General features: G+C 34.9%; 3 protein-coding genes across 5 annotated transcripts; 2 read left to right on the top strand and 1 right to left on the bottom strand.

Moving 5' to 3' along the window:
* The first annotated feature begins 21,600 nt into the window (after positions 1–21,600).
* On the top strand, positions 21,601–34,511 carry LOC115967431 (BRASSINOSTEROID INSENSITIVE 1-associated receptor kinase 1-like). 3 transcript variants are annotated; one of them, XM_031086522.1, is made up of 12 exons: positions 21,601–22,067; positions 22,256–22,471; positions 23,829–23,961; positions 24,054–24,125; positions 28,079–28,222; positions 30,442–30,513; positions 30,628–30,699; positions 30,797–30,876; positions 31,643–31,768; positions 31,849–32,190; positions 32,559–32,953; positions 34,093–34,473. In XM_031086522.1, exons 2-12 carry the CDS (start codon positions 22,360–22,362, stop codon positions 34,411–34,413), a joined length of 1,869 nt encoding a protein of 622 aa, XP_030942382.1. In that variant the 5' UTR covers positions 21,601–22,067; positions 22,256–22,359; the 3' UTR covers positions 34,414–34,473. The 3 variants fall into 3 exon arrangements, with proteins under 3 accessions (XP_030942382.1, XP_030942383.1, XP_030942381.1); XM_031086523.1 differs by lacking the exon at positions 21,601–22,067 and adding an exon at positions 22,094–22,111; XM_031086521.1 differs by lacking the exon at positions 21,601–22,067 and having other exon boundaries at positions 22,118–22,471; positions 34,093–34,511.
* An 8,853-nt stretch (positions 34,512–43,364) lies between these two features.
* On the top strand, positions 43,365–56,102 carry LOC115967430 (BRASSINOSTEROID INSENSITIVE 1-associated receptor kinase 1-like). The gene is made up of 11 exons (XM_031086520.1): positions 43,365–43,870; positions 45,226–45,358; positions 45,451–45,522; positions 49,114–49,257; positions 51,476–51,547; positions 51,662–51,733; positions 51,832–51,911; positions 52,687–52,812; positions 52,893–53,234; positions 53,606–54,000; positions 55,627–56,102. Exons 1-11 carry the CDS (start codon positions 43,759–43,761, stop codon positions 55,945–55,947), a joined length of 1,869 nt encoding a protein of 622 aa, XP_030942380.1. The 5' UTR covers positions 43,365–43,758; the 3' UTR covers positions 55,948–56,102.
* A 2,273-nt stretch (positions 56,103–58,375) lies between these two features.
* On the bottom strand, positions 58,376–61,120 carry LOC115967429 (F-box/kelch-repeat protein At1g22040-like). The gene is made up of 2 exons (XM_031086519.1): positions 61,036–61,120; positions 58,376–60,228 (listed from the first exon to the last, which is right to left on the bottom strand). The coding sequence occupies exon 2, from the start codon at positions 60,145–60,147 to the stop codon at positions 58,726–58,728; it is 1,422 nt and encodes a 473-aa protein (XP_030942379.1). The 5' UTR covers positions 60,148–60,228; positions 61,036–61,120; the 3' UTR covers positions 58,376–58,725.
* Positions 61,121–72,089: the final 10,969 nt, after the last annotated feature.

The following is a 72,089-nucleotide window of genomic DNA, read 5'->3' as shown; positions in this document are numbered from 1 at the left end:
TGTTATAGTATCTGGCCATTGTTTCCTTGTGTTTGGCCATTCGCTTCGTAGCTTCTTCTCTAACTTCATCAATTAGGTCCATATTGCTATTAAGCTCTTGCTAGTTCTTCTGGTCTTCATAAGTTTTGACTCGGAAGCTCGTTAGTCTTACTTCTACTGGTACGACAGCCTTAGTGTCAAATGTTAGTCCGAATAGTGTTTCTCCTGTTGGAACCCTTGTGGTGATTCTATATGGCCAAAGGACATTTTGTAGTTCTTCATGCCATGCCCCCTTTGCCCCCTTAAGCCTAGTTTTGATAGTTTTGAGTAAGCTTCTGTTTGTCACTTCTGTCTGGCCATTGGCCTGAGAGTTTCTTAGAGAAGAATAGTGATTCTTGACTCCTAAGTCTTGGCAAAATTTTCAAAACTTAGGATTGTCAAACTGTTTTCCATTGTCTGATATTATGACATGTGGGACTTTAAACCTGCAGGTGATGTTTTTTCATACAAAACTTGTCACTACAGCCTCTGTTATCATCGTCACTGGTTCTGCTTCTACCTATTTTGTAAAGTAATTGATTGCGACGATCAAAAATCTGAGTTGCTTTTTCCCTAGAGGTAATGGACCTATAATGTCAATTCCCCATTGGTCGAAGGGTCATGGTGAGGATATTGGTGTCATCGTCTCTCCTGGTCTCATTTGGACATTTGCAAAGCGTTGACACTTATCGCAAACTTTGACGATGTTGTATGCGTCTTTCTGTAGTGTTGGCTAGTAATATCCTGCTCTGATCGCATTTCCTGCTAAGTATCTTGCCCCAGTGTGATTTCCACAGATTCCCTCATGTATCTCGCGGAGCACATAATCTGCTTCTTCTAAGCTAGCACATCTTAGATATGAGAGTGAATATCCTCATTTGTATAGCACGTCATCAATAAGGACGAAGCGAGTTGCTCTGATTTGCATCTTCTTTGCTTCCATCTTATCTTTAAGGAGCCATCATTCTTTCAAATGACGGATGATTGGAGTCATCCACTTGTTTTGCTCTTTTATCTTTAGAACTTGCTCACCTTCTGTACTTTATTACCCCCTTATCTCCATACATAGTTTAGAGGTTGCATTGTAGTCGTTCGACGAGGCCAATCTTGCTAGGAAGTCAGCTTATGCATTTTTGGCTCTTGGGATTTGCACGAAGTTTAGGCTGTCGAAGTGCTATGAGAGCCGTTGGACGATCTTCAAGTAATTATGCTGATTTCTTCTTTGCCTTCATAATCTCCCTTCACTTGTCCTATTATTAGCTGAGAATCAGCTTGGACGATAAGGCTCTTTGCTCCTAAAGCTTTTGCTAGACTTAGCCCTGTTAGCAATTCTTTGTACTCTGCTTCATTATTTGTTGTTCGAAATTGCAATCTAATTGCATACTTCAATGTTTCTTTTTCTAGGGAGATGAGCGCTACTCTTGCTCCTCCCACTTTCTTCGTGGCAGACCCATTTGTTTGGACCATCCATGTTTGCATAGGAGGTTCTTCTTCCTTATAGGGGTAAGTGAATTTTGTAATGAAGTTAGCTAGCATTTGGGCTTTGATCGTTACTTGAGGCTGATATTTGATGTCAAATTGGCCCAACTTAATCGCCCGTTGAATGAGTAGTCTTGCTGTATCTATCTTGTTCATTGTCTTTCTTATGGGCTGTTCTGTCATGACGACAATGGGGTATGCTTGGAAATAAGGACGGAGCTTTTTGGAAGCGACCAATAATGCGAAAGCCATCTTCTCCATGCTTGGATAACTTGCCTCTGCTCCTTGGAATGCTTGGCTGATATAATATACTAGCTTCTAGACGTTCCCTTTTTCTCTGATCAGTGCCGAACTTATTACAGTGTTGGATACTGCTAAGTAGAGGAATAACTTTTCTCTCCCATCACCGAGGGGCTTAATAGAGGTGGCTTTGTCAAGTACTCCTTTAACTTGGCAAGGGCTACCTTGCATTCGTCATTCCAATGAAAGGTTTTTTTCAATACCTTGAAGAATGACATACACTTGTCTATTGCTCTAGAGATGAATCTGTTTAGGGTTGCAACTTTTCTTGTCAAGCTCTGCACCTCCTTCACTGTTTTTGGTGATTTGACCTCGATTATCGCTTTTACTTTGTCTGAATTTGCCTTTATTCCTCGTTGGGACACCATGAATCCCAAAAATTTTCCTAAAACAACAACAAAAACACACTTTGCTGGGTTTATTTTCATATTGTACTTACATAGTGTGCTGAAGGTTTCTTTGAGATTGTTTAAGTGTTTGGCTTCGTCCTTGCTTGTCACCAACATATTGTCTACGTACACCTCCACATTCCTTCCAATTTGGTGAGAGAACATGCGGTTCACCAATCTTTGGTAGGTGGCTCCTGCGTTCTTCAGTCTAAAGGGCATAACTTTGTAGCAGTACAACCCTTGGTTGGTAACAAACAAGGACTTCTCTTAATTGTCTTCATCCATAAGAATCTAATTGTATCCAGAAAATGCATCCTGAAACTTAAGAGCTTGTGTCCATTAGTTAAGTCTACCAGTTGATCAATCCTCGACAAGAGGAAGCTATCTTTTGGGTAGAATTTGTTCAAGTCTGTGAAATTGATGCACATTCTCCACTTGCTATTACTCTTCTTTACCATGACCATGTTTGCTAGCCAATCTAGATAGAAGACCTCCTTGATGAAATCGGCTTCTAATAGCTTCTCTACTTCTTCAGTTATAGTTTTATTTTGCTCCGATGCAAATATTCTCTGCTTCTACTGTACATGCTTGCATTTTGGGTTGACATTGAGACGATGCTGTATGATCTTCCTATCAATCCTAGGCATATCCTCTTGTTTCCAGGCGAAAACATCTTGGTTTGCCTTTAAGAAAGAGATCATCTTCTCTTTCTCTAAATTTAGGAGTGCTATTCCGATCTTCAATACTTTCGTTGAATCTCCTGGGATGATCTCAACTTCTTGTGGTGTTTCTGACGGTTCTGGAATGGGTTCTGGTTCATTGATCACCCATGTGTGGTTCTCCCTAGATTCCAGGGCAGCTTGGTAGCACTCCTTTGCCAGAACTTGGTCTCCTCTAATTTCTCCTACCTTATGGGCTTTTGGAAACTTCAACTTCAAGTAATATGTTGATGTTACTGCTCTTAGTCTGTTGAGTGCAAGTCTTCCCAAGATGATGTTGTATGTTGAAGGGCAATCAACTGTGAGAAAATCAATTTCCTTAGTGACCTGTGCTGGATAAGTTCCTGCAATTACGATTAGAGTGACGATAGCCCTAGGGATGATCCTATCCCTTATGAAGCTTACCCAGAGGCGAGGTGAAAGGCCTGATTCTTTTCTTATCTAGTTTCATCTGCTGAAATGTAGGAAAATAGATGATATGTGCTGAGCTTTCATTGTCAATGAGTACCCGGTGGATGTCAAACTCTTTTACCCTAAGCATGATTACCAGTAGGTCATTATGAGGTTGCCTGATGCTGTGACTGTCTCTTTCTAAGAAGACAATATCAGGCTTGTCATTCTTTGGCATCTTCATTGGAGGAAGCCATGAATGGACACTATTTATTTCTTTCCTATAGGCTTTTTCAGGGACTTCAGTGTTCCACCTGTTACTAGTCCTCCCGATATCATCTTTTCTCTCCTACAGGAGGTTTGCTATCTCTTGCTCCCTGAGTTATGTCCTAATTGTCCTTCCGTTGATATTTATGGGGCTCCATCTTTTTGACGTACTTCTGTGACTTCCCTTGTCGGATTAAAGTCTCCACCTGGTCTTTCAAATGCCTACACTCATTGGTGCAATGCCCATGATCCTAGTGGAACCTACAGTACTTGCTCTTGTCTCTTCTTTCTACTGGAGTGTTAATTGGCTTTGGCCATTGTAGGGAGGGATCGTCTCTTATCTGCATAAGGACTTGCTCAATTGGCATTATTAGTGGAGTGAAGTTAGTGAACTTGGGTTTCCTGTCTAGAAGTTCCTTCTTTTTCCTAGTGGTCTACCCAACACTTCGTGTCTCCTTTTTCTTATTGCGATTGCTGCTTGTTCCTTCATCTCTCTTCTTTTTCCTTTCATTGTTATTTTGCGAGCACCGCATCTTCTGCATTCATGTACTTTTGAGCTTTACAGAGCAACTCTGCGACTATTTTTGGTTGACCTTTAGTGATTGAGAAGAAGAAATCTCCTGGCAGCAACCCTGCTTGGAAGGTTGTTAAGATGACTTGATCTTCAGCTTCATCTACCTGCAGCAGCTCCTTATTGAATCGGGTGACATACTGTCTTAGTGATTCTCTTTCTACTTGTTGAATGTTGAGAAGATGGCCAGTTGGCTTTTTGTGTCTTTGTCCCCTAATGAAATGGCGAATAAAACCCTTATTGAGATGTTCAAAATCTGCAATAGTTCCTAGGGGTATCTTGCTAAACCATATCCTGGCTGCTCCTTTCAGTGTTGTTGGGAATACCCTACACATCACCTCGTTTGGGGTCATCTACAACAGCATTAGCGTCTTGAATGATTTGATGTGATCCAAGGAATCCTTGGAATCGTCATACAACTCTAATTGTGGGAGATCGAATTTTGGTGGGAGGGGATGATTCAGTACTTCATTAGTAAATGGTAAGTCCGTCCAACGAATCATCCCATCCAAATTCTCTCTGCCTTTGTCCTTTATAGCACTTTTTAGTTCGTCCATCTTCTTCCTCATGTTGTGAAGTTCATTCTCCACCCTGGTGGAATCTTCTCTTGAGGTCTTGTCTCTCCTGTTGGCTTGAGAGTTTGACTTTTCTTCATTTTGGTTTTCACCTGTTTGCCGATGTTTTGCGTTTTAGGATTCCATTGTCTTTCGCAGTTCTTCATTCTGGAGATATCAGTTCTTCCACATTGGCCAAAAGGGCTTGGATTTGTTGTTGTTGCATAGCATCTAGCTAAGGTGTGTTCTTTGCTTCCATCTCGTACTTCGAGGAACTCTTTTGTCATTGGAAAAGATGGCTTGAATGATTAGCGTTTCCCACATATGGTGCCAAATTGATGATGCAAAAAATCAATAGTTGAGCTCCTTGTCGTAGCAGATGGACGATGCTATGAATGGGGTTGTCTCTATAGATGGAAAACCTTCAAAATGAACTTGGTGGAAGAGTAACACGTCGGTGTGGCGTCAACCAAACCGCCTCTGATGCTTAAGTTAGTAAGGGAGAAAGATTCTTGAGAAAAAAATAATGGAGAGTGATTTCGTAGAGTATTTGTGTGTACCTTTAACTTCTATTACCTTCTCTTTTATAGTTGTGTGCCTCATTAATGAGCAATGATGTGCTGCATTTATGCTCAACGACTAGTGCGTTACAGAATCTTTGTCTGAAGTTCACAACTCATTTTGTGACCGTTGCTCCGTCCGTTACGTTTCGTCATCAATGATCGTAACAAATGCGCAACGTCTTCTCTAAGTAAATAATGATCTTAGCATAATGACGGCCATAAATTTTTGACTCATAAATGCTCGTACACCACTTTAGTACCATCATATGCTATCATTTATTGACATACATTAGTTTCATGCGATCACATGCTTAATTTCATCATACTTTGTTATTAAATTCTTTGTTTCCCTAGGTGTATGCCACCTTTGATAAAAAGCTTAGGGTGTTTTTAATGTCTTATTTCTATTTGTAAAAGCTTTATTTTATCATTTTTCAATTCCTTTTGTAATTTTAATTAGTCAAATGTCATAAATATTAAACTACAAAATACATAGGATTTCTCTTAAATAGTATAGAGTTTGTTTTGTTTATTTAGTGTAGAATAATTAGAATCAAAGAGGTTAGAAAATCACCAGTTTTGAAACGAATTAGGTCTGTGAAACATTATAGGTAAAAAGATTATGTTCCCATAAAAAAGCAAATAGTCAAATAGGATTTAAATTTTGAATATAAATGAGTTACTTAATAAGAATTTCTTAATTTTGTAAGCAAAGAAAAATCTTTCCCAAAAAGTTGGAAAACATAATTCGATCCTCACTTTTAGGGGGTCAATAACAATAAAGTTGGGTACAGTGGTGGAGCCATGTTGGAGTTTTTTTTTTTGGGGGGGGGGGATTTAAGAGTAATCCCAACAATTTTAACATTTTCTTTAAAAATAGATGATTCTAGCCTCCTCATTCCTTCTCTAAAATTTTACAAATATGTATAATTATTAATGTAAAGAGATACAACTATAAATGGATTTGAATTTTTCTAGCCTAAAAATACATTGTTTCTGGCTATTCATTAATATAGGAAATATTCCATGTTAGATATAAGAGTTTGAATATGCAAAATGAAAGGTATTTCAATTACAAATGATTCTATTCCTAATGGCTAATGTTATCACCTATCTTATCACTAAATAGGGTTACAATCCTATCAATGATAATTGTATATATCACTAACTTAAATTAATTGGACATGCATAAATTATGATAAACACATCTCTTTTGTTAATCTTGTCTCATGATTGTTTAAACTTAATAAATACACTTTTTGTAACACGTATTAAGCTATAAAATACTTAAATCGTAATATTGAATTGTGTATACAACTTTATTTTAACTATTGTACTTAGTTTCTCAAAGAAATATAGTGTACTTAGCATGAATGGGATAGTAATTTTTGGATAGTAAAAAAAAGGATCCAAAGTCATCTTAGTTTGCATACGCATATTGTTCTGTAATCATGCTTAGAAGAAATAAATTATTACAATTTGCGTTATTCTCATATGTATAAGAAATTAAATCAACAAATATTTTAAGTACTTGATTTTTGGTTATAATCTATTTTGTAAAGTACATCTCTTTCTTCCCATACAATAAAAATAAAGAGCAACAAGAATGATTGTACTAGGTCATTTTCATTTTCATTTGGGACCAGGTAGGATTCTGTTCAACCAAATAAAATGGCCAAAAACTAGGGACACGAAGGATCATACAATCCTATTGATATTTGAACGTGAATGATCGTTTTGGACATGTGGGATTGTAGGATTGTACTGTATGTACATAATGGTGTCCATTAGCGAAATAACGGGCTAATCTACAAAACCTATGTAAATAATGGTGAATAATGCCAGTTGTAGGCGAAGGACTTCATCTAGCACAACTAGGATTGCTATAATTACAATAACAAAATTTTGATCATATTCCAACAAAGAACCAACTTGTTAAGTAGATGTGTGTGTGCATAGAGCATTACATGCATGGGTTATTTATTATATTGGTCAAATAAGGAAGCAACACATTGTCCAATGATGAAGTAGCATATTGTCCAATGGTAAGGCAATATATTATCCATTAAGAAGCTAGTATTATGTCCAATAAAAAAGCAACAAATCCTCCAATAGAGAAAACTATTCTTCTAATGGGAAAACAGCAAATGCCTACGCCTTTACCAATAAAAAAAGATGACGAAGGAGAACAATTGGGTGAAAGATGGTTGAATTCTACATCTTTAAAAACATAAGCCATTTTTGCTTTAATCATTTTCAAGATATAGTTGATTATTAAACTGGTTTCAACATATGGTTTTCTCACTCTCCACACAAAGATAGATGGTTTCTATGTTAAAAATTTGTCTTAAGAGCTTATTCTTTGTTACTAACCATCAAATGAAAGCATGTTTAATGATGATAAATTTGAACCACAATAACTCCACCAATCAACCACTTTGTCTTTATTCTAATATTATCATATGTACCTGCACAAGAGAAAGAACTAGACTTGATAAAAGACCATCTTGCTTAATCCTTGTCCTTCAACCCCACAAGACTAAGTAATTTTATATCGTTACTAAATTCTCAAACCTTGCAAGCTTCCATACCCAATTTTTACTCCATAATACTAAATCCATCATAGATTCATAGCTACTTGCTGGATCGTAAATAACCAACAAGACGCTATTTGTCATACTATAGAAAAATAATTTTCTCATCTTTCACCTAAAACAGTATGAACCTTCTTATCTCATTTTTAAGCTTTAAGATAGTCCTCCACTCCTTCAACCCCATGTACAACTTTGAGTGATCTTTATAGTTAAAAGCAGCTATGTTTTTCATAATATAATTACAATTTTATGGCTCTCCTCAAATGGGCAAGATGTCTTAAAAATAAAAATGTTGGAATTAGCAAAAAACCAAAAAGTGGGAGATGAGTTATGAGCTAAAAACATATTATCAAGCTCCAAGTGTTTTTTTTTTTTTGTTGATAATTCAATAGTTGGGGGAGGGGGGGATTTGAACTATGAACATCTCTAAAGTAAATACCAAGAAGTACTAATTGGACTACATGACTCTTGACTATGTATTTTCATGAACTTGTTTTTCCAATGGGATTTTTTTTTTTTTTTTGTTTAAAAATTAAACTGAATAAAAAGACATTTATATCATGCGTTTTGCCCTAGCTTATTTTTTTTTAGCTCATTTTATTTTTGTGTGTGCAAATAATCTAATTTTTTGCTTTTTGTCATACATTTAAGTTACACAAAACTATATATTTTAATAAATACTATGCAAATAAGCTACCAAAAATAAGCTATTCCCAAACACACTAAAGTAGAAAATAATTTAATTTCAAATTCAACCTCACATATCTTACATTTCATCTAGACATGTTGATAGGCAAAAAAGATAAAAATACATAGAAACCACAAAATTTGGCTTAAAAAAAAAAAAAAGTAGAGGGAGATGTAGACGTAGATAAGAAAGAGGTACTAGAGCATTTGCATTTGTGGTGCTAAAAAAAATCTCATTTAACACCTCAAGAAGCTACTTTATCTACTTTAACACATTATTCCACAACTCATCCTACATTTCATCTATTAGTTTTCACACTACAACCAATACTATTAATTTATTTATTCACTCTCTCTCTCTCTCTCTTCATTTGAAGCAAACCAACAACCTCCAAAAACCATAAAAACCCACCATTGAAGCACCACCAAACCCACATAGTAACCCCCTACCACCAGCAACCAACGAACCCACCATTACAGCCCTACCTTGCACAACTAAGCAACCTCAATCTAACCCACCCAAACCCAACAAATCCACCCTCAAACTCAGCAACCCATCTCCAAAAACAACAACCCATAGTCTAGAACCCATAATCCACTACAAAAACCAACAACCCACAATCCACAATCCTTCACTGAAACCAATAACCCACAATCAATGTTAATAAAAAAAAAAAATCCAAATCCAAACAACCCACAAAAACCTTAATACAAAAACCCAAAATCCTTCAATAAAACCCACAAACCACCGTGAACCCACCACCATCGTGTTGCCACAAAGATGATAGAGAGGTGGGATGTGCTAGTGGCCAGGTCAAAGAGAGAAAGGGACGAGGGAGAGAGTGATAGGTTTGAGAGAGAGAGAATAAAAAACAATAAAAAAGTAAAAGCTTGCTACAGTATAGTAGCAGTTCACTATGTCAAGTAGGGGTGGGAAAAAAAAACAGCCCGACATAATGGACAGACCGAAACCAACCGAATTTTTTGGGTTTGGGCGATTTTCTCTTGTATCTATTTGATGGAGGTTTGAAAATTACAAAATTTTCAATTTTCGATTATGTGGCAATGTTAGATTTTTTAATCAAATCGAGATATATATATATATATATATTTATTTATTTGTGTGTAACTCTAAAACACGTTAAAGTCAGTAACTTAGTGGTAAGCCACATTTTATGTCTTCTTCTCTTTTTATTCTCACATTTGTTTCTCATGTCCCAAACACCAAAACTCGGCCGAACCGATTACAATAAGGCCAGTTTGGTGTTCCTTCCTTAAAATTTGGCATTGGTGCCAAATATGACAAAACCGACATTCTCGATTCAGTGAAAAAATTGCCTTTAACATTGACTGACTTGAACCGATTTCACCCCTAATATTTAGTTTGCAATTTTTTTAAGGTTTAGCACTCCAGATGTAGCATTTTTTTTTTTTTTTTTGGTTATTTGTTATACTAAATAGCATTTTTGTATTTTTTAACACTTCTAAGAGCATTGAAATTAGGTGTGCCAATTGTTGAATTTTTAGAATTTGGCATGCCAAATATCAAAAACCATATCTCATCAAATGTACCAAAACCCTACTGTAGCATGTTGTAAAAAAAAAAAAAAAAAGAAGTCATTTTTTTATAAAAATTTTATCTTCTCTCTTCTCTCTTATCCCTTTCAGGCATTTATCCTTTCTCTTAGACATCTTTCCTCTCTATTGTCCCTCTCTCGTCATGGTTGTGGTTGTGTTTTTTTTTTTTTTTTTTTTTTTTTTTTTTTTTTTTTTTTGGGGGGGGGGTTTGAGATCGGTTGTTGTTTGTGGGTTGAGATTGGCAGTAGGGGGGTTGAGATCGACAACTATTGGTGGTTAAGTTTGTTTTTACGATTGAGATTGGTGGTTATAAGTTTGTAATATGGGTCGTGGGGTGAATCACATCGGTGAAGCCACCACTAGAGGTTGTTGGCCTCTCTCTCTTCTCTCTCTTGACTCTCTTGGGTGGAATTTTTTTGATTGGTTTTGTAATTGGGTTTAGGAGTTTGAGAAATGAAATTTTTTGCTTTGGGTTGAATGTGGGTGTTTGTGTTTTGGCTTTGGGATGAGTTTCGTGGTGGTTTTGGTGTCTCTGGTGGTGGACGATGGTAGTGGGATGTGGGGGTGATGCCGGTGATACTGGGGTTGGGTTTTGTTTTTGTTAATTTTTTAATACAACTAAGTTTTTTTTAGATTATTTTATTATAGTGTAATGTTAAAATAGAAGATGTGAAGTGTTAAAATTAATGAAGTAATTTTTGGTGTGTTAAAATAGCATTCGGCATATTACCTCTGATGCCAATGACTCTTACTGACTAGTTGCCCAATATTGGAGTTAAATAATGGGATTCTATTTCATAAAAAAAATAAAGAGTAAAAAAAGAATGGGATTCTATTTCTAACAAAAAAAATGACAAATTCACTTTTGTTTATTTAATTAGGAAGGACATAATTAAAAGCAAGTTCATTTTTTTTTTTTTTTCCATACCATTCAAGGAAGAAATATATTACAAAGGTGCATTACAAATATTAGAACCAACTGGGAAGCGACAGCAATAATTCAGTGGCACACGAGTTGCCACTTTAGCTACAGACCAAAGGTCCTTTTCAATCACATGAGGGATCCAAAAGACATCACAGAAAAGGCCATTTTGCTTCAAAAAACAAAAGTCAGCTAGTCTAACACCATCTAGCCAATCAGTGGCACACTCCTTCCTAGTGATCTAAGTAAGACCCTTACTGTCAATGAGAAACTAAACACGTTGAAAGCCTTGATTCTTGGCAGCCAAACCAGCTTTTACTACAGCCTCCAACAGAGCTCCAGTGGATGATCTAATAAAAACATCCTGTAAATAACACATAGAAACCGGATGTCCTTGTACCTACAAGAGAATGTATGAGCAATTAGAATAACCTCCATTGGATTTGGACTAATTCCTTGATGCACCACTTTATTGCAATAAGTCCATATAGTCCAAAGAGTAATAAAAACATCCTGTAAATAACACATAGAAACCGGATCCCTCCAATCATGTCTTAAGCTGAGTTGTTTCAACCAATATTGGACAGAGCAATTAGTGAAATCAGAAGTGTGAATGGCAAGAGTAGAACCATGCCATACAGCTCTTGTGAAAGTGTTAGGACATATGTGATTTACTTGTTAGGAACATATATCACTATTTTATGTAATTGGATAATCCTTTGACAAAACGCACTTTACTTGTAATTGGGTAGATTTAGGATGTATTTAATACTTCAAGAAACAATTGAAGTTCAAGTGTTAAAGCCATGCAAGTCTGTCCAAGATTCAAGTGAGAAAAGTATTGTTTATTAAAACTCAACAGCTAGCTTGACAGTTAGCAATCTATCGAGCCTTGAAGAGTTGTTCTAGCATTTGGCTTGACAACAGCTTGATAGATAGGTATCTGTCAAGGTTTATGAAGTTCCGTTTTTCAGGACTGTTTTTCATTCAATCTGTGATTATATGTTTGGGCTTTCCTTTCTCGCAACCCTGGACATATAAAATGATTATTTTAAGGGCCATCAAAGGTGACATAAGTTGCACAAGTGTTGAGCAAAGTTTCTTCAAGCAAATTGTGACCGGAGACTGAATTTTCTCTAGTTCATCTTTCTTGTGAAGAAATTGCTGTGTTTATGCACCGTAGGGTTTTGTAACCAAGAAGCTTCTCGATTTTCATCGTGTGATGAACTAAACAACTTTGCAGCTAACAACCTTCTCTAGTTGGTGATTGAAGTCGCGTACTGGGATCTGCGCAATCGGTTAGTCACGTACTAGGAGTCGTGCATTACAAGGAGAGATTGTTACTATAGAACAAGTCCAATTGGATATTGGGGTAAGGGTTCAACTATAGGTTGGTATAAGGTACTGAGATTCCTTTACTTATAACCGCTTGTTTTGATAATAGTGGATTCTTGAGAGTGATGACCTTGAAATACACGGTAAGGTTTTTATCATGTAGGTTTTCCCCATTTGTAAACAAATCACCGTGTCAATTTAATTTCCGCTGCATAATTTAGTTTATTGGTGATTTGTTTGTGCTACCACTTACATTGCATGTCAATTTAATTAATTAACAAACTTGGCTAATTAATCAATTAATTTATCATAAAGGGGTTGATTCATTTTTGGCTTATCAAGTGGTATCAAAGCAGGCATACTCTGATTAAGGTTAATATTTTGCTGTGTGATCCATTGACCCTTATTTGTCACGAATAGAAGACAGTCTCTCATTATACCTTCTTTATTTGATGGCACTAACTATGCATACTGGAAAGTATGCATAAGAGCTTTCTTACAGTCTCTAGATGAGAAAATGTGGCAAGCAGTGGAGATAGACTGGACCAAGCCAAAGGAAGCACTGGCCAATTAGGATGATGCCAAGATCAAGGCGGTAAACTTCAATAGTAGGGCATTGATTGCTTTGTTCAGTGTAGTCATTAATGAGGAATTCAAGAAGATATCCTCCATTAAAACTGCAAAGGAAGCATGGACCATCTTCCAGACAAGCTATGAAGGAACTAAGGCTATCAAGAATTCGAAACTTTAGAGGCTTACTACAAGCTTCGAAGAGATTAAGATGGAGGAAGATGAGTTGTTCGATAAGTTCTATGCCAAGCTCAAGGACATAGTGAACTCAACTTTCAATCTTGGGGAAACCATTCTTGAATCCAAGAACCCAAGATTGTGAGAAAGGTGTTTAGATCTCTACTTGAGAGATTGCATTCCAAGATCACCACAGAATCAAAGGACATCGACAAGATTCCTTTGACAGAGCTGGTTGGTAATCTGTAGACCTATAAGTTAGGTTTAACAAGAATTGGCAAGTTGGGTAAGGGCAAGAGCATGACATTGAAGGCCAAGAGCAGTGATACTAATGAGTCTTCAGATGACAAAGATTCTAAGATGAAGTCCTATATTACAAGGCAATTTAAGAAATTCATGAAGAATGCCAATGGAAAGGGTTTCGATAAGAATCGTAAGCAGTCTAGTTCCTCTTAGTTCAAAAGCCAAGACAAAGTGAAGAAAGATGCTAAGGTTGACAGTCAGTACACTGTTCCTTCAGGACCAAAGTGCTTCGGGTGTCAAGGTTTCGGTCATATGAAATAGGAGTGCCCTATACATCTCAAGACCATTGGGAAGAGCAAGGCAATTGTTGCTACATTGAGTGACACCGAGCTTGAGGATGATTTCGACAATAAGGATGACGGAATCCTAAATGCCTTCACTACCACTGTCAATCCTACTGAATGGATTGTTGAAGATATGGATGAAGAAGAGAAATTAGTGGAGTCCAAGTTTGAGAAGATGGATGAACAAGATGACATCCACACAGCCTATGCAAAGTTATACAAGGTCTCAGAGAAGTATGGGAAGATGTATAGGTTGACCACCAAGAAGCTTAATGACGTAGAGCTGGAACAAGAAGAGTTTTCCACAAAGTTTGATGAAGCCAATCAGACTATCGGAGCACTGAGATTTGAGAATAATTTCTTGACTGAGAAGACCAAGAAACTTGAGGCTAAACTGTTCCAAGTTAGAGCTTAGTTGGAAAGGACTTCAAGCGCTAAGCTCAATGAGATGCTCCGTCTTCAGAAATCTGCTTCTGATCGAACCAGTTTAGGGTATGATTTCTTTTCTCCTAGTATTACTTCTACTAGTACTACTGTTTTTGTTCCTCCTACTAATAATATTGAAACTGAAAACAATGTTGTTAAAAATGACTTAGCTAGTGAGAATATAGATAATGGTAAATCTATCTTAGGAGCACTCTCTAAGCAGGATAAGAAAGAAGTTAAAAACCCTAGGGTTAAAAAGGTTAACTCTCAAAAGCCTAAATAGAAGAAGTAGTATCTCTGTCATCACTGTGGAGCAGCCGGTCATACTCAACCTAATTGCTATAAGTGGTGAGCCACTCAACAGAGTAACGACATGATTGCATCGGGAAACCAGAATTAGTTTCTAACCTCTTTTGCTCTCCTTGGAGACCTTCTCAAAGCCCTTATGTTCCTTTCAAACCTGAACGGTTTCAACTCTTTCCCCTCACTACCGGATCAAGGGTTTGCTAAACGGAAATGTTCTTCTAAGGTGTGGAAGGAAAATGGCTCCAAGTGATTCTATCACTTTTTCTCTCTCCTCTTCTTGTTTTTTGTTTACATTACTTGTGCGTTTTGCTTTATTGTTTTGAGTTAATCTAGTTTTATGCATTGCTTTGTTTAATTTGTTTTTGTTTGCTTTCTTTTCAATTTTGGTTTATTTTGTTTTTCATATAAAAATAAAAATAAAAATAAAAATTGAAAAATACAAAAACAATGTATGTTATGTGTACATTGGTACTTGTGTGCCTTAGATGGCCATTGAAATAAAATTTTCTAAACTTTGTACCGTTTGTAGCTTAGATGAGCATCTATATGTACAACTAAGTAAATGAGCTTTATGACTCGTGTTTGTGATGTTTGTGATGTTTGTGATGAGTAAGGTTAATTAATCTCTTGTACTTAACACTCGTATCACTCTTTTTGACGAGAAGGACTAGAAAATTCAAAGAGAAAGGCATAAATAGCCATTTCACCACTGTTGCCTGCCAATCATGAAATGACATTTATATGCTTCGGCATAGCAAAAATGGAATGTCAAAACGTTTAACATAATTGGGTATTTCTTTTCTCTCTCTTACATGCCCATGCATGATTTGCTCAAAAAGAAAAATATGCAAAGAAAATAAAAAGCAAAAAGAATAAAATGCTTTAAATATGATTGCAAGTGTGTATTCTAGGAGATGTGGGAGTTATAGGATGTACCTCGAAGGTGATAGTCTCCATCAAACAGTCATGATTGTGTGTAAGTTAAAGTGATTTTCTCATATCTCAAATCGTCATAATATGTAGACACTTATGCAATCTTGCAATATTTTTCACACATAACACGCAATATTCTTTGCTACTCTTGATATATGTACAGGTACAATGTGATTTGATTATCACAAGGTTTACATGTGTTAATGTATGGTCACTAAACTGTCTTGATTTGTTTTTGAAATATAAAATCGGTTAGACTTGTTTAGTGTGTGTGTGTGTGTTTTGGGATCAAAATGCTTATCATTTTTCTATTGAGAGATGATTTTGAGAGTTCAAAATGTTGTTTGGATTCTTGGTTGAGTTGCATGTTTGATTGCATTCATATCTGTGTTTTTCTCTTCTTGAAAAACTATTTTTTTTAAGCAATCTCGACACCACCTCGACACTTCTCGATACCTGGCTTATCTATTGAGCTCTTTAGTTGTTTTTTATCGCAATCTCGACACCTTTCAATAGCTAGGTGGATCGATCGAGAAAGTTTTTGTCCCCTTGATAGCTCCTCGACAGATCCTCGACAGATCCTCGATCCATCGAGCTTCCTTTTTCCTTGGACACCTACTCGATAGCTGCATCTGTCAACCCTCTTTAAAGCTCGACACCTCTCGATTTGTTGAGAATTACTGAGCTTGTATAAATAGGGTCAACCCGATTCGGATCTCACTTTCCTCGATCTCTCTCAATTGCTCTCAACCGTTTCTCCTCCCAAACACATTTTTCTCACTCCAAATCTCTTTCCCAAGAGATTTTCGGCCTTTATCAAGTTTTTCTTCACTTGGTAAGTGTCTAAATTACTCATTTTCATGCATTTCATGATTTGTAACCTAAGTTTTTAGGATTTTTGGAAATTTTGGGGTTTTTCAAAATCAAAGAGGTTTTTGCAAAATTTTTGGAATGGGTTTTGAAGATTTGATCTTAAAAACTTCATACATTGCATCTCATGTGCATTATAACTATTTCATGCATTTAGATGTGTGTTATATATGTTATTTGATTGTGTGCTAGTAGGATTGGATTGGGCTGAGCCCATGATGCAATTTTCCTTTGCATGTCACATGTTCATGCATTCTCATGCATACCTACTCTCTTTTCAATATATTTTGATATATTTGAACTGTTTTGAGATTTTTCTGAGTGTTTCTTTCTTCTCCCATCTCTCTCTGGTTTATGTTAGTGCGTCATGGCACCAAAGCATAAATCTACTCCATCTCGGAACTCTCTGCATTCTGGGGCATCTTCTTATTCTGATTCCACCCCTTCTTCTGTTCGGTTCCATGATAAGCAAGCCTGAAAGGACTTCTCAGAGAACTTCTCTAGATGAGGCGTTCATTCAGAATGCCAAGTCATTTTGTCGGACTTCTCCAACACTGACCTCCCTACTGTCATTCACAGTCGAGGTTGGGAGTCACTGTGTGACGTCTTGGTCAACTGTCCATCCGTGTTGATCTAGGAGTTTTACTTCAACATGCATGGATTTGATTATTTAGTATCTCATTTCATTACTCGCGTTCGAGGTATACGCATTGTTGTCACACTGAAGATTGTCTCCGAAGTGCTTCATGTCTCGAGGGTAGAGCATCTTGACTACTTCAGTTGTGAGTGTTTGAGAACTAAGTCCAAAGATGAGCTTATTTCTGCTTTTTGTGAGCGCCCTTCTGATTGGGGTGAGTGTTAGTTCACTTACTGTTTGACTTTTGCTAAATGCCTTCGGTTTTTGAACATGGTTATGACTTTTATTCTTCATCCCCTTTCTCATTATAACTCTATTACCAAGCCCTATGCTCAATTTTTGCTTTCTTTGATGAAGCATCTCACTATAGATTTTTCCTCTCATTTCATTCTTTCTATTATAGATGTATATAGGGATACGACGTCTCGTGATAAGCTCATGTTCCCTTCGGCTATCATGAGGATCTTACACCATTTTTTTATTCCCTTTCCTGCTTTCGACCACTTTCACATGATGTGTGCCATTGATGCCGCTACTGTTAAACGAAGTGAGGCGCAATTTTGTTCGAGGCGGTCCGGTACAGCAGCTCCTCCCATTCTTTCTGCTCCATCCATATTTGTTCCTTCCTTTTCTACGAGCCGTGTGACACTCGAGGACATCATCACGCAGCTTTAGCGCATGGATGCTCGCCTCAACACTCTCAATGACGAGTTGTGTCAGGTGAACACCCGTGTTGGCCGTATTGCTCGATGCCAGGCTGAGATGGGCGATTATACCGTGGCTTCCTCTCTTATGGCCTCTGCGGATGAGAGTGATGGCTCCGGCAGCGTTGATGATGCTGAGGATGATGATGATGCTACTACTTTTGATGATGAGGATGATGGAGATGTTAGCTCTTCCAGTGCTGACGAGATGTCTACTTGGCACTCTTACCCTTCGTCATTCGTGACAAAAGAGGGGGAGTAGTTTTAGTTTTGAGAGTAGTCATAGTTAGGTGGAGAGTTAGTATGGGAGATTTTTGTTAGGAAGATAGTGCACATTGAGGTAGGTAGTGAGAACTTGATGTATTTCTTTTCTTTTCTTTTCTTTCTATTTGAGATACATTATTCTTGTACATGGGTCTTGTGACCATTATTGACATACATTGTTCTTATACTCCTTATATAGTGATGTATGTTTTTCCTTTCACCTATCTATCCATGTGTTGTTTCTTTTCTTTCTTTATACACATGTTTCTTATATTATGCATGCAATCTTTTATTTCTGTCTCAAACTAAGATGCCGTGATGAGTTTTGTTTAAAGTGTTTCAAAAATATAGGTTGTCAAAGTCTTTCTTGTCATAAACTCTCTTTTTGCAAAGTTTTTCAAGAGTTTGTGTTAGGATAGATTTTATTGTATTCAACAAGTAAATATGAGTTGAGTAATTTATGACTTCTCTCATATCTCATTTGTTATTTGTGGTTTTGTCATGGATTGCCAAAGGGGGAGATTGTTAGGACATGTGTGATTCACTTGTTAGGAACATATGTCACTATTTTATGTAATTGACTAATCTTTTGACAAAATGCACTTTACTTGTAATTGGGTAGATCTAGATGTGTTTAATACTTGATAAAGCCATGCAAGTCTGTCCAAGATTCAAGTGAGAAAAGTGCTACTCATTAAAACTCGACAGCTAGCAATCTATCAAGCCTTGAAGAGCTGTTCTAGCCTGTGGCTCGACAGTAGTTCGATAGATAGGTATTTGTTGAGGTTTATGAAGTTCAGTTTTTCAAGACTGTTTTTCATTCAATCCGTGATTGTATGTTTGAGCTTTATTTTCTTACAACCCTAGACATATAAAAGGATTATTTTAAGGGCCGTCAAAGGTGACACAAGTTGCACAAGTGTTGAGCAAAATTTGTTCAAGCAAATTGTGACCAAAGATAGAATTTTCCCTAATTCATCTTTCTTGTGAAGAAACTACTGTGTTTGTGCATCGTAGGGTTTTGTAACCAAGGAGCTTCTCGATCTTTATCATGTGATGAACTGAAGAACTTTGCAGCCAACAACCTTCTCTAGTTGGTGATTGAAGTTGCGTATTGGGATTTGCGCAATTAGTTAGTCACGTACTAGGAGCCGTGCATTACAAGGAGAGATTGTCACTATAGAACAAATCTAATTGGGTATTGAGATAAGGGTTCAACTGTAAGTTGGTATAAGGTACTGAGATTCCTTTACTTATAACCGCTTTTTTTGATAATAGAGGATTTGCGGGAGTGGTGATCTTAAAATCTCTTGGTGGGATTTTTGTCATGTAGGTTTTCTCATTCGTAAACAAATCACCGTGTCAATTTAATTTCCACTGCATACTTTAGTTTATTGGTGATTTGTTTGTGCTACCACGTACATTGCATGTTAATTTGATTAATTAACAAACTTGACTAATTAATCAATTAATTTATCATTAGGGGGTCGATTCATTTTTGGCCTATCAAAAAGGATAGAGAAGGAAGAGATGAGAATGACTTTCTTCCTCTTCATTTCACATTGGACACAGAATCTTTGTGGCAATGCCCCTAGTATGAAGAGTAAGGAAAGTTGGCTGACCACTGTTTAGCAATTTCCAAATAAAGTTACTGATCTTCACTGGAACCTTTATTTTCCAAAATGATCTCCACCAACCTGAGTGTGCTTGAAGATGCCTAGAACGGCAAGCATCCTCCCCAATTAAGAGGTCATAAGCTTTTTGCACTTGATATTCCCCATTCATAGAGTGCCTCCAAACAAGCTTATCTTGCACAAAATTTGTCTTGGAAATAGGGATTTAGAGGATAGTTGAGGCCTGAGGGAAAGGATATAAACTTCTAACCAAATCTACCTTCCACTCCCTAGAGTTTTGATTAAATCCCCCACAATACCTGTATGAAGATGAAACTAGGACAGATTCAGATTCAAATGAGAAAACCAATCCTCGTGTGTCAAAGGAATATTGTATCCATTCCCCACTCTCCACTTTCCTTCCCTCAAGTAAGGATGTTCTTGTTTGATGATACTCCTCCAAACCCATGAGCGGTGGGATTTTGCTCTATACTCCTGAATATTACAAGTAGGAAAATACCTAGCCTTAACAGTTTTAGCTAGAAGTGATTGGGGATTCTAACAAATCCTCCAATATTGTTTGTTGAGCATAGCCTGATTCATGTGTTTGAATTTCTTAATTCCCAACCCACCCATTTTCCTAGGTTGACAAATCTTATCCTAGTTGATAAGATGCAGCTTCATTTCCCCATGCTCATGACCCCACCAGAAGGCCTGGATAATAGAATCCATTTTACTACAAATAGAATCCCGAATTTTAAAGCATGAGAAGGAATATAATGGTAGAGATTGAAGAACAAAAGCAATTAAAGTTGTTCTACCAGCTTGGGATAAAAGATTCATTTTCCAACCTTGAAGTTTTGTTTGAAGTTTGTCTATGAGAAAATTAAATTCAGCAACCCTGTTACTTCTCAACTTGAAGTGGACACCAATATACTTACTGGGTTGTTGGACAAGATTGACCTTGAGATTTTTTGCAAGTCCTACCTTCTCCTCCATAGGCATGTTTGGAGAACATAATACATCAGACTTAGCTAGATTTATGGATTGACCCGAAATGGAACAATACCACTCTAGGATGAGTTGGAGATTTTGGATAGAATTTTTATCCTTCCTGAAAAACAACAAAGAGTCATCAGCAAACAGTAAATGGGAGAAAGAAAGATCATTTCTACCAACTTTGATGCCTCTGATTTTCTTAAGATCCTCAGCTTGGATTAAGGAAATGGATAAAATATTTGCACACATGAGAAACAAATAAGAAGACAAAGGGTCTCCTTGTCTTAATCCCTGCGATGGCTTGAAGGATCTAGTCACACTTCCATTTATCAGCAAAGTATATTCAACTGTTGACACACACTCCATGATCCACTTAATCCATTTGGGATCAAAATTCATAACAGTGAGAACAGCTTGTAAAAAATTCTAGTTAACCCTATCATATGCTTTTGACATGCTAATCTTCAAAACCCCAAAGCTATCTCTCTTACCCCTCTTTTTCCTAACCACATCAATAATTTCATGTGCCAAGAGAATATTGTCAGTGATATTCCTACCCTTTGTGAAGGCATTCTAATAAGGAGTAATAATACTATCAATAATAGGCTTCAGCCTGTTAACAAGAATTTTTGAAATAATTTTATAAAATACATTACAAAGACTAATTGGCCAAAAATTGGACACCTCTTTAGGGTTGGGAATTTTTGGGATGAGCGTGATGAAAGTTTGATTAAGAGCCTTAAGAAGAGAACCAGAATGAAAGAAAGCTTGAATAGCATCACACACATCCATCTTGACAATGTCCCAAAACTGTTGAAAGAAAAAACCAGGAATGCCATCAGGCCCTGGACCTTTGTAAGGTCCCATCTGAAAAAACTACCTCTTCAATCTCACTATTGGATATACCCCTATTAAGAAAATGGACTTGCTGATCTGTTAGGATGGGGATAGGAAGCCCTTGAATTTACTGAATTATACTCTCCACAGTTAAATTAGTATTGCTACTATAACTTTGCTTAAAGGAGTCAAGGAAAATCTGTTCAATCTCCTCCGTTGACTGCCCATTCACATTCTTAATTTGAATAATTCTATTCTTGGACCTTTCTCTGTTTCACCACAATTTGAAAATATTTTGTGTTTCTATCCCCATGAACTATCCAATTTGATCTGGCTTTTTGGGCCCACATCAACTCCTCTCAATTTAGTAATTCCTCAAGTTCCTCTCTGCAAACTCTCTCCCTCCTTACATCTTCACTAGTCACAATGGAGTTTTGAATCTGTTGTAATTGACTCTGTTTCCTCTTTATATCAATTTCCACTTTTCCAAAAGCTTTTCTATTTCATTCTAGAGCCTTCTGTTCAACATTAAAATCTGTTCATAGTAAAGGGTCTAAGTAAGGAAAGCAGTGGTGGTGGGGACACAACGTTTTGTCGCGTGCGTTTTAAGTGTGTTCGTGCGTCTTTGACCCGTTCACCTCTCTTCTTCTGCTGACTCTCTACAGTGTGTACTTCTCTCTTCTTCATATCCCTGTATGGTAAATAATACCAAACCCATCACAATACACCAAAAATAAATATCATAAAAAAAAAAAAAAAGGAAAAAAGACATTGACTTGTAAGTCCAGCCCACCTCTTTTCTTTACCTGCTTTTGTTGAACTGTATGTTTGAAAATTCTCAGTTCTCTGTCTAAATTATTTTAGTATTTAGTTCTTTGTTTGTCTGAGTATTTGACTCTCTCTGTCTCTCTCTCTCTCTGTTGCTGCATGCATTTTCTTCTTTGTTTCTTCACCAATTATCAACAGGCAAAACGATCGGTCAACGGGGTTCGAGAATTTTAATGATTTTTGAACCCAGAAGTGGTTCAGAGACTTTGTAATAACAACTCAAGAGTTTTATTTAAGGATATATGGAATTATTATTATCAATGGAGCGGTTGGTGGCTTTGGTTTCGGTTTGCGCTTTTCTCTGTTCAATTCTGTTGTTTGGTTTTGTATCAAAGGTTTCTGCTAATGCCGAAGGTTAGTGATTCTTTCTCGCTCTTCTTTTCTTTTTTATGCTCTTGTAATTTTAGCTGTAAGTTGGAATTTCGAATTGCTGTATTTGGAAATTTGCTTTGCTGTGATGTTTAATTAAAATTCCGAGTTTTTCAAGGAATTTGAGTGTCACTGGTTTTCACTTTTTGTTTATTTCCTTTTTAAGTTGCCAAATCTACACATTTTGGGGAATAGCTAAAGGGTAAAAATAAGTAACTTTTAAGTACAGTATTTAGGTGCAGTTACAGTACAATAGGTTTTCGAATTAAATTCAAACAGCTGGTTGTAGGTTGTATTGATTAACAAAATACAAACAGTGTTATGTTTCCAAGAACAATTAAATACAATACAAAATTGAGGAATCTCTAAACTCTAAAGTACCTAAGTTGTACTTGTACCCATAACAAAAATATAAATGAAATCTTGGCTGCCTATGTTGATCCCTAGTTACCATAGCTCTTGTAATGTTTTAATCACTGAATTGAAGGATCATACTAATGGTTTATTCTTTGCTTTGCCAAGAGGTTTGTAGCTTAATTGGCACCTCCCCATGCACAAAGTGCTTGGGGATCTACGAAAGAAAAGTTCAAGTTGCGGGTTAGCAGCATATTGTAACTATCTAGAAAAAGGTTTATTCTTTGCTTTTGTCTTGTGTGTCATTTTTTATTCTGGTATAAGGAGTAATAGGCTTTGAAATTCTATGGTTGTGTGGGACTGTTTACTTAGTATTTGTACAGTGTGGAGTAGTGTTATAGGGTTTGATTCATTATGCACTTACTGCACTGCCTCACTTGAGCGACTTGGTCTTGGTTGTTGTATAAGGGAAAGTCACTTAAGTTGAGCCTGTTTTCCTTTTCCTGGTACTGCTACTGGTAAAAACTGTGAGTGTAACTGGATGGCATCTCACTAGAAGATTGTGAGTACTGGCAGTTTCCGATGACGAGAGAGGTTGATTCATTTTGGTATGGAATTGAAGCTTTCACATTAACATTGTTACCTTCTTGGAATCAGTGTGGTTAGATTGAAGCATCTTCTCCTAAAGTCCCTGTATGAATGGACTAGGACCTCACCAACTCCCTCATTCTCCATGGATGGGTTTCTTGATTTCTTGGCATCCATGCCTTCCCATTAGTTGCTGATTTTTCCCCCTTTTTGATGTTTTTGTCTTTGTTTTATTTTTGAGCTGCCTGTTGTATACTGCCTGTATACTCAGGCATCCTTGTGGTTTATTTATTTATTTTAATTCAATTTATTTGCTTATCAAAAAAACATTGTTAACTTAAATTACTATTCTATAATTGATGTTTGCACCTAATGATTGTGCCTCATTTGTATAACACAGGCGATGCTTTGAATGCATTGAAGACCAATTTAGCTGATCCAAACAATGTTCTGCAAAGTTGGGATCCTACCCTTGTGAATCCCTGCACATGGTTCCATGTAACATGTGATAGCGAAAATAGTGTGACACGAGTGTAAGATTTATTTATGTGACATGCTACTTGGACTTGTAGTTACACTTTACTTTAACTATTACAAATATGATGCCTATTATCTTTTCACCCAGTGATCTTGGAAATGCAAATCTTACTGGTACACTGGTTCCACAACTTGGTCAGCTTTTAAATCTGCAATACTTGTAAGTCATCTTCACATGCTGGGCAAGTTGTTTGACTTTATTTTGTTCAAATGATGATGTTAACTATTTGTTTCATGTTAAAAGATAATTAGTTTGAACCCCACCTACGTCCTCCCCCTATCTACCTATCAAAAAAAAAAAAAAAAAAGAGATAAAGTTTTTAAAAATAAGAATTAAAAGCCTTTTTTTTGCTAATAGTTTTTCCTCTTATTAACTTGAAGACCGTGAATTGCATCATTTCCTTTTTTGTGATTTTCATGACGTATGATGCTATGAACAAGCTTGTTATTGAGTTTTGACATAAATATAGAGTTTTATTCCTTTTAGAATGAATAGTTTATTGTTGTACAAAGTATTTGATTAAGTACATATACACTTAAAAGTTTCAAGAAGCCAAATTCTAATGGGTTCCGTCTATATTTTTCTTGATTTTTTTTTTCTTTTGGTGGATAAGTATGCATGCATTAAGAAAGAAAACTATAAAAAGGCAAAGGGGTTTTTGGGACAATTTGTAATTTTTCATGGTATCAAAGCAGGTGGTCGGTGGTCCTAGGATTGAACCCTGTTTCCACCTAGCTCCAATTTATCATGGTATCAAAGTATGATGTCATCTTTGACTATGTCCTAACAAGTTTGAAAGAAAGCCAAGCAGTCTGGAAACTTTGGACTTGGAGCTTTGTCTCCATTCATAATTCTCATCGCATTAAAAACTTCTTCAAAGTTATTTTCAGCCGGCTGGCTTCATCTTCATTGATAGCTCAAAATGATAATCCATCCAGCAAAGGATGTTCAACGCCATTTGCATAATATAATTGTTTGTAAATTTATACATTATATAGTTAATGATTTTTTTTTTTTTTTTGGTGTGTGTTTTTGGATGGATAAGAGACTTCTTGATTTCATGTCACTTCAGCATCTTTTGAATGGGCACCTATAGAATTGTTCCATTGGTGGTAGTTGGCAAGACCATGGAAGAAATTGGTGTTTGTGTCTCCCGCCCTCAATCAAATGCTCTTAAATTTTCTCTCCAATTAATCTCTTCCATAAATGTAGGCCTTTCCAGGTTTATTTTTGCTCTTTCCTCCTTTGATTTCTTTTCAAATGATAAGGACATATTTTTCTACGTTACATTTAGATCATGAACCTCATATTACGAATCATTCTATGTCATTCCCACCTTGCCAAACTCCTCATTCCATTTCTTCAAGTCCATATTTAGATCTCTAAGTTTATTGGCCAAAATGTAACTTGGAGGCCTTGTAAATGATTGTATTCCTACCATGTTTTAATTTTTTCCATAAATCCTTATACTTTTAACAAGATATCTTCAAATCTAAAGGGGTTTTACTGCTTTGAATATCTCTTCAGTCCAAAAGAATAGGAAAAATGATTGGAAAGCAAATGAGGGAGCCTCCATTAGACCACATTAAGATATTGATCCTCCAAATCTTGCGAAAACAAGAATTGATCAATTTTGCACATTGATTGGTTCTCTCAATTATTGGACTAGGTGAAACTACCCTGTCCATAGAAATATCCAACAATCCATGTAGACATATCGAATTAGAGAGGTCTTGACTGTTGAAGATCCATCTCCACCCAGTCCCTCACTCGGATAGCAAATGACATTAAAGTCTCTACTTACACACACACGCGTCCCACCAACTAGTTACATCCTTGGTAATGAATCCCAAAAAAGCTTTCTATCACTATCATAATTTGAACCATAAAATCTAGTAAAAAGCCCATTTGAATTGGTTTCCCACACCCTCTATTAGCATAACACTAAGAAATTTCCCACTGCTTCATCAATTTTCACTACTATTTTGTTCCACAAAAACCTAAATACAACCAGTCTACTTGTTAACATCCTCATAAAATTCTTAGCATACCTCTTGTGATGAGTTTTGATTTCATTTCCTTCAAACAAACAATGTAGTCTTCCATAGCTTGATTAAATTTCTCATTCACAACCTTTTTTCTCCATCATTCGGTTCCTATGTTCCAAAAAATGATATTCAAATTCTCGGAGTTGAGAGTAATGCCCTGTCACTTTTATCACTGCTGGTTTTTGAACTTTTATATTCATTTTACTGAGCATGACATATTTTTCAGTTCTTTATGACCCTTGAAGGTCGGTTTTGGACTCTTCTAAGAACTTCTTTTGTGTCCCTTTACTTCAATATGCCTCAATTGCTACAATTAAACTAGGTTTTTTTCCATACCTCATAAGGCGTGCCTATGTACTTGCCAAATCCTTTGAGCTTCTTCATGATCCAATTTTGAAGGTATATACTGTGAAAAACTAGAATTTTCCTTGTATTGAGATCTCCCATTTCTTTCTACATCACCTTTGATGCGGTTCATTTTTAAAGCTAGCTGTTATTAGCTTATGTTGTATAATAAGTAGTTTCCTTTTACTTTTAAAACTATAGTTAGCACGTGTAAAACAAAGTCACATGCTGAAAGAAATCACAAGTTATAGCCAGCGCTTAGCTTATATATCATTTATCTCACATGTCTAAATTAATTGGTCACATTTCGAATTAATTTCTACCACATTTTCCATGTGCCATATTATTTAATCATGTCTAAAATGAAAGCCTTTCCTTGAGTAGCATATTTCAGCCACATCATCATGCCCTAGTGGAGTGGTCTTCCATGTCACATCATGTCCTTGTCATCATGACGTAATCAAACACCTTGTCATACTTGCATCATCTGATCTATGTTTTTTTGTTTGTATTAAATGTCCCCCAACTGCTGGTTCTGCAACCAAAGTCTTGTCCATGGTGATGGGCAAAGTCCCAAAGTGTGTTTATGGTTGTTGTGCAGTTCAGGTGAAGTTTGGTTGTTTAAACTCATATTGTTGGGGTGTGGTTACATCTCCACTAACTCGTTTATCACTTAAAAAAATCCTTTCCACCCCTAAAAGTATCATCTATCTGGTATGATTTCTTCACCATGACTGTCATTCCTTCCATACTCTGCCACATATAAAAACTGGCTTCATTTGCTCTAACATCTCTAGAACACAAAAGCTTTGCATGATTCCCTAAAATTTTTGAGGAATCTTTGGTAGGGTCGTGATGCATTTAAACTTGATAACGTTGAGCAGAACAAATTGCTCCCTTGTTCCCTCAGAGCCTTTTGCTCATAAATCCTTTGCCCCATTCAATAATCCAAGGCCCGTATCTTCTTGTGTGTTCTTCTAAAATTACTTTGAATGATTTCGATTCTAACTGAAAGAACTTCCTACCTCCCATCTCTCTTAATTGGAATATATTCTGTAGGTTCTTGATTATTTACTTTGTGATGAGTCCCGAAAGACTGCTGCCACCCGCCTCTCCCACAGTTGGGTGGAGCACCAACTGATATAATATTTTAATGAGTAGAAACATGAACCATGTAAGAACACAGTGTTACACACAAACATGTACGAATATGATGGATTATATTTCATGTTTTATCCTGTTTTTCTTTTGTTGATTTTCTTGAATAAGATGATTAACAATTCACGGGACTGCAATTCCTCTATGTCTTATGTGGTGAATTTTGGAGACAATGAAATGCTGAAAGAGTTGAACGGTGTGTGAAATCAATTTCGGACTTGAAGCTTTTGTTGTTAAGGTCATTATATGATTGGATGGCTGCCATTGCACATTTTTCTTTTTAATCTTAATTGATAGCTTTTGGTGAATGTCTTTTATACATCCCATGGTGGATTATATCTTTCAATATTCAACTTATGTATGTGTCTTATAGTTTCTTTTTGCCATCTAATCTAGGAAATGGTTTATTGGTTCTGGCCATTGTTCTATATGTTGCTAAAGCAAAGTTTATGAATGTTAAATTTGACTCATTTTGCATTCTTTTGCAATAAAACATGGAATGTGCTATATAGTTTTTTTCTTTTTTCTTGCACAGACCTTTAAATGATCTTGTTGTGGCAGGGAACTTTATAGTAATAACATAACTGGACCAATCCCTGAGGAGCTTGGGAATTTGACAGACTTGGTGAGCTTGGATCTTTACTTGAACAATTTAAACGGAGGGATTCCATCCACATTGGGCAAGCTTCAAAAACTTCGTTTTCTGTATGAACATCTATCCTTCATCTTATAGTATAAGTCAATAGATTTATTTATTTTATTTTATTATTTTTTCCCCTTTTACTAAGCATCTAATTAGGTGGCTCACCTACCTTAAAACAGGTAAGCTTATGGCTAATTTGCTTTTAGATAGTAATTTTTCTTAGTTCTATATCTAGAAACAAAATGCTTCTTCTTTGTTACGTTTATTCAATATTATAAGGCAATTATTCTAATGGTACTTTTGGTTAATACTTAATACATACACAAACATGCATATGCAGTTGGATGTTATTGAAAGTTCACTGAAAATAGAAAATTGTTCAACCCAAAGCATTGCTGACTTCCAAGTACAATGTATATCTTCATTGTAGTTTAGGTGTTGCAGATGGAGATGTCATTGCCCTAGCAGAAAATAATAAATGAACAATTTGAACTTGTAATTGGAACTCTGAAGGCAAGGTGACCTTGTGACACGTATATTTTTATGAAATTTACCATAGACAAAATGCTACTTTAGCTGGAATGGGAGCTTTGGGAGGCTTAAGACATAGTGTAATGTGGAAACAGTCCACTCTTATCTAAAAAAGATAAAATAAATTAAAATAAAAGTTGAAAACTAGTTCCACTATGTTTAAGATGGTGTATTAGCTATGAGAGGTAGGTTAAGTCATCAATTTTAGGAAGTAAGGCCACTGGAGCAAAGGCTGAAGCTTGTGGTTTTGAATTCATTTTTATCTGCAGATTGCTGTCATCATTGTTTTGGATTCCTTTTACTGATTATTCCTCCCTTTTCTTTTGTTTTTGCATATTTTTCTTGTCAAACATGCTGCCCAATTTGCCTAAGAACTTCTTGCATACTTTTGGGGAACTGATGGCAAATCTTTTATGGTTGAATCCTGTATTTATTTGCATCTCTGGGTTTCTCATTTGTCAATAATATCAACAGGATTTTTGTCATCTATATCTCTTAACCTTTTATTTCTCCCTAAAAATCTTGGATAGGGGACATGTGTGATATAGGTGGTATCCCACGTGCTGTGAGTGTCTCGCTGCGTGCAGCGGACATAGAGAATCCTTTTTTCAGTGTGATGAAACTAAACAAAGTGATTAGGATGATGTGTTACCAGAGACAAAGATTAAAGAGTACTTGGAATACTTTTAATTGTATAAAATAAATTGTAGTCATGGTAATTCTTATTGACAAATTATAAATTATCTAATTAGCCCAAACATATAACCTGATCCAGTAAATTACTAACTTAGTATCAGCATCAGACATGGGAGAAAGATTCATAGCACCTAGCACCTGGCTTTTCCAGCTACCTTCATTGGCTTTAAAAAATGTCACTAACAGCCAAACTTGGGAACCAAGTCTTCCCATGTCATTATCCTTGGATCCAAAAGTAAACTAAAAATTCCTACAAAAATGATCCAACATTTCACATAAATATCTGCAAAAACAAAATCCTAAAGCCAACTAACTAGCCGCTGGGCCAAATTTGATATTTGCCACATAGGACTTAAATGAATAAATCAGAGGCTATAGGATTGAATTGAATTTTGGTCAAAGTTAAAGGGTGTAATTTGTAATTTAGCATTATATATATATGTATGTATGTGTGTGTGTGTATATTTATTTGTATTTTTGTATGTCTTAATTTCAAACTAGACAACATCAGTATACTTAGTAGAGTTGAAAAGATGATAAGTTCTCTTCAAAAGGTATCTAGTAAATATATATACATCAAAGTTGATAATTTTGTGTGCAATATATTTATGAATTATGACTTATCCTAGTATTAGATGAATAAATTTTTGTATTATATATATATATATATATATCAGTACTATAACTCAGCCCCCCAAACAAAATTTTTTGGCTCTGCTCTTGCATAACACATTCATTATTTTGATCTCGAGTGACCAATGAAAAATGATTGATCCTAAACTAGAATTAATTTACTGTGCTCATTATTTCTAATCGGGGTTGGATTTGTTTGAATAATGAGAGTCAGATTACACTTGTTATTCATGGCTAGATGTAGCATACAATTTAGTGTCATTAGATACATCATTGGTATTTTACAGTGTTATTCTTTTAAGTAATTAGTAATATGTTTGTTGTGTATAGTTACTGGAATGTTACTGAATATTTAGATGGTTCTATTTCTGCAATATCTTTGTGGTTATCTGTAAATGACAGTTTCTGTTGCTTGAAATAGGCGTCTGAACAACAACACCTTGAAAGGAGAAATTCCCCGAATATTAACTACAGTTCAATCACTTCAAGTCCTGTGAGTGTTATCTTGATGTCTAAGTTTCTCTTGATCAATCAAGATTTATATATTATTTGCACATCATATATATTGCAAAAATGTGACATTATCTTCTTTCCATGTTGAATGAAGAGATCTGTCAAACAACCGTTTAACAGGAGATATTCCCATAAATGGTTCCTTTTCATTATTTACTCCTATCAGGTTAATTTCATTTCTTTCTTCAATTTTTCACGGCAGAATTCCAGAATGACTTGACTGATGAACGAGCTTAGCTGACTTCTGTTGTTTCATTTTGCAGTTTTAAAAATAATCTACTCAATAATCCCCCTGCCTCTCCACCTCCTCCTCTTCCTCAAGCACCACCAACTTCTACTCCAGGTGTGTTATATGTTTTCATCATTAATATGAACTCTAGTCGGATTGATAATGAGGTTTATTGTGTGTGTGTGCAGTTTTGGGAGTTCTCATAGAAATTTGAGAAGAAATTGTTTTGAATATTTTGATTTTCTTTTAAAAATCATCTCACAGATAACTTCCCTGATTTTGCAATCTCTCTATTTGCCCGTTTCTTCCTCTTTCTTCTGATTTAATATAAGCATGAAGTATTCAAGTGAAATCAATTGTTTTTGGAAGCAACTATCTGGAAGTGGGATGTATTTGCATCTAAGGCATGAAGTATCATCACTGCTGGAGCTTGAAAACCGTCTCCAACTTCTTATGACCCACCCCCTCTCCTTGATGAAGAAAAGGAGAAAGTTGACATTGGTTGGGGATGCTATTGACCAATCAAAATAGGAGGGATAAAGGAAAGGAGGAGGATGACATTGAAGTCATTTGTAAAGTCCTCTGGTAGATATACTTGGTGGTTTGGTTGAATTCTCCCAAAGAGCATGATACCTTAGAGATAGAGCAACTCCATCATCATTGAAATTAATGAGTTATCTTGCCTGTTACAATTTTGGTTCACATAAGAGAGTCACAATCTGTCACTTTAAATGGTCACACACACAGAGATAACATGTGTTGGAATGCTAACTTCTATGAACTTGCCATCATTGCCATTTGTGAATTCTGTCACCTGCTATGATCGGGATTTGCTTAAGAGAGCCACAACCTCTCTATTTAAATTGATGAATTGTTTCAGGTAGTTCCACAGGACCAATTGCTGGAGGAGTTGCTGCTGGTGCTGCTCTACTTTTTGCTGCCCCTGCAATTGCGCTTGCCTGGTGGCGACGAAGGAAACCACAGGATCATTTCTTTGATGTACCTGGTTAGAGAGTCAATACAGTTTTTATAAACATAATGTTATTGCTTCATAGGAAGCATTTTTATATATCCCTGTCTTTCCAGCTGAAGAAGATCCAGAAGTTCACCTGGGCCAGCTCAAGAGATTTTCTCTGCGTGAACTGCAAGTTGCAACAGATACTTTTAGCAACAAAAATATTCTGGGAAGAGGTGGGTTTGGAAAAGTTTATAAAGGACGTTTGGCTGATGGTTCTCTAGTGGCAGTAAAAAGGCTCAAAGAGGAGCGTACCCAGGGTGGGGAGCTGCAGTTCCAAACTGAGGTAGAAATGATAAGCATGGCTGTGCATCGTAATCTTCTTCGTCTTCGTGGGTTTTGCATGACACCAACAGAACGGTTGCTTGTTTATCCCTTTATGGTAAATGGAAGTGTAGCATCATGTTTAAGAGGTACTCTTGCTAGCCACTTTTCTATGAACTACACTTTTCTAATATTTTAAAACAATTTTCATTGATTCAATGCAAAGGTCAACTCTAATCTTGATTAAATTTAAGTGTAAAATTCAATATAAGTTCATTTCTAAGTCAAGTGGAGGATAGGGGGAGAATAAGTTGAATTAACCAACTATGTTCTTTTTATTTGGGTATGTTGGACTTCTTGGGGGCTCTATATCCAAACAAACCATTCGAGTTTACAAATAACACAAGTTACATCTCCAGATACCCATGCAGACACCAAAAAGAAATCTCAAATGTTATTGGTGTGTTGTTCTTAAGATGGTTGATTATTCTCATGTTTTTTTGATTCGTCATTGTAGACCGTCCGGAATCACAGTCTGCACTTGATTGGCCTGTACGTAAACGAATTGCATTAGGATCTGCAAGGGGGCTTGCTTATTTGCATGATCATTGTGATCCTAAAATTATTCACCGTGATGTAAAAGCTGCAAACATATTGTTGGATGAGGAATTTGAAGCAGTAGTTGGAGACTTTGGGTTGGCTAAACTTATGGATTACAAAGATACTCATGTGACCACTGCTGTACGTGGCACAATTGGGCATATAGCACCAGAGTACCTCTCAACTGGAAAGTCTTCAGAAAAAACTGATGTTTTTGGATATGGGGTCATGCTTCTTGAACTAATAACTGGTCAAAGAGCTTTTGATCTTGCTCGGCTTGCAAATGATGACGATGTCATGTTACTTGATTGGGTAAGTAATTCACATCTTCCTATTACATGTTTGTTTGTCACTAATTTATCATTGGACATGGTGCTATTTCAAATAATTCTCTATCCTTCTTTGAATTTGTCTTGTTTCCGGATATTCTAGCTTTCTGCTTTAAACAGTCTGTGATAAGGAGAATGTAGTGCTAATGAGCTTTAGCTCGAATGACACTTCCTCCTTCCGTAATAACGGGATGGAGGTGAGGTTGTGGTTTAACCCAATAAAAAAAAAACAAAAAAGAAATTCTTGTCACTGCTGCTTTCAACCCATGTTTCCAAGCCAAACTGAAATGAAAGCCCAAACCCCAACCATTATTACCACTTGCCATCACGCAACAAAATCCACGACAACCCCTTCGCAAGCTCATCACTCACTGGCACTAGCTATCGCATTGGTTACCGTCACCCTCCTCGATCACCGTTTGTGTCACTGCCATTTTGCCAAAGCTCTCCACCTTGCACTGTGTAATGGCATGAGAATGTAAATGCTGGTGGTTATTTTTCTTATGTAGAAAATTAATATATAATTAATCTTAATAGTGTTGGGTTTCTGGAAGTCATTTTTAAAGCTAACCATAATTTTTCCTCAGGATTTATTTAAAAAAATAAAAACTATTGCCATCATCATACTTTAAATTTGGTGATGTATGAGGGTAGACGTAAAAATTGTGTTCTATTAAATCAACTACGCGTTTTTAGGGCCTATGGTCAGACTGAACGTGGCTTGTTATAACCCTTATATTGACGCCAGTTTAGGTAGCCCATGTCATGTTAGCAGAGTTTCACTGGGTGTTGTTATATACTACATGGGCTTTACTTGTTACTATAGTCTAAAGTTTCCTCTCTAAACCTAGCTCAATCGTTAAAGAGAGTTTTATTTTGGGTTCATTTAACGAGCATCTTAGGGAATTGGTTAAGATTGAATTTATAATGTAGCAAATTGGTTTTTTATAGGGCGTTGAGCCACTTTATGGTTAAGGTTGTATTTGTAATTTGCTTATTGGCTTTTGTTACTTCCCAATACAGGTGAAACTTGTTTTTATCCTCTTAAATGAGTGCACAACATACATTTTTTTCCTTTGGGTTACATTGTACTGCCTGACATTAGTTTTGACAATTCATTAGGTGAAAGGACTTCTTAAAGATAAGAAGTTGGAGGCACTAGTGGATGCTGATATGCAGGGTGAATATGTTGAGGACGAGGTGGAAGAGCTGATCCAAGTGGCGCTACTTTGCACACAAGGCGCCCCAATGGAACGGCCGAAGATGTCAGAGGTAGTTAGAATGCTTGAAGGTGATGGCTTGGCAGAAAGATGGGAAGAGTGGCAAAAGGAAGAAATGTTCCGACAAGATTTTAATAGTATGCATAATCCAAACGCTACTTGGATCCTCGACAACAACTCTACTTCCCAAATCCCTCCAGATGAATTGTCCGGTCCCAGATGATCCTAAATTTCATGGTTCCATTCGTAGCATGCATATAAATTTCAAATCGTTGCTTTCATCGTTACCTTGATTCTGTCCTTTCTATGGTGGAAGATGAAGAACCATCCAGAACTGGTTGAGCACAATGCGGAGCTTCCTCATGATTGTCAGCCTCTTATGCCGGACCTACCACAAACAGATTTCCATGTCGATGAAGATGCCACGGACTGCCCTGTCTGGCTTGAGGAGTTTCTAGAGGGTGAGAGCCTCGTTAAGCATCCTACATGTCTCCATGCATTCCATCCTGCATGTATTCATACGTGGTTGACTCGGAACCATGCTTCTTGTCCTGTTTGTAGACTCCACACAGAGCTACAAGTTGACAATGTTGTCTAATTGGGCTTTTAGTATAGCAAAAATAAATATGAGCTTTCTTTTCAAGAAGCTATTGCGTTTGTATGCCGTAGGATTTTGTAATCAAGGAGTTTTGTGATCTTCATCGTGTTGATGAATTGAAGAACTTTGTAGTCAACATCCTTTTTAAGTTGGTGGTTAGTTACATACTTGGATCTCTGCATCAATTGGTTAGTCACGTACTGGGAGCTATGCATTAAAATGAGAGATTGTCATTACAGAACAAGTCTAATTGGGTATTGAGGTAAGGATTCAACTGTAGGTTGGTATAAGGTATTGAGATTTCTTTACTTGTAATCGCTTGTTATGATAAAAGTGGATTCTCGGAAGTGATGACCTTAAAATCACTCGGTAGGGTTTTGTCTTGGAGGTTTTCTCCATTCGTAAACAAATCACCGTGTCAACTTTATTTTCAACTACATATTAACTTAGTTGATAATTTGTTTATGCTATTACACGTATTGCATGTTAATCGGATTTATTAATTAACTTGGTTTATTAATTGGTTAATTCATCACGAGGGATCAATACATTTTTGACCTATCAATATCTAAGCAGGACAAACATGAATTAAGAACAAGGCACAATAAAGTTCTTAAAGCAAAAGCCTCCAGAACGTCTTTAACTTAAGGGGAACAAAAAAGTCAGAAAAGAAGAGCTCTTAATTTTGATATTTTTCCTCTATTTACAGAAGTTGGGATGCCTAAAAAATAAGTTGAATGAGATCAGATACAAATTGGAACGCGTTCTTATCTCTAAAAGTCAAAAAAGATAGACTTTATCTCAATCATGACGTTCCCAGACCGGGTTGAGCATTTGGGTCAATCGGCACTTGGGAAGTGCCAACAAGCCCTCTTGGGTGTCAGGCCTGCGTTTGAGTTTTGATCCGATTTGGACTTTTTTTCTGAAGATTTTTGAGCCGGAAATTGCACCTAGACGCGTTTTTGATTCATATTCTAAAAATTAATCCATTTTTCTTGATATTCAGGTATTTAAAATGATAATTATTTTATAGATAAATATTCCAAAAAGACTTGATTATCCATAATTTCTTTGTTATTTGATTATCCACTTTATTTACATGTAAGCAAGCCTATTTTTGACACTAACCAACAACCAATCACAAAAGTATTTAATTAATTTTAAGGATAATTACACTTTACCCATCTGTGGTTTGCCTCTAATTTAACTTACCTACCCGTGGTTTTATTTTTGACATTTTACTCACTTATGATTCCCTCCGTTACTAGTCTATTACCCACCTCTAGTATAGACGTTACTCTAACACATAAACTCATCAAAAACAGAACCTAAAACAGATCAAACAATCCTCACTCCCAAAACACACTCTCATCCAACGTGCTCACCAAACTAATGCTTGTGGTCATGCAAAAGTTCCAAAATATTTCAAGCTACAACTATATCTAGTAAATTTGAAAGCAATATTATCTATTTGTGGAATGACATACATCTCACATCAAAGTACATTGATTTTCTTGGAGTAGAAACTTTTGGTGTTGTCTTCAATCATTTGATGATTGATTTTGCAAATCAATTAAAAGCCAATGAGAAGAAATTTGTTGTTACTCTCTCTAAAGAAATACACGAGTACCAAAACTGGATCATACTAGTCAAACTAAATCCAATTGTTGTGTTTTGGAATTTATAACTTTATATATGTCTATGTCTATGTACTAGTTGGGCTCTCTATTTAATAGATCCAGTTTTTGGGTTAGATTCACTAACATTGTATCAATGTTCAGAGCTGGGTTTGTTTGTTCTTGCCAATTAAGCCCGTTTGTCTTTGTTCTGGTGAATTATAAGGATTCCTGTATCAGTTGTATGAGTAATAGTAATACTACTAGTTAGGATTCTCTACCTTCTAGCTTACTGAACGTGCAGTGTTAGAAAAATCCCAAATGAGTTTGTTTTTATTTGGAACTTGATATGGGTATATGCACTAATTTTGCCTCTCTACCATTGCTTGCTACAACCTTCGAACCCCTACTTCTTTGCCATTACATAGCAAGCAAAAACCTTATTTCGAAAAAAAAAAATTTAAAACCCTAGGTTTCAAAAATTAAAAGGATCTATCTGCAACAGCTGAACAGATGAACACTGTGTCTCCTTCTTCCTCGGTTTGCTTGCATGATCAAAACTCAGGTGGTTCTCAGTCCATTATCTCAAGCACATTGCATTGTGATCTTAGTTGTGTTTTGGGAGTGAGGAGTGTTTGATCTGTTTTAGGTTCTGTTTTTGATGAGTTTTTGTATTAGAGTAACATCTGCACTGGAAGTGGGTAACAAAATAGTAACGGAGGGAATTACAGGTGGGTAAAGTGTTAAAAATGAAACCACGGGTAGATAAGTCAAATTAGAGGCAAATCACGGGTGGATAAAGTGTAATTATCTCTTAATTTTAATAGTTTAACCAATCAGAATTAATTTAAATTAATCATGCGTGATCGGTTCCACCCAAACAAAATGCATGCAGACCGTGAAAACTTGATCTTGTGATATCTGTCAATCTGATGGTCCGATTCAGGAATCGGACATACCATTGCGATTGTTAGAATCTCAAGATTATTTTTATGATATGCAATGAATGAATTAATGCATGTAATGCAACTCTAAATTTTGGGTATATGAATGGTCACTCTAACCATATTCCAAGATTAAATTATGGATGCAAAATCAAGTGTCTACACAAATATAATGACTTATTATTCCATAATAGAAACATATCCCAAACTATTTGTCTTTGGGATTGTTTAGATTATACTTTCAAAGCTCTTCTTAATAACTTACAAAATTTCATGTAGTTGATCTAGCATAGAAATATTATTATTAAAATTTTGAAATCAACGTACTTTTGAATCATAAATTTATTACTTTTTGTTCAATCTTGTACATTGCTTCCACAATCTTCAATGAGTAGGGAATACATCTTGTCTTGCCTACGAACAAAGGTTATTCATTTGGATCTTATTATTTCACTAAAAGTGTATGTCAAACGTAGTGGCAGCAATGAAAGCTCTATGTTTGGACCTTAATTATTTCACTGAATCTATATATCAAACGTAATGACAGCAGTGAAAGCTCTAAGTTTTGCTCATGAAATATGCATTTTCTCAATTAATCTTGAAGGAGATTTGGAAATGATTATCAATTTTTTTAGAGGTAAGGATGAATCATTTGCCTCGTTTGGTCATATGATTTCTGATGCGAAGATTCTTGAAGAAGCCTTTTGTAGTATTAGTTTTTCACATGTTCGGTGACAAGGAATTTTTGTCACTGACAACCATACTTGATATGTTAGTCATATTATGGTTCTATTGGTGTAGATGGATGATTTTTCTTCACATCTCAATACTGTAATTTTAGCCGATTTGGTTAATTAGTCTTAATAGAATTCACAGCTTTCTTCTAAAAAAAATTGTAAAACTCTCACTGGCATCACTTATTTATTTACTGTACAAATTCCTAGTAATATATTTACTATTTATATACAATAAACTTAACGTCAGAATAAAATAAAAGATTTATTTTTTTTAAAAGAAAAAAAAGAAAGAAAAAGAGGTGGTCGATTAACAAGCAAAATTCAAAATGTGACACATTTATATTCATTTGACATTTAATATCTAACCTACACCACTTTCTAACTCTTTCTTCTTCTCCTTTTTAACTTTAAACTCTCACACTGCAAATCAATGTTTTATCCTCCGTTTTACCTCTCAGCTTCTAGTAAATCTTTAAAGCATTAATGGCTACATAAAGTGTAATCTACCTCAAAAAATGTCACCTTCTGATCTTTATCTCCATCTTAAAAACGTAAGTATTATTGTTGTGTACTTGTAGGTTTGATTTTTTGGTTATAATCTATCTTGTAAAGGATATCTTTTTCTTCCCATACGATAAAAGTAAAGAACAACAAGAATGGTTGTACTAGGCCTTTTTCATTTTCTTTTGGGACCAAGTAGGATTCTGTTCTACCAAATAAAATGGCCAAAAACTAGGGTCACGAAGGATTATATGATCCTATTGATCCTTGAATATGAACGATTGTTTTGGGCATGTGAGATTGTGGGATCGTACTGTATGTATATAATGGTGTCCATTAGTGAAATAATGGGTTAATCTACAAAATCTACGTAAATAATGGTGAATAATGCTAGTTGTAGGTGAAGGACTTCATCTAGCACTAGGATTACTACAATTACAATAACAAAATTTTGATCATATTCCAACAAAGAACCAACTTGTTAAGTAGACGCGTGTGTGTGTAGAGCATTACATGCATGAGTTATTATATTGGTCAAATAAGGAAGCAACACATTGCCCAATGGTAAGCACATTGTCCAATGGTAAGGCAATATATTATCCATTAAAAGCTAGTATTATGTCAAATAAAAAAGCAACAAATCCTCCAATAGAGAAAACTATTCTTCTAATGGAAAAGCAGCAAATGCCTACGTCTTTACCACTACAAAAAGATGACGAAGGAGAACAATTGGGTGAAAGACGGTTGAATTTCGCATCTTTAAAAACATAAGCTAATTTTGCTTTAATCATTTTCAAAATATAGTGGATTATTCAACTAGTTTCAACCTATGGTTTTCTCCCTCTCCACACAAAGATAGATGGTTTTCATGTTAAAAATTTGTGTTAAGAGCTTATTATTTATTACTAATCATCAAATAAAAGCATGTTTAGTGATGATAAATTTGAACCACAATAACTTCCACCAGTCAACCACTTTGTCTTTATTCTAATATTAGCATATGTACTTGTACAAGAGAAAGAACTAGACTTTGTATGAAACCATCTTGCTCCATCCTTGTCCTTCAACCCTACAAGGCTAAGTATTTTATATAGTCTAAGTCTTTCGGCATAAGAAGACTCCAGATTGGCTTCAACAGACCAGATTAGCTGATCTAAATTTTCTGAACCAAAATGGACTTTGCTGCAATATGTTCTTAGTGCCCCACTTGATTGTAAAATCTGTTTGGTCAGTTGCTAAATTGGCATGTCAAATGCCAATGAACTATTGCTAGTTTAATCCAGCCCTTTTGTAAAACTTTTGTATCTTGCTTTTCTCCCTTTTTGGTAAAAAAAAAAAAAAAAACCTTGCAAGCTTCCATACAATTTTTACTCAACAATTTTAAATCCATCCAGATTCAAAGCTACTTTCTGCATCGTAAATAACCAACAAGATGCCATTTGTCAAGCTATAGAATAATAATTTTCTTGTCTTTCACCTAAAACTGTATGAACCTTCTTATCTCATTTCTAAGCTTTAAGATGGTCCTCCAACCCATGGACAACTTTGAGTGATCTTTACAGTTAAAAAGCAGCTACATTTTTCGTAATATAATTACAATTTTATGGGTCCCCTTGAAGGGACCAGATCTTAAAAATAAAAATATTGAAATTAGCAACAAAAAAAAATGTGGGAGATGAGTTATGATCTAAAAACATATTATCAAGCTCCGAGTGTTTTTTTTTTTTTTGGTTGATAATTTAATAGTTGGGGAAGGGGGGATTTGAACTATGGACATCTCTAAAGAAAATACTAAGTACTAATTGGACTACATGACTACTCTTTACCGAGTATATATTTTCATGAACTTGTTTTTCCAATGGTTTTTTTTTTTTTTTTTTTTGGTTTAAAAATTAAACTGAATAAAAAGACACATATCTATGTGTTTGGCCCTAGCTTATTTGTTTTTTGCTTTTTATTTTTTTATCTCATTTTATTTTTGTGTGTGCAAATAATCTAATTTTTAGCTTTTCGTCATACATATAAGTTACATAAAACTATATAATTTAATAAATACTATGCAAATAAGCTACCGGAAATAAGATGTTCCCAAACACACTAAAGTAACAAATAATTTAATTTCAAATTCAACCTCACATATCTTACATTTCATCTAGACATGTTGATAGGCAAAAAAGACAAAAATACATAGAAACCACAAAAACTAGCTTAAAAAAAAAAAAAAAAAAAGTAGATGGAGATGTAGATAAGAAAGAGGTACTAGAGCATTTGCATTTGTGGTGCTAAAAAAAATCTCATTTAATACCTCAAGAAGCTACTTTATCTACTTTAACACATTGTTCCACAACTCATCCTACATTTCATCTCTTATTTTTCACATTACAGCCAACACTATTAATTTATTTATTCATTTCTCTCTCTCTCTCTCTCTCTCTCTCTCTCTCTCTCATTTGAAGCAAACCAACAATCTCCAAAAACCCTGAAAACCCACCATTGTAGCAGCCCCACACCCACATAGTAACCACCCACCACCAGCAAACCCACCATCGCAACCCCACACCCACATAATAACCACCCACCACCAACAAACCCACCATCGCATCCCCACCTTCCACAACGGAGCAACCTCAATTGCAACCCATCCAAACCTAACAAATCCACCCTTAAACTCAACAACCCACCTCCAAAACCAACAACTCACAATCAACGCTAATAAAAAAAATCCAAATCCAAACAACCCACAAAAAACCTTAATACGAAAAATCCAAAATCCTTTAATAAAACCCACAAACCACTGTGAACCCACCACCATGGTGTTGCCGCAAAGACGATTGAGAGGTGGGAGGTGATGGTGGCAAGGTCAGAGAGAGAGAGAGAGAGAGAGAGAGAGAGAGAGAGAGAGAGAGAGAGAGAGAGAGAGAGAGAGAGAGAGAGAGAGAGAATAAAAAAAAAGTAAAAACTTGCTACAATGAAGTAGCAATTCACTATATCAAGTACGGGTGTGAAAAAACAAACAGTCCAACATAATGGACAAAATAAAACCAATCGAAATTTTTGGGTTTTGGCTGATTTTTTCTTATATCGGTTCTGTAGAGGTTTGAAAATTTCAATTTTTGATTCTGTGGCAATGCTAGATTTTTTTAACCGAATCAATATATATATATATATATATATATATTTATATATATGTATATTCTTTTTTATTTGTGTGTAACTTTAAAACATGTTAGAGTCAGTAACTTAGTGGTAAGCTACATTTTATGCCTTCTTCTATTTTTCTTCTTGCTTTTGTTTCTCACATCCTAAACACCGAAACATGACCGAATCAACTACAATCAGGCCGGTTCGGTGTTCCTTCCTTACAATTCAACATTAGTGCCAAATATGAAAAAACTGACATTCTCGATTCAGTGAAAAAATTGCCTTTAACATTGACCGACTTGAACCGATTTCACCTAATATCAAGTTTGCAAATTTTTTTTTAGGTTTAGCACTCCGGATGTAGCATTTGTTGTTGTTGTTGTTGTTATTTAGGGTACTAAATATTTTTGGACTTTTAACACTTCTAAGAGCATTGACATTAGGTGTGCCAAATGCTAAATTTTTAACATTTGGCATACCAAACATCAAAAGCCATATCTCATAAGATGTACCAAAACTCAGAGGGTGTTTGGTACATGTGTTTTGTTGTTTGAAAACATGTGTGAAAATATGTGTAGGTGAAAAAGTGTATGGAAATGCGTGTAATGTAATTTAAAAACTAAAAATGTGTGTTTGAGTGGGTGTACCAAATACCTCCTTAATTTTTTTTACAACATGCTTCTACTAGTGTGTACTGTAGCATGTTGTGTAAAAAAAAAAAAAAATCATTTTTTGTTTTCTCTTCTCTCTTATCCCTTTCAGGCATCTTTTCCCTCTCTCGCCTCCCTCTCTCTCAGACATCTCTCCTCTCTATTGTCCCTCTCTCGTTATGGTTGTGGCTTTTTTTTTTTTTTGGGGGGGGGGGGTGGTTGAGATTGACAACTATTGGTGGTTGAGTTTGTTTTTGCAGTTGAGGTTGGTCGTCGAGTGAAGCACACCGATGAAGCCACCACTAGAGGTTGTTGGCCTCTCTCTTCTCTCTTAACTTTGTTGGGTGGAGTTTTTTATTTATTTTTTTTATTAGTTCTGTAATTGGGTTTGGAGGTTTGAGAAATGAGATTTTCTCTTTGGGTTGAATGTGGGTGTTTGTGTTTTGGTTTTACAATGAGTTTCGTGGTGGTTTTGGTGTCCTTGGTGGTGGACGATGGTAGTGGGATGTGTGGTGTGATGGCCAGTGATACGTGGATTAGGTTTTGTTTTGTTTTGTTTTTGTTCACTTTTTAATACAATTAAGTTTTTTTAGATAATTTTATTATAGTGTAATGTTAAAATAGAAGATGTGAAGTGTTAAAATTAATAAAGTAAGTTTCGGTGTGTTAAAATAGCATCCGCATATTAACTCTTATGCCAATGACTCTTACTAACTAGTTGCCCAATATTGGAGTTAAATAGTGGGATTCTATTTCATAAAAGAAAAAAAGAGTAGGATTCGATTTCAAACAAAGAATGACAAATTCACTTTTGTTTATTTAATTAGGAAGGACATAATTAAAAGCAAGTACATAGTAAAGGGACTAAGTAAGGAAAGCAGTGGTGGTGGGGACTGGGGACACAACATTTTGTCGCGTGCGTGTGTTCGTGCGTCTTTGACCCGCTCACCTCTCTTCTTCTACTGTGACTCTCTACACTTCTCTCTTCTTCATTTCTCTGTATAATAAATAATACCAAACCCATCACAATACACCAAAAATAAATATCACCATAAAAAAATAAAAAAAAAAATAAAAAAGACATTGACTTCTTAGCCCAGCCACCTCATTTCTTTACCTGCTTTTGTTGAACTGTGTTTGAAAATTCTCAGTTCTCTGTCTAAATTATTTTAGTATTTTGTTCTTTGTTTGTCTGAGTATTTGACTCTTTCTCTCTCTCTCTCTCGGAGTTGCTGCATGCATTTTCTTCTTTGTTTCTTCTCCAATTATCAACAAACAAAACGATCGGTCAACGGGGTTCGAGAATTTTAATGATTTTTGAACCCAGAATTGGTTCAGGGACTTTGTGATAACAACTCATGAATTTTATTTAAGGATATATATGGAATTTTTATTATTAATGGAGCGGTTGGTGGCTTTGGTTTCGCTTTGCGCTTTTCTCTGTTCAATTCTGTTGTTTAATTTTGTATCAAAGGTTTCTGCTAATGCCGAAGGTTAGTGATTCTTTCTCGCTCTTCTTTTCTTTTTTTATGTTCTTGTAATTTTAGCTGTAAGTTGGAATTTCGAATTGCTGTATTTGGAAATTTGCTTTGCTGTGATGTTTAATTAAAATTCCGAGTTTTTCAAGGAATTTGAGTGTCACTGGTTTTCACTTTTTGTTTATTTCCTTTTTAGTTGCCAAATCTACACATTTTGGGGAATAACAAAAGGGTAAAAATAAGGTACTTACAGTATCTTAGTTGCACCTGTAGTACAGTAGGTTCTCGAATTAAATTGAAACAGCTGATTGTAGGTTGTATTGATCAATAAAACACAATCAAGTGTTTCCAAGGACAATTAAATACAATACAAAATTGAGGAATCTCTAAATTCTAAAGTACCTAAGTTGTACCCATAACAAAAATATAAAAGAAAGCTTAGCAACCTATGTTGATCCCTAGTTACCATAGCTGTTGTAATGTTTTAATTGCTGAATTGAAGGATCGTACTAATGGTTTATTCTTTGCTTTGCCAAGAGGTTTGTACCTTAATTGGCGTCGTGTCTCCCCATGCACAGAGTGCTTGGGGTCTAGGGGAGAAAGGGTTCAAGTTGCGGGTTAGCAGCATATTGTAACTATTTGGAAAAGGGTTTATTCTTTGCTTTTGTCTTGTGTGTCATTTTTTTATTGTGGTATAAGGAGTAATAGGATTTGAAATTCCATGGTTGTGTGGGACTGTTTACTTAGTATTTTTACAGTGTGGAGTTGTGTAATAGGGTTTGATTCATTATGCACTTACTGCACTGCCTCACTTCAGCAACTTGGTCTTGGTTGTTGTATATGGGAAAGTCACTTAAGTTGAGCCTGTTTTCCTTTTCCTGGTACTGGTACTGGTACTGTTAAAAACTGTGATTTTAACTGGATGGCATCTCACTAGAAGATTGTGAGTACTGGCAGTTTCTGATGACGAGAGAGGTTGATTCATTTTGGTATGGAATTGAAGCTTGCACATTAACATTGTTACCTTCTTGGAATCAGTGTGGTTAAATTGAAGCATCTTCTCTTGAAGTCCCTGTATGAATGGACTAGGACCTCACCGACTCCCTCATTCTCCGTGGATGGGTTTCTTGATTTCTTGGCATCCATGCCTTCTCATTAGTTGCTGATTTTTTCCCCCTTTTTGATGTTTTTGTCTTTGTTTTATTTTTGAGCTGCCTGTTGTATACTGCCCGTATACTCAGGCATCCTTGTGGTTTATTTATTTATTTTAATTCAATTTATTTGCTTATCAAAAAAACATTGTTAACTTAAATTACTATTCTTTAATTGATGTTTGCACCTAATGATTGTGCCTCATTTGTATAACGCAGGCGATGCTTTGAATGCATTGAAGACCAATTTAGCTGATCCAAACAACGTTCTGCAAAGTTGGGATCCTACCCTTGTGAATCCCTGCACATGGTTCCATGTAACATGTGATAGCGAAAATAGTGTGACACGAGTGTAAGATTTATTTATGTGACATGCGACTTGGACTTGTAGTTACACTTTACTTTAACTATTATAAATATGATGCCTATTATCTTTTCACCCAGTGATCTTGGAAATGCAAATCTTTCTGGTCAACTGGTTCCACAACTTGGTCAGCTTTTAAATCTGCAATACTTGTAAGTCATCTTCACATGTAGGGCAAGTTGTTTGACTGTATTTTGTTCAAATGATGATGTTAACTATTTGTTTCATGTTAAAAGATAATTAGTTTGAACCCCACCTACATCCTCCCCCTATCTACCTATCCAAAAAAAAAAGAAAGATAAAGTTTTTAAAAATTAGAATTAAAAGCCTTTTTTTTTTCTAATAGTTTTCCTCTTATTAACTTAAAGTCCGTGAATTGCATCATTTCCTTTTTTGTGATTTTCATGACGTATGATGCTATGAACAAGCTTGTTATTGAGTTTTGACATAAATATAGAGTTTTATTCCTTTTAGAATGAATAGTTTATTGTTGTACAAAGTATTTTATTAAGTATATATACACTTAAAAGTTTCAAGAAGCCAAATTCTAATGGGTTCCATCTATATTTTTCTTGATTTTATTTTTATTTTTTATTTTTTATTTTATTTTTTATTTTTTTTCTTTTGGTGGATAAGTATGCATGCATTAAGAAAGAAAACCATAAAAAGGCAAAGGGGTTTGTAGGACAATTTGTAATTCTTCATAGTATCAAAGTAGGTGGTCGGTGGTCCTAGGATTGAACCGTGTTTCCACCTAGCTCCAATTTATCTTGGTATCAAAGTATGATGTCATCTTTGACTATGTCCTAACAAGTTTGAAAGAAAGCCAAGCAGTCTGGAGACTTTGGACTTGGAGCTTTGTCTCCATTCATAATTCTCATCACATTAAAAACTTCTTCAAAGTTATTTTCAGCTGGCTGGCTTCATCTTCATTGATAGCTCAAAATGATAATCCATCCAGCAAAGGATGTTTAATCACATTTGCATAATATAATTGTCTGTAAATCTATACATTATATTGTTAATGATTTTTTTTTTTTTTGGTGTGTGTTTTTGGATGGATAAGAGACATCTTGATTTCATGTCACTTCTGCATCTATTGAATGGGCACCTATAGAATTGTTCCATTGGTGGGAGTTGGCAAGGCCGTGGAAGAAATTGGTGTTTGTGTCTCCCGCCCTCAATCATAATGCTCTTAAATTTTGTCTCCAATTAATCTCTTCCATAAGTGTAGGCCTTTCCAGTTTTGTTTTTGCTCTATCCTCCTTTGATTTCTTTTCAAATGATAAGGACATATTTTTCTACGTTACATTTAGATCATGAACCTCATAGTACGAATCATTCTATGTCATTTCCACCTTGCCAAACTCTTCATTCCATTTCTTCAAGTCCATATTTATATCTCTAAGTTTATTGGCCAAAATGTAACTTGGAGTCCTTGTAAATGATTGTATTCCTACTATGTTTTAATTTTTTCCATAAATCCTTATACTTTTAACAAGATATCTTCAAATCTAAAGGGGTTTTACTGCTTTGAATATCTCTTCAGTCCAAAAGAATAGGAAAAATGATTGGAAAGAAAATGAGGGAGCCTCCATTAGACCACATTAAGATATTGATCCTCCAAATCTAGTGAAAACAAGAATTGATCAAATTTGCACATTGATTGGTTCTCTCAATTATTGGACTAGGTAAAACTACCCCGTCCATAGAAATATCCAACAATCCATGCAGACATATCGAATTAGAGAGGTCTTGACTGTTGAAAATCCATCTCCACCCAGTCCCTCACTCGGATAGCAAATGACATTAAAGTCTCTACTTACACACACACGCCTCCCACCAACTAGTTACATCCTTGGTAATGAATCCCAAAAAAGCTTTCTATCACTATCATATTTTGAACCATAAAATCTAGTGAAAAGCCCATTTGAATTGGTTTCCCACACCCTCTATTTGCATAACACTAAGAAATTTCCCACTGCTTCATCAATTTTCGCTACTATTTTGTTCCACAAAAACCTAAATACAGCCAGTCTACTTGTTAACATCCTCATAAGATTCTTAGCATACCTCTTGTGATGAGTTTTGATTTCATTTCCTGCAAACAAACAATGTAGTCTTCCATAGCTTGATTAAATTTCTCATTCACAACTTTTTTTCTCCATCATTCAGTTCCTATGTTCCAAAAAATGATATTCAAATTCTCAGAGTTGAGAGTAATGCCCTGTCACTTTTATCACTGCTTGTTTTTGAACTTTTATATTCATTTTACTGAGCATGACATATTTTTCAGTTCTTTATGACCCTTGAAGGTTGGTTTTGGACTCTTCTTCTAAGAACTTCTTTTGTGTCCCTTTACTTCAATATGCCTCAATGGCTAAAATTAAACTAGGTTTATTTTCCATACCTCATAAGGCGTGCCTATGTACTTGCCAAATCCTTTGAGCTTCTTCTTGATCCAATTTTGAAGGTATAAACTGTGAAAAACTAGAATTTTCCTTGTATTGAGATCTCCCATTTCTTTCTACATCGCCTTTGATGCAGTTCACTTTTAAAGCTAGCTGTTACTAGCTTATGTTGTATAATAAGTAGTTTCCTTTTACTTTTAAAACTATAGTTAGCACGAGTAAAACAAAGTCACATGCTGAAAGAAATCACAAGTTATAGGCAGCGCTTAGCTTATATATCATTTATCTCACATGTCTAAATTAATTGGTCACATTTCGAATTAATTTCTACTGCATTTTCCATGTGCCATATTATTTAATCATGTCTAAAATGAAAGCCTTTCCTTGAGTAGCATATTTCAGCCACATCATCATGCCCTAGGGGAGTGATCTTCCATGTCAAATCATTTCCTTGTCATCATGACGTAATCAGACACTTGTCATACTCGCATCATCTGATCTGTGTATTTTTTGTTTGTATTAAATGTCCCCAACTGCTGGTTCTGCAACCAAAGTCTTGTCCATGGTGATGGGCAAAGTCTCAAAGTGTGTTTATGGTTGTCATGCATTTCAGGTGAAGTTTGGTTGTTTAAACTCATATTGTTGGGGTGTGGTTAGATCTCCACTAACTCGTTTATCACTTAAAAAAATCCTTTCCACCCCTAAAAGTATCATCCATCTGGTATGATTTCTTCACCATGACTGTCATTCCTTCCATACTCTGCCACATATAAAAACTGTCTTCATTTGCTATAACATCTCTAGAACACAAAAGCTTTGCATGATTCCCTAAAAATTTTGAGGAATCTTTGGTAGGGTCGTGATGCATTTAAACTTGATATCGTTGAGCAGAACAAATTGCTCCCTTGTTCCCTCAGAGCCTTTTGCTCATAAATCCTTTGCCCCATTCAATAATCCAAAGCCCGTATCTTCTTGTGTGTTCTTCTAAAACTACTTTGAATGATTTCGATTCTAACTGAAAGAACTTCCTACCTCCCATCTCTCTTAATTGGAATATATTCTGTAAGTTCTTGATTATTTACTCTGTGATGAGTCCCGAAAGACTGCTGCCACCCGCCTCTCCCACCATTTGGAGCTCCCATTTTTGCTGTTATATAGTGGAAGAAGTTGGGTGGAGCACCAACTGATATAATATTTTATATGTTGCTAAAGCAAAGTTTATGAATGTTAAATTTGACTCATTTTGCATTCTTTTGCAATAAAACATGGAATTTGCTATATAGTTTTTTTCTTTTTTCTTGCACAGACCTTTAAATGATCTTGTTGTGGCAGGGAACTTTATAGTAATAACATAAGTGGACCAATCCCTGAGGAGCTTGGGAATTTGACAGACTTGGTGAGCTTGGATCTTTACTTGAACAATTTAAACGGAGGGATTCCATCCACATTGGGCAAGCTTCAAAAACTTCGTTTTCTGTATGAACATCTATCCTTCATCTTATAGTATAAGTCAATAGATTTATTTATTTTATTTTATTTTATTATTTTTTCCCCTTTTACTAAGCATCTAATTAGGTGGCTCACCTTCCTTAAAACAGGTAAGCTTATGGCTAATTTGCTTTTAGATAGTAATTTTTCTTACGTCTATATCTAGAAACAAAATGCTTCTTCTTTGTTACATTTATTCAATATTATATGGCAATTATTCTAATGGTACTTTTGGTTAATACTTAATACATACACAAACATGCATATGCAGTTGGATGTTATTGAAAGTTCACTGAAAATAGAAGATTTTTCTACCCAAAGCATTGCTGACTTCCAAGTACAATGTATATCTTCATTGTAGCTTAGGTGTCACAGATGGAGATGTCATTGCCCTAGCAGAAAATAATAAATGAACAATTTGAACTTGTAATTGGAACTCTGAAGGCAAGGTGACCTTGTGACATGTATATTTTTATGAAATTTACCATAGACAAAATGTTACTTTAGCTGGAATGGGAGCTTTGGGAGGCTTAAGATATAGTGCAATGTGGAAACAGTCCACTCTTATCTAAAAAAGATAAAATAAATTAAAATAAAAGTTGAAAGCTAGTCCCACTATGTTTAAGATGGTGTATTAGCAATTAGAGGTAGGTTAAGTCATCAATTTTAGGAAGTAAGGCGACTGGAGCAAAGGCAGAAGCTTGTGGTTTTGAATTCATTTTTATCTGCAGATTGCTGTTGCCATTTTTTTGGATTCCTTTACTGACTACTCCTCCCTTTTCTTTTGTTTTCATATTTTTCTTGTCAAACATGCTGCCCAATTTGCCTAAGAACTACTTGCATACTTTTGGGGAACTGATGGCAAAACTTTTATGGTTGAATCCTGTATTTATTTTCATCTCTGGGTTTCTCATTTCTCAATAATATCAACAGGATTTTATGTCATCTATATCTCTTAACCTTTTATTTCCCCCTAAAAATCTTGGGTAGGGGACATGTGTGATATAGGTGGTATCCCATGTGCTTTGAGTGTCTTGCTGCATGCAGCGGACATAGAGAATCCTTTTTTCTGTGTGATGAAACTAAACAAAGTGATTAGGATGATGCGTTACCAGAGACAAAGATTAAAGAGTACTTGGAATACTTTTAATTGTATAAAATAAAGGTATTCATGGTAATTCTTATTGACAAATTATAAATTATCTAATTAGCCCAAACATATAACCTGATTCCATAAATTACTTAGTATCAGCATCAGACATTGGAGAAAGATTCATAGCACCTAGCACCTGGCTTTTCCAGCTACCTTCACTAGCTTTAGAAAATGTCACTATGCTAACAGCCAAACTTGGGAACCAAGTCTTTTTTTTTTTATAAGTGCTTGGTACGTAACTTGGGAACCAAGTCTTCCCATGTGATTATCCTTGGATCCGAAAGTAAACCAAAAATTCCTAAAAAAAAAATGATCCAATATTTCACATAAATATCTGCAAAAACAAAATCCTAAAGCCAACTAACTAGCTGCTGGGCCAAATTTGAAATGAAACATGATATTTGCCGCATAGGACTTAAATGAATAAATCAGAGGTTATAGGATTGAATTGAAATTTGGTCAAAGTAAAGGGTGTAATTTGTAATTTAGCATTATATATATATGTGTGTGTGTGTGTGTGTGTATGTATGTCTTAATTTCAAACTAGACAGCATCTGTATACTTAGTAGAGTTGAAAAGATGATAAGTTCTCTTCAAAAAGTAGCTAGTAAATATATATACATCAAAGTTGATAATTTTGTGTGCAATATATTTATGAATCATGACTTATCCCAGTATTAGATGAATAAAGATTTGTATTTTATGGCTCTGCTCTTGCATAACACATTCATTATTTTAGTCTCGAGTGGCCAATGAAAAATGATTGATCCTAAACTAGAATTAATATACTGTGCTCATTACTTCTAATCGGGGTTGGATTTGTTTGAATAATGAGAGTCAGATTTCACTTGTTATTCATGGCTAGATGTTGTATACAATTTAGTGTCATTAGATACATCGTTGGTATTTTACAGTGTTATTCTTTCAAGTAATTAGTAATATGTTTGTTGTGTATATAGTTACTGGAATGTTACTGAATATTTAGATGGTTGTTCTATTTCTGCAATATCTTTGTGGTTATCTTTAAATGACAGTTTCTGTTGCGTGAAATAGGCGTCTGAACAACAACACCTTGAAAGGAACAATACCTGTAATATTAACTACAGTTCAATCACTTCAAGTCCTGTGAGTGTTATCTTGATGTCTAAGTTTCTCTTGATCAATCAAGATTTATATATTATTTGCACATCATATATATTGCAAAAATGTAACATTATCTTCTTTCCATGTTGAATGAAGAGATCTGTCAAACAACCGTTTAACAGGAGATATTCCCATTAATGGTTCCTTTTCATTATTTACTCCTATCAGGTTAATTTCATTTCTTTCTTCTATTTTTCCTTGGCAGAATTCCAGAATGACTTGACTGATGAACGAGCTTAGCTGACTTCTGTTGTTTCATTTTGCAGTTTTAATAATAATCTATTCAAAGTGCTCCCAGTTTCTCCACCTCCTCCTATTCCAACAGCACCAACAACTTCTAATCCAGGTGTGTTATATGTTTTCATCATTAATATGAACTCTAGTCGGATTGATAATGAGGTTTATTGTGTGTGTGTGTGCAGTTCTGGGAGTTCTCATAGAAATTTGAGAAGAAATTTGTTTTGAATATTTTGATTTTCTTTTAAAAATCATCTCACAGATAACTTCCCTGATTTTGCAATCTCTCTATTTCCCCGTTTCTTCCTCTTTCTTCTGATTTAATATAAGCATGAAGTATTCAAGTGCAATCAATTGTTTTTGGAAGCAACTATCTGGAAGTGGGATGTATTTGCATCTAAGGCATGAAGTATCATCTCTGCTGGAGCTTGAAAACCTTCTCCAACTTCTTATCACCCACCCCCTCTCCTTGACGAAGAAAAGGAGAAAGTTGACATTGGTTGGTGATGCTATTGACCAATCAAAATAGGAGGGATAAAGGAAAGGAGGATGATGACATTGAACTCATTTGTAAAGTCCTCTGGTAGTTATACTTGGTGTATTGGTTGAATTCTCCCAAAGAGCATGATACCTTAGAGATAGAGCAACTCCATCATCATTGAAATTAATGAGTTATCTTGCCTGTTATAATTTTGGTTCACATAAGAGAGTCACAATCTGTCACTTTAAATGGTCACACACACACACACACAGATAACATGTGTTGGAATGCTAACTTCTATGAACTTGCCATCATTGCCATTTGTGAATTCTGTCACCTGTTATGATTGGGATTTGCTTAAGAGAGCCACAACCTCTCTATTTAAATTGATGAATTGTATCAGGTAGTGCCACGGGAGCAATTGCTGGAGGAGTTGCTGCTGGTGCTGCTCTACTTTTTGCTGCCCCTGCAATTGCGCTTGCCTGGTGGCGACGAAGGAAACCACAGGATCATTTCTTTGATGTACCTGGTTAGAGAGTCAATACAGTTTTTATAAACATAATGTCGTTGCTTCATAGGATGCATTTTTATATATCCCTGTCTTTCCAGCCGAAGAAGATCCAGAAGTTCACCTGGGTCAGCTCAAGAGATTTTCTCTGCGTGAACTGCAAGTTGCAACAGATAACTTTAGCAACAAAAATATTCTGGGAAGAGGTGGGTTTGGAAAAGTTTATAAAGGACGTTTGGCTGATGGTTCTCTAGTGGCAGTAAAAAGGCTCAAAGAGGAGCGTACCCAGGGTGGGGAGCTGCAGTTCCAAACTGAGGTAGAAATGATAAGCATGGCTGTGCATCGTAATCTTCTTCGTCTTCGTGGGTTTTGCATGACACCAACAGAACGGTTGCTTGTTTATCCCTTTATGGTAAATGGAAGTGTAGCATCATGTTTAAGAGGTACTCTTGCTAGCCACTTTTCTATAAACTACACTTTTTCTAATATTTTAATACAATTTTCATTGATTCAATGCAAAGATCAACTCTTAATCTTGGTTAAATTTAAGTGTAAAATTCAATATAAGTTCATTTCTAAGTCAAGTTGAGGAGAGGGGGAGAATAAGTTGAATTAGCCAACTATGTTCTTTTTATTTGGGTATGTTGGACTGCCTGGGGGCTCTATATCCAAACAAACCATTCAAGTTTACAAATAACACAAGTTACATCTCCAGATACCCATGCAGACGCCAAAAAGAAATCTCAAATGTTCTTGGTGTGTTGTTCTTAAGAAGTTCGATTATTCTCATGATTTTTTTGATTCATTATTGTAGAACGTCCGGAATCACAGTCCGCACTTGACTGGCCCGTACGTAAACGAATTGCATTAGGATCTGCAAGGGGGCTCGCTTATTTGCATGATCATTGTGATCCTAAAATTATTCACCGTGATGTAAAAGCTGCAAACATATTGTTGGATGAGGAATTCGAAGCAGTTGTTGGAGACTTTGGGTTGGCTAAACTTATGGATTACAAAGATACCCATGTGACCACAGCTGTACGTGGCACAATTGGGCATATAGCACCAGAGTACCTCTCAACTGGAAAGTCTTCAGAAAAAACTGACGTTTTTGGATATGGGGTCATGCTTCTTGAACTGATAACTGGTCAAAGAGCTTTTGATCTTGCTCGGCTTGCAAACGATGACGATGTCATGTTACTTGATTGGGTAAGTAATTCACATCTTCCTATTGCATGTTTGTTTGTCACTAATTTATCATTGGACATGGTGCTGTTTCAAATAATTCTCTATCCTTCTTTGAATTTGTCTTGTTTCCGGATATTCTAGCTTTTTGCTTCAAACAGTCTGTGATAAGGAGAATGTAGCGCCAATGAGCTTTAGCTCGAATGACACTTCCTCCTTCCATAATAACGGGATGGAGGTGAGGTTGTGGTTCAAAATCCACTGGGTGCGTGTGTAACTTACAAATAAAAAAGGAAAACATATGAGACTGAAATCTAGGAGCTATTGTTTGGTGCAATGGTAGAAGTCTCAGGCTGCATTCCAAACACAAGTGTGTGGGTTCAAGATTTGAGAGTGTCTACTTCATGCAAAAATGCTGAAGGATAGGTCTGTATGATGCGGGAGATGCAAGAAGATATTTATTTAGTATTATTTATGTTTGCAAGTCAATTGTATATTTATGTTTTAGGTCCTAGTAGTTTATTGGGCTATTAGTATTTTAATTTGGAAGCAGGCTTATTTTTGTAATAAGCAAACAATTGAACTCCTTTTGGAGTTAGTTGATACTTTGATGAATGAAAAAAATGGCCTTTTGGTCTCTTTGGTCTGGTGCTGACTCCAAGTCCACCCTAGGTGCAGACTCGTAGTGGTTTTCCCACTTGTTGCTGACTCCAAGCCAGGCTTAGGTGCTAACTCTTAAGTCATATCCCTTTATTTTCTAGTTTTTCAATTTTACTGTTCGATTGTTCTGCTTGTCTTGTGTCATTTTTAGTTTTAGTATCAGAGCAAACGCCCAATCTGTTTGTAGCATCACTGCAGTCAATCTAGACCCCAAAAAAAAAGAAAAGAATTCTTGTCACTGCTGCTTTCAACCCATGTTTCCGAGCCAAACAGAAATCAAAGCCCAAACCCCAACCATTATCACCACTTGCCATCACGCGACAAAATCCACGACAACCCACTCGCCCTTCGCAAGCTCATCACTCACCGGCACTAGCTACCGCATTGGTTACCGTCGCCCTCCTCAATCTCCATTTGTATCGCTGCCATTCTGCTGAAGCCCTCAACCTTGCACTGGGTAATGGCATGAGATTGTAAATGCTAGTGGTTATTTTTCTTTGATAAAAAATTAATATATAATTAATCTTAATAGTGTTGAGTTTCTGGAAGTCATTTTTAAAGCTAACCATAATTTTTTCTCAGGAATTTTTATATTTTTTATAACCCTATATTGACACCAGTTTAGGTAGCCTAGGTCATGTTAGCAGAGTTTTACTGGGTGTTGTTTTATACTGCATGGGCTTTACCTGTTATAATCTAAAGTTTCCTTTCTAAACCTAGCTCAATCGTTAAAGAGAGTTTTCTTTTGGGTTCATTTAACGAGCGTCTTTGGGAATTGGTTAAGGTCGAATTTATAATGTAGCAAATTGGTTTTTTATAGGGCGTTGAGCCACTTTTTGGTTAAGGTTGTGTTTGTAATTTGCTTATTGGCTTTTGTTACTTCCCAATGCAGGTGAAACTTGTTTTTATCCTTTTTAATGAGTGCACAACATACATTTTTTCCTTTGGGTTGCATTGAACTGCCTGACATTAGTTTTGACAATTCATCAGGTGAAAGGACTTCTTAAAGATAAGAAGTTGGAGGCACTAGTGGATGCTGATATGCAGGGTGAATATGTTGAGGCCGAGGTGGAAGAGCTGATCCAAGTGGCGCTACTTTGCACACAAGGCGCCCCAATGGAACGGCCGAAGATGTCAGAGGTAGTTAGAATGCTTGAAGGTGATGGCTTGGCAGAAAGATGGGAAGAGTGGCAGAAGGAAGAAATGTTCCGTCAAGATTTTAATAGTATGCATAATCCAAACGCTTCTTGGATCCTCGACAACAACTCTACTTCCCAAATCCCTCCAGATGAATTGTCCGGTCCGAGATGATCCTAAATTTCATGGTTCCATTCATAGCATACATATAAAATTCTCTTGGATCGCACTTTTTTTGTATTTGAGACAAACACATATGTATATCAAATTTGTGCATATATTTTTTCTAGTAACATTTTTCTAATGTAACAGTTTGCGTTTCATGTTTTGGTTGATGATGTAATTTCTTCAGGGTTAACAATGGCGATGTGAAAAAAGAAAAAGAAAAATAGGTGCCATCAAACAGGCCGGAAAGGCTACCGAGGCACTATCATTTGTCATATTATGTATCCAAAACTAATGAAGACTGCATACCGAGTAAATTATAATTATTTTCTTCCTCAGAAACTTTGCTTTCTTCCTGTCTGTGAAGCTTTGGCATACCAATTTTTACATATAAAGTTGAGATTGTAAAAGTCTGGTTTGGATTATTCAGCGGATTAAAATGTTAAAATTTGATTAGTTGTTTTTTTATTATTTTTTAATTATTATAAAAGATAAATTTACTCACTAAAATTGGATAATGATTCATTCAATAAAAACACTTTGGGCCTACCCTTTGTGCAAAAATATGGCAGCCTTTATTTCTTCGTACGAAAATACCTTTTGGGTAAAGTACTCAGCAAAAACTAAAGAGGTTGAAAACACCTTTGGTGAAAGCTTTTGAGCATAAAATAGTCTAAAGCTTCGAAAACACCCTGGGGTCAAGCTTTTGAAGCAAAACTTGAAAAGGTTAAAGATAATATTCAGATTTGGAATTTCATAAAATAGATAAGAAGAGACTGTTTACAATGACTCAATACTATGCTCTTTATTTAGTAATATTTTAGTAAACCTAGAATCCTATCTCCTTATCCTCCTTACCAAAAAAAAAAAAAAATGTCTTATACTAGAGTAGACTCTTAGTATTGAGATAGCAAACGAGCTAACAAAGTAGACCGACAAGCCTTCTTTCCTTCAGCCTAATAAATTCTCCTACATCATTACTAGTCACATCAGTCTCTGAAAGAGGCATTATTCTTATTCAACAATGGCAACTAAAGGCTCTGTCTAATTTCGTCTGAAAATATATTTTTTTTCCTCATTTTAAGGTATTTTAGTTTGGTTTGTAAATAGTGGCCAATTTAAAAATATTTTCAGATTAATCACCTAAAATAAATCCCTCACTGCCGTAAAATGGTTTATGCATTTTCAACACATGAAAATACTTACAAAATGTGTTACTAAATACTGTAAAATAAATTGCTTTTCCTGAAATATTTTCACTTAAAAATATTTAAGTCAAACAAATGCAGCTAAGCTAAGAGAGCTTATAGCAATGTCAATTAATATGCCAGAAACATGTCTTCTTTCTCATGCCAATATTGTGCTAAACCAATATAGCACGATTTTCTTTAGACATCTTATCTCATTTTCCTAACTCCTTTTTTCTTTTCAATTTTTTTTTAGTGAGGCTAAAATGTTATACCAAAAGTCGTCCGACAAATATTCCACAATTGCCAAATTTGTCCTAGCACCTTGGTGCAAGCAAGCAGGCAATGAAAGGATGAGAGATTAGTGCTCAACGCCATTCCCTTTTCTAAATGCACTGCTTCTATCTTCTACTTCTATTAAACCATTTTTAACAAGTTAAATCAAAATGCCTTTTCAATTGGGTTTGCATGGAGTGGCTTAATGAAAGGTCTAGTATAAAATTATCCAAGGAAATTAAGAATTAAAAAAAAAAAAAATGAGAGAGAGAGAGATAATATATAGTTGGAGTTCTTAAATTTAACAAAAGGCTCAATATGAGTATAAACTCAGATAACAGAAGGCTTCTCTTGTTCTGTGATATGCAGAAACAAAATCAAACATATGTTAAACCAATGAAAAGTCTGCTTATCCTCTGATAAGATACTTCTCTGGAAGGAAATAAAAAAAATCTTAAGCTTATCACTCCGAATTTTTTTTTTTTTTTTTTTTTTTTAAAAAAAAAATTGTGATGGTAAAGGTTTTTTCAAATATGAAACACCTCCTTTTGTCCCTCTATCAACAACTTGAAACTTTACCATGGTTACTCCATTTAATCTGAATGGATAGGCAGTAACAAATACTGAATTCCACCCCTTTCCTCTAGTTTTGTTGTCATAGTTATGACAATACCTCTGAATCAATGGAATATAATTACATGAATTACCGAATATTCAACATTTTCAAAAAATGCATTAAATTTTGTTCCCAAACTAACACCACTGGCAAACTTGGGACGTTTTCAAACTGATAAAGTCCTCCATAATCTGATTAGAACCCTGATGTGTTGCGGGGGCTTTCATATTTATTTGATAGTTGAGGGAGGAGGAATTTGAACCATGGAAATATTTGGTGAAAACGCATCCATAATCTGATTACAACTGCAATGTATTGCGGCATTGTTTTTTTTGGATGATTTGATAGTTGGGAGAGGGAAAATTTAAACCCTAAATAATCTTTATTGAAAACACTGGAAAGTGCCAATTGAGCTAAGGGGCTCTTGGCTGTTGCAACATAATTAATACCTAGCAATGCCTACATAACTTGGCACTAAGATAGTATGGACATAACATGGCATCAACTAGGCCATTAACCCAACCCAGTACAAGGGGAAGAAATTTCCAAAAAAGAAAAAGAAGAAAGAGGATTCTAACAAAAACGAAGGCAAGGAAGACAACTTTATCACGCATATATCTTATTAACACAATTCCAATTTTGTTAAGCATAATTAACCAAGATAGACCTGAAGGCATTTTATGAAGTGCAACTTTGCTGCCTAGATCATCAAATACAAAGGGTTTGACAGCTAACCAGTTCAGCTGACCCAACACTGCAAGTGCCAATTACCTTCCAAAGATCTGTTTCCGATTCTGCAGCAGCTTCAGCATGTTCATGAATGGCATCATCCAATGGCAATGGAGCTGGTGGGAAGGAAGCTAAATGATTCTGTATATCAGCCTCCAGGACAGCAATATTGTGATTGGCATCTTTAGTGACCACATGAAGCTTCCTAAGTAAACTGGCTAGTAGATAGGGAGACTCTGAAGCAGTGAAGTTACGGATGGGAACATCTCCTGCAACAACTTTCCAAGCATCGTCTTGGTAATCATATACCTTGATCATGGCACTATCAAGAGAACTAGCTGGATCCAGTGCATATAGCTCACCATCGACAGTCACACTCAATTTTGTTCCTGCTTGCCTTGCAGGCCAGCCCTCTCCCATTCCAATTGGCATTTCAACCCATGAATTCATCTCCGGATCATAAACTTCCCCCCCCACATCAACAAAAAATGGCCAGCAATATAAACTCTGAGGCACAAATAATCTTCCCCTATATGATGTTATACCAGTGGCAATAGGCTTGAGCAGATCAGCCAGGAAGGCAGTTGGTAGCACCTGAGCTTTTGTAAAAGGCATGCTTGGTATTTGAGACCATACACCTGTAATTGGATCGAAAAATTCTGCAGACTGAAGTGGGGTCAATCTACCTTGACTCCTAGAAACCCCCCCAACAACATAAAGCTTATTGTTCAAGATGCCTGTCTTACAATAAGCTCTACCAATTGACATAGGAGTTGCTTCACTCCAAACATTTAAAATTGGATCATACCGCCAGACACATTTCATGGTTGAAGCTCTGGAGAATCCCCCTAGCACATAGAGGCAGCCATCAACAGCCCCAATAGCACAACCACAAAGACGCATTCTATCAAATGCATCCTTCCTCCCAAGCCAACCTCTTATGGCATCAGCAATTTTGATACTTGAGCCTACCATATTCCACATCCGAAGGGCATTCAAACCCTTTTTAGATTCATCTTCAAAAGCAAAATTTGGCATTCGGGGCAGCCTCTGCCATCTTCGGGAAAGAGGGTCCAAAGCATACCATAGTAGCTTATCATTTTGAACCTTTGTTAATATATACAACCATTCCTCTGTTTTTCCAAGTTCTTTTCTCAATTTGAAAAGTTCAGAGCTTAGAATGGCAGCCTTCCAGGCCTGAGACACCAACTTAAGCTTCAAATAATTAATCCTAGGAAGCCTAGCAAGAATCTGAAAAGATATCTCATCAGGAAGACTAGGAATCAATCTTGAATTCTCCTCACAAAAGTCCAATGACAACCTTTGCCTCTTGCAAAAGTCACTTTGTGAAAACTCATGCTGCTCGATTCTCGAATTGTTTAGGCTCAATACAGACCCCATTAAATCAAAGTCTTCAAAAACCAAACTCGACCAGCTTCTTAAATATCCCGTAATGTTAAGAGTTATAACTTCTAATCATATCTGAGCTCAGCACAATAGAAGCAAGCACAGAAGAATAGTATCAGCATAAAACTATCAATTTTTCAAAGGTCAGCTATCAGAAATACACTGTAAAGTTCTCAAATTTTTACGCCAATTTAGCCAAACAAGAAAAATGTGCTATATGTTGGATAGACCATTTCATAATACTACAGAAAGTAATTAAAAAAAAAAAAAAAACTCTACTAAAATGCAGACTAATCAGCCCCATAGTACAGGTACTCTTGCATAATAAAAAAAAATTCTAACCTTAGTATGAGCTTCTGGTTTTTATAGGGTATTAATATTAACAAATAGAAAAGAAAAATTTTTTTAAAAAAAAAAATCAGCTTTCTTCTTCCACCAACATATTGAATTTCTGTATTCTAATTTTATCAAAAAAAGAAGAAGAAGAAGGAGAATGATAAAAACAAAACTTTCGATTAAAATGGGCCCATTTGATATGAAATTACTTTTCTTCTTCTTCTTTTTTTCATCCCTTACCTTTCTTGGCAACCAAACATAAATTTTAACAAAAAAAAACCCAACAATTGGAGCAATTTTCACAGGAAAACTAAAACCCAATATAATATAAGCAGAGATGAAGCTATATTTTCAACTGGGTTTCCCAAACGAGTGAGTGTGTTGTATTACAAACAATCACTTACAGTGAAAAATGGATACTATGAAAAACCAAATAAATAAAAAAAACATATATACATATAAACAAACCAAACGATTAATAAATCAAAGAAGCAACATCGGAAACTACAATCTTATTGCAGAACTGAAGAAGAAATATAAACTTACTTTGCTTTTTGGCACAGAGACGGAAAGAGAGACACAGAGAGATTCGTTTCTTTGTTTCCTTTATTGTTCATTTTTTTTTTTTTTTATTATCAATAATATCAAAAAGCTTAATTATTAAAATATTCGGAGAACGAATCCTTAGAGTCTGTGAGTGTGACCCACCTAACGTACGCCACCGATTTTCTATAACGTATGGGCCCCATGTATCGAACGGTCCAGATTTCACAGATATAAGAGTTGTTTGGTAATATTTTTCTAATAATGTTGTTTGTATTTTTTAAAAATATATATAAATAAAAAAATATATTAAAATATATTTAATATTATTTAAATATTAAAAACTATCGTTTAGAATGCCTTACCAAAGTATTCTCTTTTTTTTTTTTTTTTGATAATGAAAGTATTCTCTTAGTTGCGTCCAAAACTAACTCGTACATCATCTGTACCACGTCATTCTTTTTTTTTGGTTGAGAATGCCTCTCACGTCATTCGATTATGTTAAAGAGAAAAGATGACAATAATTTTTATAGTAAAAAATAGATTGTTTTTTTAATCATAATACATCTCCTTATCTCTACGCACCAGTACAGTATTTAGTAGTCAACTTGCGCGCATTAGAGAAAACAAAATAGCCAACTTGTGCCTTCCAATAAATTTTTTTTTTTAAATATTTATTTATATAATAACTATTTAATTCATAATTTTTAATAAAATAATCAATAAAAAAAAATAGTTATATGTTATCTATAATAATATTTAAGAGTAAGTTTAGTACCACATCAATTTTCACAACTTTACCACGTAGCGATTTGTGAGTGGTAGAATCATGAACTCACATAGATCTACTATTTTATTTTCACAACTTACAACTTGCCATGTGGCAAAATTGTGGTAAAGTTATGAAAATTGAGTGCTAAACTTACTCAATATCTAATTCATTAATTATTAACCCCAAAAAAAATCAAATTAGAGAATTTTGAATATATATATTGTTAGATTTTTAGATTGTTTTAGTATTGTGTCCATCTAGAAATAGTTTATTTAGATGAAAAATGAAAGTTTTTTGTTGAAAGTATAGTAGATAAAAGTCAAAGTTAGCTGAAATAGTACAATGAGACTTATTAATAGTACCAAAAAGTGCAATGAAACTCATAGATAATAACAAAAATAAGCTGAATAGTAAAGTAAGTTGATAAAAATAATTAATACCAAATGCACACTGAAGTTCATGTGGAATAGGTCAAGCCTATTGCACTCTTTTTAACCTGTTTGCCTTGATCTTCGCTTGGATTATGATCCTAATTAACGGAGTCAGGATTTCTCTTATTTGGAGAGTGGGGGGCAAAATTGTATCCATGAATCATTATCATTACTCTATAGCTGATGAAATCTAATATCTAATTCTACACTGAAATTTATGATTGTTAATTAGTTGATGCCTCTTATAATTTAAACTAGTGTTTTGATTAATATGCACATGAATTAGAAATATCAAAAATTTGCCTTCCTTAGTCAATTCTATGTTGCAAATATTTTGTTCTTTTTCATTGAAGAGCAGTAGGATTTTTTTTTTTTTTTTATAACAATTAATTAATTTTTAGAGCATCATTATTGGTGGAGGCATGCAGCTATAATGCTATTTTTGCCTCCTCAAACTACAAAATATTGTGTACATTGGTGATGCCATAGCTAAAAAAATTTGGCTACATGCTACAATATACAAGTACTAGTACCTATTTACTGTAGCAAGAAGCCAAATCCCTTTAATATTTTTTTTATTTTTTATTTTCTCCATTTTTTTATTCTTTTTTGTTTTTTCTTTCAGCTCATCTCTCTCTCCCATTACTCCCATCAGATCTCCTCTCTCCCTCTCATCCATCTCTACCCAGCTTCGTTAACCCAAGCCCCAAGCTTCGCTGACCCAACTTCGCCGACCTAAGCTTTGCCGACCCAAGCTTTGCCGACCTAAGCCCCAAGCTGCCAACCCAAGCCTTTAGCTGTTGCCACCACCGCCCATCTCTCTTCTCTCTTTGCTATGATTGGTTTTTTTTTTTTTTTTTTTTTTTGGTGTTTTCATATGGGTTTGGTGGTGGTGGTTGATTTTGGTTATGGTAGTGGTGGTGGATGATTTTGACTTTGGCATGGGTTTGTGGATTTTGGCTATGGGTTTCATGGTTTATGGTTGCGGTTGTGGTTGTGGCAGTGGCAGTGGCAGTGGCTGTGGGTTGTGGTTGTGGTTGTAATGGTTGGTTGTGGTTGTTGGTGGTGATGAGATTGTGATTGTGGTTGTGGTTTTGTTTTTGTTTTTTTTTTTTTTGCATTGTGTTGTGGTTACCAGAGTAGAGTGGTGGTTGTGGCCATCGGTGGAGGTGACTATGGTGTTTGTTTTTTATTATTTTATTGTGGCGTTTGTTTTTTATTATTTTATTGTGTTGTTTATGTTATTTTATTATATTAAAAACTAAAATAAAACTACTAATATTGGGTGTTTTGTAAAATGAAAAAGTAAATTAGATAAAGTAATTTTTTGTAGAAAAAAAAAAAAAACTAAAATTATAGCTCCAGGATGCTCTTATCATCTTTGAATTTCCACAGTTGACTGTTGAGTTAGTGGTTGTACTTGTCAGAAAATAAGGAATTTTTTAGAAACTTTTTTAGGTATCAAACTCCCACTATGTTCATACAACAGTGGGACAAATTGTATTTTTTAGACTTGGTATTAAATTTCCAATAGTACAGCTTGATTACAAAACAATACAAATAGGAGAAAACAACGTTTTAGAAGCTATTGGAGATCAGCTCTCATAGTGATAATATTATGGCAAAACAATAGGTTACAAGAATCTCATTCTCATAAAATTCTTAGGTACTCTTAGAGTATGGGTAAATGATGTTCCCTCTTCTTATATTTATGGTTGACTCTATTATGAATTTAATGAGTGGACCCTATTATAAATATGAGAGAAAAAAAAATATTATTTTCTATTCTTAGAGAATACCTAAGAATTACTCTGTTCAAAACTAAACACAATAAAACCCTATGGGAGGGCTAAAGTGCATCAATTTAGCTATGATAGAGACCAGATTTCTCCTAGTTGTTTTTTATTTTATCGAACTGTATCTGGTTATTACTTTTGTGGCCTAGTTCTAGCTTTTATTTGATCAAAGAGAGACACATACAGATTCGTTTCTTTGTTTCCTTTATGTTCATTTTTTTTTTTTTTATCAAAGTTTAATTATTAATAAATTTTAAAATATTCGGAGAACGAAAACTTAGCCTTGTCTGTGTGTGTGTGTGACCCACCTAACGTACGCCACAGGATTCTCTCAAATGTATGGGCACCCATGTATCGAACGGTCCAGATTTCACAAATGTGTCGTAGGTGGTTCTCTCAATTCCAACTCCTACATCACCCGTACCACGTCATTCTTTTTTTTTTTCTTTTGAGAATACCTCCCACGTCATTCGATTATATTAAACAGAAAAATGTCAATGATCCGTTTGGTAGAGGAGTTTGAGTAATATTGTTTGTAATTTTTTAAAATACGTGTAGATAAAAATATGTGTGAAAATATATATAATATTGTTTAAAAACTGAAAATGAGATGTTTAAACAACTCTACCAAACGGCTCCTTAATATTTAAAAAATATTATTTTGAAATCATTATATACATCTCCCTATCTCGACGCATAAGTTGACGAATCATTATTACATCTCCCTATCTCGACGCACAAGTAGTAGTCAACTTGTGCGCATTAGAGAAAACAAAATAGCCAACTTGTACCTTCCTATAAAAGTTTTATTAAAAAAATATTTCTATATATATATTCAAAGTTCTCTAATTTGATTATTTCTTTGTTAATAATTAAAGAATTAAATATTATTATAGATAATAGAAAACTATTTTTTATTGATTATTTATTTGGGAAATGCTAACGATGTCCTTAGTACAATTGTTAATAATTTATTTAAAGAAAAATTTTATGGGAAAAGGAAAAAAAATTAATATTTTGACAACTTTTTCTATTTCCTATAAAAATGATATCAAAACTTTCCTAAAATGAATTGTTAACTATTGCCCTAAGCGCACCCATTAGCATAAACCCTATTTATTTATTTATTTAGATTGTTTTAGTATTGAAATTCTTGTGGAATAGGTTAAGCCTACTGCACTTTTTTTAATTGTTTGCCTTGATGTTCACCTGGACTATGGTCCTGCCAGTAATGAAGTCAGGATTTATTTGGGGAAGGGAGCAGAGAATCATCGATTGATGAGAGTGATACAAAAGTTTAAGAATAAATTAATACATATAACATATATAAAAATTAAAACTTATGTCTATTTGATGTTAACAAAATATGAATGAAAAAAAAAATTATTATTTTTTAATACAATTTAAGCCAATCATCTATAAAGGTTAACTAAATTTTACTGCAATTTTCTTACCCTAATCTCAGAGGTTATAATTGAGAAATAATTTTTTTTTAATTATTCAAAAGGGGTATTTATTTATTTTATTTATATATATATATATATATATATTTTTTTTAAACGGGTATTTATTTCTTTATAATGAGTTTTACATAGCCAGCAGCAGGGAACTTCCTAATAAGAGTGCCTATTTTCAATACATCTCACAAGTAGTTATCATACGTAAAAGTTGAGCATGTATTAATTAGACTCCAGAGTCAACTATGTTGCAGCCTTGCAGGTCTTCCCCGTTTTGCTAGATCATTAATCAAAGGCAAGGGCAGCTCTACGTAGAAGGCAAGGTGCATAAAGGAATACCTTTATTTGCCAAAAAAGAAATTATACTTTCCAGAACAAAGTTATATTCATAATATACCTATTTTGTTTCTACCCTAAAAAAAATATTGAACACATTGACTTGACGGGTCATTCTACGGTGTCCTCTATTTGTTTTGGGGGTACGGTACCCTCCCTAATCCTAATCATTAATTTATCATTATTTTAATCCTGGTCATTCATTTAATTTTAATGGAAATCGGTTACTAGTAAAGTAGGTCAGTGTATATAAACTAAAAAAATTTCAGATGATTTCTATCTTAGCTTTTTCTCCTGCGTTCTCTTCTTCTTCCTCTAGTTCTCCAATTATTTCTTCTTCCTTTCTCAGATTTTGCTCTTGCGTTCACTCCATCCCATTATATTTATGGTCACATTCTAGGTATGATAGAAAAAGCTACAAATCTTAGAAAGTAAGTTGTTATTAGTTCTAATTTAAACTCACTATTAAAATTACTTTTTTACATACTAGTAACAATCAGTTACAACCTACCACTTATGATTTGTTATAAAAATATTGTTGGCATGATATTTCTAAAAAATAGAAGTAATGTTAGGGACAATACAAAATGTCATAACAATTTCACAAAATTCCTAAATTAGTACGCTAACTTACACATGGGCTTACCACAATTTTTAATTTAATTTTGTTTTCGTTTAGTAATTTAATTTTAATTTTTTGGTATTCTAATTTAGAAATGTTGTAAAATTTTTGTATCCATGCTCCATAATATTCATCACAATTTAAAATTGTTAAATATATGTTTCCCTAGCATTAGTCACAAAAATAACCTTGCCCACCAAACATAATCCTTAACTCCTTAAACAAAAAATTAAAAGGCCAAATACCAACAATAAAAGTTGGCAAAAAAATAATTTTAGTTCTTACATTTTGGGCTCATAGTCAATTTGGTTCATATATTTTAGCAACAATAAATTTGGTCATTGTTATTTTCAATTTGCAATCAACTTACAGTCAATTTCAGTTAGAGAGTTGACGGTAGAGACCAAATTACTATAAGTTGAAATTAATAAAGACTAAGTTGATTGCTATTAAAATGTATGAACTAAATTGACAACGATCCCAAGATAATATTTTCATCTAATACAAACCCTTTGGCGTGTGAGGGGTTCGGTGTGGTCTTGGTGCTCTGGCATGACACAGTAGATTCAGTGCGTCACCAACACTCTGCATTGAGAACCCAGGTGATTTGATGAGAAGAGGCTTTTGACGAAATTGTAATGGGGAGCTTGTCGAGGTTAGGATCTAAATAGATCTGGATCAGTGAGTGATTGGTGTGAAACTTAGTTGAGTCTATTGGTGTTTGAATTTGGGTGCTTGGATTTTGTTGATGGTGGTGGAAAAACACGAAGGCAGTAAAGGTTGTTTGATTTTTTTTTTTTTTAGTTGAAAAGTTTGTGTTTTGTGTTATTGATTAGGATGTTTGGCTTGTGGTTTTTTTTTTTTTTTCCTTGAGATTTTGTGGTTTTCTTTGATAGTATTTTTTTTAGCAAATAAAAAAACTTTCATTAATAAGAACTCGTTGGTACATCATCGTAATTTTTTGACAAAGAAAATCAGGGGCTCCTCAATCCAAGCCAATTCCAAGTTAAAACATTTGGCCTTGCTATGTGCAACTTTATTTCTTTGTCTTCGCCTCCACTAGTGGTCAATTGTTCATATTAGTTTGGGATTGTCAGGAGTTAGTAGTTTGTTTAATCTTTAATTTACCCGGTTGAAATGGAGTATTTTTAGTATTTTATTTTATAGTTGAGGGTATTTTAGATTATACTGTAAAATATTTCAAGAATCAAATTATTTTGTTGGATTTAAGTGAGAAAATAACAGAAAGTGGATATTTCTCATTTCCAAAAGATAGAAGAAGCAATAACTCAATTTCAAAGTTTAGGGAGGAAGTTGTGAACTATCTTAAACATAAAGAAGGAAAAAAAAAAAAAAACTTTTTCCCCATATTTAAATTACTATTTCAATTAAAAATTTTATTACTAATAACATGAAACAAAATTAGAAATATTTAATATTTATTTTTAAAATTTTCAGTTATACATGATAAGTTGTAAAATATTACTTATACAATAATGATTTTTACATATTGAATTTTATATGGTAGTTATAATATATTTAAAATATGGTTGCACCAAATCTCCATCCATTAGTTTTGTTCTGATCTGAGTAAACTTATAATAAGGAATATTCTAACGTTGGAAACCAGGGCGTGGCCATCCTTCGTTTCTAGTGCATGACAACTAGAAAATAAGGAAGAAAAAAGTTAAGAAAAAACTGATTTTATACGTGTTTGGTTACAGAGAAGAGGAAGATGGAAAATTAGTAGGCACATGTGTTTTCTCCCATGACCCACCAAAATAGAAGGGAGACGTATAGTTGCATTCAATGACAAATTTACCATTCCTCCTCTTACATGGATTTGCATGTGTTTTCTCCCTTGGTTGCTTTGTTGACATTTTTTTTCTCTTCCCATTTCTAGGTTTTGTTCTTATTATTTTATTCTTTGTTTTATTTTTTTAGACATAACTATCTTTTCCTTTCCCAATCTCTACCCTTTTCATCTATCCTAGGGCTGTCCATGGGTCGGGCAGGTTGGGTTTTTGCCTAACCCGCAATCGACCCGTACAAGATCGGGTGGGTGGTTTTTCAACCTGCAACCGACCCGTAACAGTAATGGGTTCGTCAGTTCGGGTTGCCGGCGGGTGGTGGTCGGTTTCTGGTGAACCCGATTATCACTAGAATGCTTCGAAACGCGGCGAGATCTTGCTAGATCCATCCAAGATCCGGTGAGATCCCATCGGATCCTGCGAGATTTCTGGCAAATCGTGATGAGAAATCACTGCTTCAGCTAGATCCGGTGTTTATTATGCCAAAAATCGACGGATTTGAGTGAAAAAGTGGTCGGAATCTGAAAAAATGGCCGAATTTTGAATCGACTTCGGTTCGGGTTAGGTTTCACGGGTTTTGAAATTAAAAATCGACAAACGACCTGCTGGGGTCGGGTTAGTGAGGTCGGAGCCCGCATCTGACCGCTGGAGTTGTCGGATCGGGTGGCGGCGGGTGGGACGGGTTGTCGGTTTCCATGGACACCCCTAATCTATCCAACCAAAAGTACCTTAAAAGTTGTCCTTTTACTTTGAGAATAAGTTTGGTCCGGAGCTAGCGTAAAAGACACCTTTTACGCCAGCCAATCAGCCAATCATGAGAAGACACATCAACCAACAAATTTAAACTCAATACACCTTATTACATGCAATTATAACTCAATTAAAACCCCAAATATTCCTTAAACACGTTCAAAGCTTCTTCTCCAAACAGCAAACCAAGGGTAGACTCTCCTCCTCCTCCCCACAACGGAGCTTCATTCTGCCACAGTGATCACCAGAGTTGTTTTTAGAGCCTGAAAAAGATGTCGAATCTGCCATTAGTCTAGTGTCACAATCTCAAGATTTGTTTTCTCATGATTTGGTGGTTTTCCCCTATTTTAATTCCAAAATATCAATCAAATTGAGTTTTTTTGGACGTCAATCAATTGATTTTGTATGGGTTTTGTTGATTTGGTATGGGTTTTGCTATTTTTCTTATTGGATTCTTAAATCTTAAGTGGGTGGTTCGATGGGAGGGAGATTGATTGAATATGAACATGGTCAATTTTTCTTCATTTTTTTAGAAAAATTTAAATCTTAAGTAGGTTTTGATTAGATTCTTAAATCTTAAGTGGTAGGTTCAAACCCATCTAATTGTGGTTCTTCAATGATATGAAGGAGAATAGGATTTTTCAGAGTAAAAGAACAAGAACTAGAATGATGAGAATAAGATTTAGGACTTCTCTCTACTTTTTATAAAAAATTTAAATAATTACTTCCTTATTTATACAACTAATTTAGAAAATTCAAAGTAAACTTATAGACTTTTTTTTTTGGAGTAGTATTTTTAAGAAGCAGTTAGAGTGAGGGTTGTATATAATAGAAGTGCATAAGGATTCAAATGATGTTACTAATGTTACTAATTTTCAATATAAGGTGGAAAAAAATTAAAGAAATTAACCAATTGCTAATTCTTGTTTAATTTCAAAGCAATAAACTTATGGTCAATCCCATTGTGCTCAAATTTCAGTTCAGTCAAAAGATATACTAATAAAAAAATTACAATTTTTACAAGCTAAAGTCATAACAGAATTTGAAGTACATTGGCAGATGCCAGGGCCGGCCCTAGGCCTAGGCCACTTCGGCCACTGCCTGGGGCCTCTACTAGAGGAAGGCCCCAAATTTTGGGGTAAAAATTGATATATATATATATATTTATATATATATATATATTTATATATATATATATATATTTTTTTTAAAAAAAATAGAGATATAGGAAGAAAAAAAAATTTGTTTTATAATTTTTCTCTACTTTTAAGAAGTCCCAAAGTATTGAGTAATGCTAAAGATAATACAACTTTAAATACATGGGTCTTATAAATAGAGTAATGCTATAGTTTTACAAATTATTTTACAACATGTTTACAAACTGTTGTTTTGGCCAAATTCTTACTGGTTCTCATTAGGGCCCACCGATAACATCACTTTTTTATTTATCTATAATCATTCATCACATCATCAGTTTATAAAAGTTTTTGTAAAAGAATATGTATCTCTAGCATTTTCCCTTACAAATACGTGTCACTAATTGTAAGAAATAATTCTGATAGGAAAATGCTAGAAATATCATTAATTTTACTTGAAAATTTTACAAATTGATGTGACAATTAATATGATACGTGGATGTTAATAACATATTAAATGCATTTTAGAATTATTTTTTGTGATTAATAATACATTTTTGTAAGCCTCATGTTGTAAAATTTATAATATCCCTAACATCATTCATTTAAAACTTGTTTATTATCTTCTTGAAGTGTCACTAATCGCATTCATTTCTTCATCATTTGAACGTTTTTTTTAGTAAAATTTATTATAGCTTTAGCATTTTTCCAAAAAAAAAAAAAAAAGCATATTACAAAATAAAAGGAATAGATTTTTGTTATAAAAAAATTATGATATTAAATACTAGTTAAATATTATTTAAGTGATAACAAAAATGCCCCATTTAAATATATTGCCTTAGGCCTCCAAATTTGTTGGGCTACCCTTAGCAGATGCTAATGACATACTTGATACCACTTGGATAGAGTTTACTTAAAAAAAAAAAAAAAAAAAATTGGTAATCCTTCTAGATGTTCTAGATTTGTTGGTGAGAATTTCAAACTAGGATTGATGAAAAAAAAAAAAAAAAAAATCAGACTATATAGATGACAACAAGCATTACTATTGCTTTGTTGTGTAGTTGTACCCTTCATTTTGTATTGACTTCTCAAGATTCAAGTGTTTTTATTGTCTGGATTTTTCTGCTAATGTTGGCTGTAGCTTATTCTCAATTTTTTTCCCAGTTGTGATTATTTTTCTTTTTTCCCAGCTATGATGCAGAATTGTAGATAAATGGTTTTGAATGCTTAAAAGAAAATTTCCCTACTGGCTTGAGTTGGTGAACAATATGTCATCTTATGCCGATGTGGATATGAAGCTTAAACATCCTGTATTTTGGTGGAACAACCGAATCACTAAAACTTCCAAAAACTTTGATATGAATGTATTGTTAATTAGAAACTTTTAGAAAGAATTATGATAGGTTTTACTTAAATGTATTTCCAATCCTATGATCCTCTTGTACAATATATCATGACAAGTTTATTTCACATGAATGTATTCTGAATTAGAGACCTTTAAATAGAATTTTGACTTTTTTTTTTTTTTTCCTAATATGTTTCCAAACCTTTGTGGTAGGTTTTATTTCAAACTAAATATTGGAATTAAAAACTTTTCAATTATTGTATTGAGTATTTACCAATCTCATGTTCCTTTAAATATTGAATTGTGTTAGGTTTTATATTACATGGAAGAAATGATTAAAGGTTTTTTGAGATGTGTTGATAAAATTTTCAAGTTTTATTCACCTTCTTGTAAACTAGCAAATTCCTTCAACAAATTAACATTCTAATTAGTGGAAGTCTATCTGAGTGACATCTTAAGATTCAATAGAGAAATAATTGCCACTAGAACATCTCTAGAAGATTAGATTGTGATGCCAAAGGCATAGGTATTATTTACACAACTTCTGTAATAAGTCAATTACCACTTGCAACATGCCATTTGCATGATTTATAAATTCAGT

The sequence above is a fragment of the Quercus lobata genome, chromosome 11 (assembly GCF_001633185.2).
Source record: "Quercus lobata isolate SW786 chromosome 11, ValleyOak3.0 Primary Assembly, whole genome shotgun sequence".
In the NCBI taxonomy this organism is placed as follows: Eukaryota; Viridiplantae; Streptophyta; class Magnoliopsida; order Fagales; family Fagaceae; genus Quercus; species Quercus lobata.
The sequence above is the reverse complement of the archived record's forward strand: the minus strand, read 5'-3'. Positions and strand labels throughout refer to the sequence as shown.

What these genes read in the sequence shown, in the direction of transcription:
- LOC115967431 (XM_031086521.1), top strand. Translation starts at nt 22,360, where the DNA reads ATGGAATTATTATTATCAATGGAGCGGTTGGTGGCTTTGGTTTCGGTT. An exon ending in TGTAGCATCATGTTTAAGAG is followed by an intron (nt 32,191 to 32,558) that starts GTACTCTTGCTA and finishes TCGTCATTGTAG; the next exon opens with ACCGTCCGGAATCACAGTCT. An exon ending in ATGTCATGTTACTTGATTGG is followed by an intron (nt 32,954 to 34,092) that starts GTAAGTAATTCA and finishes ACAATTCATTAG; the next exon opens with GTGAAAGGACTTCTTAAAGA.
- LOC115967429 (XM_031086519.1), bottom strand. Translation starts at nt 60,147, where the DNA reads ATGGGGTCTGTATTGAGCCTAAACAATTCGAGAATCGAGCAGCATGAG.
- LOC115967430 (XM_031086520.1), top strand. Translation starts at nt 43,759, where the DNA reads ATGGAATTTTTATTATTAATGGAGCGGTTGGTGGCTTTGGTTTCGCTT. An exon ending in GTTCAATCACTTCAAGTCCT is followed by an intron (nt 51,548 to 51,661) that starts GTGAGTGTTATC and finishes TGTTGAATGAAG; the next exon opens with AGATCTGTCAAACAACCGTT. An exon ending in TGTAGCATCATGTTTAAGAG is followed by an intron (nt 53,235 to 53,605) that starts GTACTCTTGCTA and finishes TCATTATTGTAG; the next exon opens with AACGTCCGGAATCACAGTCC.